The following is a 69718-nucleotide window of genomic DNA, read 5'->3' on the forward strand; positions in this document are numbered from 1 at the left end:
TATCCCTCCTTTAATATAAACTCATGTGCAGAATTCATATTTTAAGTCCCTCCTATAAGGTAAACTCATATGTAGAATTCATATTTTTAAATAAATTTTTTTAGCAAAACATAAATTAAATATGAACTTTTATATTTTTGGCGGTAAACAATTCATATTTAATTCATCTTTTGTTAAAAAATTATAATTTTTTTTTAGTGATTTTTACAATTTTCTATACATTTATGTACAATTTCATTAAAAAATACAAAAAATTTACTTAAAATAGGAACCAAAAGTATTGGTTGAAAATTTTATATAGTCTAAAAGTTGAAGTAAATTTTTAAAGGGACTAAAACTAAATGTTGACATATTTATTGGGAGAAAAACATAATTAACCTTTGTTTATAATTTGTATCGTTTTATAAGTTACGTTCCTAGAAGGATATGATTAGCTTATTTACTCAAAAAAAGAAGAATTAGCTTATATTTTGATAATACATTAATACTAGTACTCTTTTATGTGAATTCATGATAAATACTAGTACTCTTTTAGGTGAATTCATAATAATAAGATGAAGTTTAGTTAAGAACATATTTCTAATGGAGAAGTGTTGAATGGCTGTTAGGACTTATGGATATTTGGGGTGCTCCCAAATATTATTCCTCTATGTATAATTGCTTTGGACAATGTTTCTTTGCCATAAACATTTCTTTCTCTTTCAACCATGGCACAACATGAAGAATCATTCAAAGTTGTTCAAAATTGCAATATTGAACCTTTAATTGACACAACAAAACCTTTTCCATCACCAACCTCACTTCCACTCACTTTCTTTGATCTTTTATGGTTAAGATTTCCACCAGTTGAACGTCTCTTCTTCTATGAACTCACAAACTCGACAACTTTTTTCTATGAAACTCTTCTTCCAAATCTCAAACACTCACTTTCACTCACACTTCAACACTTTCTCCCTCTTGTTGGTAACATAACTTGGCCTAGTGATTCATCCAAACCAATCATAAACTATGTTAAGGGAGATTCTATTTCTTTCAATGTTGTTGAGTCCAAAGCAAGTTTCAAAGATCTTTCTTCTCATCATTGTGAAGCTTCAAAAAGACATCATTTGATACCCCTATTGAAAAATTCTCATGAAAAGGCTTCTTTGCTTGCAATACAAGTTACTTTGTTTCCAAACAATGGTTTTTGCATTGGAATAACAACACACCATGCTGCTTTAGATGGAAAATCTTCAACCACTTTTATGAAATCATGGTCTTATGTTGCATGTTCTAATTCTAACCTTGATTCATCTTTCTTATCTTTACCTGAAAATCTAACACCTTTATTTGATAGATCATTGATAGAAGATCATCATAGTGGAATTAGTGAAGCATATGTTGATGCATTGATGAAACATGGTGGACCAAATAATAGAAGTCTCAAGATTATGAATTTTTCTAGTCCAATGAAACATGATGTAGTTAAAAGTTTGTTTGAATTGACACCTTCAAATATTCAAAAGCTTAAAGAACATGGAAAAAATGATATGAAAATGAATGTTATAAATTTGTCAACTTTTTTAGTTACAAGTGCTTATGTTTTGGCATGTTTAGTAAAGGCACAACAACCTAAGGTTGAAAAAGTGATTTTCATATTTGCTATAGATTGTAGATCAAGGTTGGACCCTTCAATTTCTACTATGTATATTGGTAATTGTATTGCAGGAAAAAAGATTGTGTTTGAGACAAAGAACTTAGTTGGAAAAAATGGATTTGTAAATGCTTTAGAAGGAATAAATAAAGCTTTGAATAGTGTGAAAGATGTTGGCGTGTTAAATGGAGCTGAAAATTGGGTTTCTAATATGTCTAGTGGAATGGAAGGTAAAATTTACTCTATTGCTGGATCACCAAGGTTTGAGTTTTATAGTATTGATTTTGGATTTGGAAAGCCAAAAAAAGTTGATATGACTTCAACTGATAAATCAGGAGCATTTTCTCTTAGTGAAAGTAGGAATAACAATGGTGGAATTGAGATTGGTTTGGCTTTAAGTAAGGAAGAGATGGAAGCTTTTTCTACCCTTTTTGTTCAAGGACTTGAATCCATTTAAAGTTTCAAAGTTTATTAGTAGTTTGATTTGTAATCTTCTATTCTTCATAGATGTTTACTCTTCATATTTTTATAACCTTGTTTTTGCGAACGTGATTAGTGAATTTTTGTTATGATAAATTAGAGTTGGTCAATTTGGTCTATTTTATCACGATGTATTTTAGTTTGAGATGTACCTGGGTTTGGTTTTTCGTCTTATTAAATATAATTTTCTTTTTGCCTAAAAAATCCTTTAAAATTTTGTGATTAACACTTAAAAGCTTTTATATTTAGGGTTTGTTTGATCTACTAAAAAATAAAGGATTCGATGGAACAAATCCAATCGTGTTGTGTTTGATTATAAAACTATTCTCGGGACTAGATAAATTATGAAGCAAGAGACATAACAAAAATTGAAATTATCCTCCCTTGCTAAGTCACAATACAACTTTTTTTTTCCCAAATACAAGTTTTATAAAATACCAAAATAACATTTTGTATATTAAACATCATGTAAGACAAAAAAAAAATGTTCAATACTATAAAATTATGTCTTAAGTTATGTCATATATTGTGCTTTTATCTTCCGTACTTACCTTTTAGCAAAACAAACATACACTTAAAGTGTATGATTCTCGCTATAGATGGATCCCAAGGTGGGCAATCCTAGCCTAGAGCCCCTCCCTACCGCTCTCATGATATATAAACTTCAGGTGTTTTTAGATGAAGAATTTATGAGGAAAATGAACAAGTGAGTTTACTTTTCTTTTTTAAATTAGGGACATCATAAAACAAAATTAAAAATTTGAAATAATAACATGATAAATGATCATATAATAATTCAAGCACTTTTAATTTATTTTTAAAAACATTTAATACTATTATGTAAATATTTATTGATTTTCTTCCAAAAGTATTTATAGTAGTATTTTGTTAGAGTTAACTGCATTTTTAACTTCTATAAAATTAAATATCTTATAAGTTTAGACTCGTAAACAAAATTAAGGTTCTTATATAAAAATGGATGTTTTAGTCCTCCTACAAACGAATTAAAAGTACCATACTTATAAAACATAAGGGACTAAAAACACAAATTTTATAAATAAAATGTAGAACTAAAAATTGATAGAAAATAATAATAATACTTATGAATCTTGTGTCGGAGGTCACTTTTGTTGGGTTAATATTTGGTTTGTTAAAAATAATAATAATAATAATAATAATAATAATAATATAGTACTTATTAAAAATTGATAATTTTTTTGTCAAAAATAAATGATATTCATTCATTCGAATTGATAGAGTACATCAATACAATATAAATTCAAAGTCGTTAAAAAAATGAATTGTGAACAAACTCACAACATCTATGTTAGTAGCATAAAACGACATAGTATCTCTACCTACGAATATGAATATATTCAAATATCTAGAATACTCATCTCTCCAGACATGCAATGTTGACGGCGTCAAAATCATTGATTGGATCTACACTTGTTCAAAGCTAATATTTCAACCTGAATTAAATAATCATCGCACTAAGATGAAAAATCAATAAACACACCGCACAAAGACGAGAAATCAAAACAAACAGAAGCACACAAAGACGACAAAATCTCAAAAACAAACGAAAGAATACCAAAAATGTATGGAACCTACTTATTTGAAGGAAAAACAATTCAAATGGGGGATGTTGGATCAAAATTGACCTTAAATCACCTCTTGTAGTAACAGCTAGATTTTGAAAGGAGAAAAAAAAATTGATAATAAAATTTTATAAGGGTCTAAACTTAAAAATGCATATGTAATTTTTTCTTTTACGCTGTTTTTTGTTTGATAGATTTCTAAATCGTCATTTTAAGAACGAAAACATTCAAAATAAATTAAATTTATTAAATTTTAAATTTAAAAAAGAGAAAATGAGACATGCATCATCGGTGTAAATTATTTGTAAGGAAATGTTAATTAGTCCCGACACTAGTAAAGACTTTAAATGATAATTTTTTTGTAAAAATATGTGTTATAAAATGCATTGAAAATTTAAAACTTTGACATTTTTGTAGAATAATTATTTAATTTAAAATGTTTATGTAAATTTTTTAAAAAGCGGTTATAATATATACTTACATGACAAATTGGATGTTGATGTAAAAACTAATATACACCGTCGGTGTACCTTCATTAAAAAAACCTTGAAGAAAGAAGAAAATAATTTCAATCAAAATAACAACAGCTAGTGTGTCTCTCTCTCGCCGCACTGCCATCATTCAGCTCCGCCAAAAGCATCACCGCCGCACCACTTTACCCTTCCTTTAGCTTCCTGTGAAGAGGTAAAACATACACTCTCTTGGTGATTCCATCATTGTTTATTTTGTTGCTAAAAAAAAATTCATTTTTTGGGTTTTGTTTGAATCCTAAATTGGGGGTTTTTGCTTTGAGAGTACAATTTTTAGATGTGGAGCTGATTTTTCTCATTGGGTTGTTTCTCTTGACGGTATTTCATGTGGTTTTGATGGGTTTTTAGTTAGTTACTCTTTGAGTATAGGTTTGAATTTTGCAGACAAGGTGTTTGTTGAAATGTCACAATGAATTTGGTTATTTGGTTTTGAGCTGAACTTGTTTCTAATGATTTTAACATGATTGTAAGTAGATATGATTTGTTGAGAATGTATGATTTCTTGTTTAGTTGGTAGAAATTTGTATGAATAGTCTTGTCTTTAAGGTGTTTCAAGGATTGATTTAGTATGAATTTAGATGTGTGTATGAATTTAGAGGTGTCTCTTATGGGCTATGGACAGTTTATGTATTCTAGTATTGTTTGTGTTTTTGTTAATTTTGTTGGAAAAAAATACATTTTTAGCGCTTCGGTTAAATCCAAAATTGGGGGTTTTGCTTGGGGGTGGGGTGCTGGTGGTTTCTGATTGGATTGTTTCTCTTGATATTGTTTCATGTGATTGACGCGTTTAGAACTTGTTCTCTTTTGGTATAGGATTGGATTTTTCAAACAAGGTGTTTGTTGAAATGTTGCAACTTGCAATGAGTTTGGTTGTGTTGGTTTTTGAGTTGAACATGTTTCTAATTGTTTTAAGATGCTTGCAAGTAGATATTATTTGTTGAGATGGATGATTTCTTGTTTGGTTGACTAATTGAAAATCCATATGAAAATGCTTTTAAGGTGTTTCAATAGTCGATTTAGTATAGAATACATTTACATGTGTTTGTAAGATGTGCTTAATTTTAGCTTGTGGAAGTTTATACTTCTTCAGAAGTGATTTTAAAAATTGAGTGGTTAGTAAATGTGATTCCCAATTATGGGGTTTGAGGCTATAAAGGTTAGTAAATAATTTGCATCTTTGTCCCAGGGTCGTAGATTCGTAGAAGTAGTGAAGATGAGTAGCAGCAAGAAAACTGGTCCCCCCAAACATCAGAACAAGATTGCTTGGAAACCTAATGCTGGTATCAAGATCAACGAAACTGTATGTATCTAACTTAACTCGGCTTTTTCTTTTAATATTAAATATAAAGTTTTAAATATATACATGTATATATAGATGCATGTAATAACACAATACAATACAGGAAGTTGGAGGAAGATTTAGACCTCTATCTGAGATAACTGGAGTGTGCCCTCGCTGTAAGGAACAAATTGATTGGAAACGACGTTATGGAAAATACAAGCCTCTTCACGAACCTGCCAAATGGTACTGTACTATCTTGCTTTTCCTTCTTTTTGTATATTTACATTAATAAAAATATTTTTTTTGTTCCCATTTTTTGGCATTTCGTTGATTGATTAGTTAATTGGGTTGTCCTTTTTGTTGTTTGGTTTATCGCAGTCAAAGATGTTCAAAACGTAATGTTCGCCAAGCTTACCATAATTTGTGTTTCGGTAAGTGGTATTATTTACACTTCATTTGTTTGATCTTTCTTTTTATTTTGGGGATTTGTTAAATGGGTATTTGCTAAATTATTAGTTGAATATGGGAAAAAATTGGATTTCTGGGAGTGTGGAGGTGGAAAGAAAACAGGGTATGAGTTCAATTAGTTCGAGTTTGTGAGTTTTCTAATGGAACACGTGTTTGTGAATAGTGGTTTTACAGAGATATCTGCAGAATTAGTGTACTTTCGGTTTAGCTTTTGCACAACTCAAATTGCTTCCCAATGCAATTTTGACCATGATTTACAGAAGCTAGCCTACAAATTGTAGCTTCCAGTTAGATGTGAGTTTGACACTCAACCCATCGTGAAAACAAACAGCCTGTTAGTATATTAGTATTATATGGAAGAAAATAATGGAATTTTAGGTGTGGAGGCAGAAAGAAAATAAAAAAGGGTGCGAGTTCAATTAGTTGGAGCTTTTGAGTGCCTGAAAAGTGATTTTGGGAGATATATAAAAACAGTGAGTGTAAACCGATAGAATTGAATGAGTAACACAATGGCATTTTAAGATGGTGAAATATGATTGAACGTTTAAGGTGTGAGTGAGTAGTTATTACACTGAAAGTGTCTAGCCTAGGTGAAATTAGTATAAAACTTAAAATGGGATTTCCTTTGTGATTATTTGTATTTTACTGATTGGCTTTTATGTTTGTGTAGGTTGTGCAAAGGAGCATCGTGTTTGCGCAAAATGTTGTTGCCGTGTGGAGCGTATAGTTGGAAGGTTGTCTTTCATATTTTATTTTTGATAATTGTTGTCTTTCACATTAGATGAAAGATTCACCAATTCAGTTTGTTTGTAACATTAAGTTTTATGCAAACTGAACGTTATTTAGCATTTCCTGACATAAATAAACACTCAACAAAGGATAAGAGAATCTTGGTTGATATGAATTTTTGCTTCTTGTAGGGACGTTTCAGAAGTTGAGGCTGAGAAAAAGATGCTTGAAGAGGTTTCTTTCTGTTTCCCACCCCCTTTTGCATCTCTTATTGTTGTCTTTTTTTGTACCTTTTGAATGTTAGACTTGTTCATCTTTTCATAGGTAGAAACTCAAAATAATTCTGGTATTTTTGCTGCAGGCCATTAAGAACGCTAGCGAAAGAGAAAGAAGATCCCTATTGCGTGCTGTAAGATACTAAAACCAAGGCTATTCATTTTTTTTTTACAGCATATCCATTTATCCCAACTTGTTCTATTTAATAATGACATAATTTGAAATAAAACCTGACTATTGATTTGTAGGTTTACTTGAAAATCATTTCACTCAAGTTGAATTTGTTAAACAATAACTATTTATGAAGTTCAGTAATACCTTTTGACGGTTAATTGATGCACAGTAACTCTTTTAACATTGTTGCATATACATGTAATTACATAATCTTTGGGTTTATATTGATATTCTAAGGGTAAGACAAAGTCTATATATGCGATGATGTTAGGCATGATTCATTTCCTCTCCTGTGATGGGACTCTTTAATATGGCAAAGACATACTTGTATTGTTCATACCATGTTTGGCATAACGTCTTGTTCTGAAACATGCATGCTACTGATATTTTTTCCTACTTTCACTTCACTATCAGATGAACAACAAAAACAAAGCTAAGAGTTCAACAGACACCCCGACCGATACAAAAGATAACAAAGTAGGAGAATTATTTCCAAATTCTTCTTTGGAAGATTATGCCAAAAAGAATGGAGTTGTCAGGAAACATGACGATAGTAAAATTTGTGATAGTAAGCATGATGGTGATGAAAGTGAGGAGGAAGTTTTTGACGACGAAGATGATAATGACAGTGCGAGTGAAGAGTGTGACGAGGACAACAATGAGAACGTTCCCGATGAAGTGAATGCCAAGAAGGAATGATTAAGGATATTTGAGTATATCATTTTTGCAGAAATTACATTGTAGGGATACTTGCTTCTTTGCAGTTTGTTTTTGACATATTTATTACTAAATTTTGGGTGATTTGTTTTTGCTGAATACAAATTTTGGATATTATCATATTCTTCTGTCAATCAAAATGTAACCAAAATAGATATCATGTGTCTGCTGTCAGTAACATTTAAAAGTTTTGTATGAAATATGTTCTTATTTGGCTACGAGTTGCTTTTATTTCAGTGCTTTTAACTTTTGAAGTCTAAATTTATTAATGGTTTTTTTTTATATATTATAATTATCATTTTATTGTATAAACATTGTACAGAACATTTCTCCTACTTCGAAAAATTATTTTTCGGTATTAGTGTATTGAAGGGTATTTTTGTAGATCTTCAAAATGAAAATAACTCATGACAAACAAGCAAAACTCACCACCTTAAGCAAGTTAACAGGAGTCTGCATCCTGACTAACGATGATTGATTACTCTTGAAACGAAAGTAGATGTTTTATACCTATAACATGATTACTAAAAACACATTGAATGGATGAGAAACAGATCAACACCGAACATGACAGTCGCAACAGCAGTTGCAGTGGCTTCAAGGGACTACCGGTCAACATGATACTCTTTTTTCTTTCACTAGATTTCATTCCTTTCATTTGTATTTGATGTTGTTCGTTGTTTGTCCTGTAACAAGTTTCATTGAGAAGAATAATGTCTCATCTATGGCCATGTTTGAAGTCTATGGCTATTTCCTCTATAAATATTTGTACATGATTTACTATCAATAACAACTCTGTAATTTGTCTACCTAAGAAATACAATTACTACACATTTAGAGGGAAGAGGAAAAACAAACATGCATAGTTTTTTTGTATGTACAGTCTCATTCCTCCCATTGTACATTAATTAACTCATAACAATGTTAGAAAAGAATACACCTAATCCAATGTAATTGTCTAAAAAAATGAAAATAATATTTTTCCAATAGGAAAAATATCAATCTATTCATCCAATCCAATGATTATTTCCTGAAAAATCAGTTACAAAAGCTGCTTGCTTAAATTTCAGCAGCAAATCCAATGATCAAGTTGTAGGAGCATAAGCTATTGTGTGCATATCCATTATCCAAAATCAACTCATCCCACAAAAGGAACTCAATTTACATAGTTTGGGACCATATCTTGGCTAATCAGTTGAAACAATACCAGATTGCTGACCAAACGCTTCTTCATCTTTTGCGCATAGGCGCTCTGAGTGAACAGAAAATGAAATACAGTTAAAAACGAGTTAAAAATGTTAGCATACATAAACGATAGTAATATACAGGAAGATTCAAAGTATGCTCGATTTGTTTACTGCCAATATCTTCATACAAACAAAATTATAAGTAAAAAAAAAAACTATCTTCCAAAAGGTAAAGTATGGCAGATTATCTGAATATAAGGTTGAATTACACCTATCTGGCATGCATATAATTTTAAGCTGAATCACAATGTATAAACATATCTCAGAACCACAAAACTGGGATGTGGTAATACAAAATCAAGAAATAACCAAGTCGATGATTATTTGAACTATTTCAATATTTGAATGCACCAGACATGAGTTTTAATCAAATACTCACAAGTCAATAACTAAATTTAAAATAAATATTTGTTTGAATAGTTGAATGCACATAATAAGCAAACAAGCTTATGAACGCAGACAATATCTAATCAGAGAACAAGAATTCTTACTCAGATATTCGTAAGCCAGTATCATTGAAGTACCCCATGCTGACATGCTGACAAATCTTGGACCTAATCCTCTATAGACACCTTTCCAACCATCCTCACTGATCAATTCTTTAACAACTTGTTTAACAGAGCTTTTCTTTCCATGTCCCATCACCTGTGGTGCAAGCCATTGAGTCAGAAAAAATTAGGAGTCGGTTGACGAGCTAAAGTAAATATAATTGGTATTACATAATAATAGTAGTAAATTACTTCAAATGTTTTCCATTGTAGTTGTCATTGCTTAATTTATTTCAAAGAGAGAGAACTTGTACAGTCACCAAATTTATACTGGGGCAATACATGATTTAGTGTCTGTGTTCATAATATCTAAAACTACTAAAAGATAATAGAAGAACATGCAGAGAAAGAGAAAGTGAGAAGAAAACTGCTGTCTACAGGGATATACAAGAGAGAGAGAGAGAGGGAGAGAGAGAGAGAGAGAGAGAGAGAGAGAGAGAGAGAGAGGGAAAGACTGAAAACAGTAAAAATATAACAACCAATAAGGTTATGAATACCTGTAACCGAGTCTTGATTGTATCCAACGGAGTTGTAATGCACGATGCAGTAGCACCAGCAATGATACCCCCTGCTGCCTGAACCAAAACAATCTTTGGCAGACTAGGAGTACCTTTCTCAGATTTGACATCGTCTTCTAAGAATCTGCCAAAGAAACCAGTGAATATTCTCCTTAATACTGATAGCATGCATCTCTGATCTACTGAAATTTTATTGCTCAGTTAATCATAAACCCACCAGTACAAAAATAATAGTTTAAAACGGAAAAAATAAAAAAATAAAAACTAATCTCGGGTAAATTTGGTTCAAGATTTTGATAGGTTTTCTCAGTCAAATGTTTTTTCAACTTTCCTCAGTTCAACACAGGTACAAATTCATGTATTTCAAGCAGTGTAACTCAATCCTTTGAGGCTGAATAATCCATTACATGATCTGGCAAGGCTAAACTTCAAAATCTGTATTTGATTTTAGGCAGTTTTGCCATGTCCTTGGAATACAACGAAATCAGATATATGAGCTATTTCGGAAAGTTACATATATCATGTGTAACCTAACTGGTTAGTGGAGTACAAAGTTATACAGGACACCAGAAACGCCTACAATCTGATTAGCGGTGCTACATAGGTCAACAAACAAATGCTACAAATGGGATAATAACCTAATGGCCTAGCAGTAGATTAATAGACGGAATCTCTATAGACATTGCTTTTATAATCATTTGATAATTGATACAATATAGAAACTAAAGGAAAAGGTAATACAAAAGCAACCTAAATTTAATACTCTTATTCATTTCATTACCATGTCTCACCTCCATAAGAAGCGTTGACTTGAGCCGTAACTTGCCCACCAAACAGCACTAGATGGCGAATAAGTCATGACAGATAGACCAAACTCACGGTATAACCCCCGAATTCCCTCAGACCTTATCAACTTACGAGCAACATCCAAGCCCCCACTATACTGGGCATGGCCTGAGTACCCTTGCACCATCAACTTTTGGCTAATCTGGAAATCATTCAATGTAAAGGTAATAAGCATATGAGAATTGATGAAGTTATAACATTTGGATAAGGTAGAAGATGAGAGAAGAGAAACTAAGAATAATATGACATTAAATTCATATGGAGTTTTATGATGTGATGCAAAATACAAAGCTCTATATCAGTTGAGACTTGTAATCCTATTGTATGGATTAGCTGTTATGAAGGTCCGTCTAATATTCTTTTTTTATAAGGCATTGTGAGAGAGCTTCAGAAAAAATACAATTATCCGATATTTTTAAAAGAAAAATACATATATTTTATCAATCAGAAAATCAGCGGGCATAAAAATGAACATCATAAGGAATTTACTTGCCACGATTCAAGACAGGGAAAAACAAAAAGAATAAACATACTGATGAGAATATATTTTTCTCATCTCATTTGAGCAGGTATTATCACCCATAAAGAAGCAACCGAGACAACATAGACCGAAAACGCTTGCTAGTAAAAACAGAATACCACCTTATGTCTGCAAATAAAGCACATCAACGTACATCATTGCTTTCAGACCTTCAAAAAATTTGGATGCATAAGGTTTATTGAACTAAACATACCATTTTAATTATTTTCCTCAACTATCAAACAGAAGGATACACTGCCAAACTCGAGCTTGAATCAAAATAAGGGTGCCAAATAGTGTTTGAAAGTAAAGATACAAGTTTTGCAGCTAAAATCACAAAGCACACATGAGAAAAAGTATCAGTGAATATATTTCAAATTCCAATATCTGACATAGTTAGAAACAGACTTAAAAGATTGTTTCCCACATTGCACTGTCAAAATAACTAAATTAACAGCATATGACTAAAATGTACACAATATTCCATATGTAAGTATCATACAAAAGTACACAACCATCAACGAGTCCATTTTTTTTAACTTTCAAAGTGTAATAAAGGCAGTCAGAACAAATTATCGTACCACGTCAATTGGAACAAACACAGCTTGTGCACAGATCGACGATGTCATGCCACCAATGCCATTTGCTATGGCAGCCTGTGTAGTTTCAGATAGTTTAAATGGTTCAAGCATCTTGAAGGAAGCCGCCTTTGTGGTCTCCAAGGCAGTGAGAAATATGATTCTGGCAGGAATTGCTCCGGTGACGGCAATGCCAAACCCTTTATACAAACCACGAATGCCATCTGTCTTGAGTAATCCTTTCACAACAGACAATGCACTTCTCTCTGCAGTATGGTTTGAAGCAACCTGCATCCTAGTCTTCACAACAGAGACAGGGTAGAGTGCCACAGTAACACCCGAAAAGAGTCCAGCTCCCACTACATAGTATTTTATTTTATCTAACCTACAGAAAACATACACGTGAACATAATAAGGATAAGGAGCTTCACAATGCTTAGTTCATTATAAGCACTATAAAAAAAATGTTGATGGCAAGCCAATGCAATTCATTTTCAACCCCCACAAGATCTACCTTCCACAGATTATTTGAACATATAAGAATAAAATAGAAAAAGGGAAGTGGGGCATCGAAAATTACACACACACGCACGCGAGCGCACACACAAATCTGAACTATTTCAATCAATCTTTTAATTGCGATTGTTATTGCAGTTGCAATTACTTATGTAGAAAAAATTACGGAAAAAATATTAATAACAATCCCCACCAATATCTAGCTTCCACAGATGATTTGAACATATAAGAATACATAAAAAAGAAGGGAGGCATCTATAATTATACACATAAACACAAAAATCAATGTTTTATCAACCGAACAAAACATCAATCCAGCAAAACCTACGTGGCACGATTTTGACTGTTTCAAACTGTCTGAACTGAGAAGAAACCACGATAACCAAACCGTAATAGTGACGGTTCACCATTCAACCAATTGAACCATACCATTCGGCTCAATTTTTAAAATATCACTTAAAATTTTCACAATTTTCCGCCATAATTCACAGTTTAAAATCATATTCTCAATATAGTAAATAAAAAAATCCAATAGCTATTCAAGAAGCTAGCCGCATTGAACTTCAACCTAGAATCTTGAACATAAGTGTATCTTCTTATTCACTAAAAAAAAAAAAAAACAATTATTACTACTAATTACAACTACATTTCCACCTTATAATAACCATTATTAAATAGTTATTATTACCACTAATCACTACATTTTTTATGAGTCAACATATATATTTCTTTATTTATTGTAATTTTTGTTCGATTTTTTTGACACATTCAGAAAAGCGTAATCTAATATAGAAGTAAAGAAAAAGAGAAAAAGAAAATTGAATTGCGAATTAAGAAAAAGATTGAAAAATTGAATGAAGAAAGGAAATAGCGTAATACCTGTCCCAGTTGATTTCGGGAGCAGCCATTGAAGAAGCGTGTGTTGAGATTTTGCAGGAAATTGAAGAGTTTATGAATTGAATTTGCGTGTTCAAGAAGAAGAAGAAGATGAAGAATTACTATTACTATTACTATTAAACCCTTGTTGTTATACGGAAGAGAAGAAGAATGAAAGAAAAGAGAATATACTCCTTTTGTCTTTTTAAAGTAGTCCCTCAATTTTGAAAATAATTTTTTTTTTTTATGGAAATCATACAAGTACTTTATAAATATTGATATAACCTCACATATATTGAGGATTGATATGACACTATGGAATTGAATATTTTAACGCGAAGGAATGGTTAATATTACCCTTTCTTATTTTAACGCGAGGACATAAAAGACTATTACTCCTTCTCATTTTGGATCCAATTACTTTCTTTTTTAAAGTATTTGCGCTCGGTACCTTCAAGTACTCCAACCTTTAACCAAATATGAAAATGAGTGGAAGTCAAGGCATGATGGGATAGAAAATGTATACATTTTGCAAGATTTATAGACTTGGATTCCTTGATGTAGAAACTCCACGCTGTAGTGGATCTCAGCCGTATATTTTAGATTGGGCGGTTATGATTTCGAACACGTTTTCACACAGTAAAATGATCTCAACCACTTATTTACAATCGAACGGACCTAATCAGTTACATCAAGATACATATTCCTGATGTAACCGTGGGATATCCATTTCCTATATTTATAGTGAACGAATGATTTAAGGAAAATGATGATTCATCATTATGGAAATGACCTCGCGCTCGATCTCATGTATTTTGTCCATTGCGACAATAGAAGCAATACAAGGAGAATTTTCCTCAATCCAAACAAAATCAATTGAAACTAAAGCAAACTTAGCTAGATAATGAGCAATAACGTTACAACTCTTCGCACATGAGAAACTAAAAACGAAGAAAACAAACATCTAAGACTCTTACAATCATTAATCACCAAAACAAAGTAAGAACTATCATCGATAGGAAACTTCAAAGCCTTGACCACATCAAAAGAATCACCTTCCATTCACATAGCTTCTCATTTCCTTCCTCATTTTACCACATAGTAATAGTTTCAAATTTGTCAAAAAAAAATATTGATAATAGTAATAATTCCATTGACAATCAAATCAATACAAATAGTTTTCCATCAACTGGAAAAATGATTTTGTTTTTACTCGAGGTAGTTAAAATATCTGTTTATTTTACATGCATGTATATGTTAAGCTACTCGCTGAATGCCTATGGCGGTTTTTAAGAGCAAATACAGATTTTTTTTCCAAGGATCAATGTCTTAAACTGTTTGCCACTATTTCTTTGTACAATGAACACAATGAGGTTGGTATCTAGTATCATCTCATGTAAGGGTGCGAATAGACCAGACCGTCTGACAATGATTTACTCATTCATTAGGCAACCATGGATAAGCATCAGGTGGTGGCATCACACAGTTGTCGCCATTGAAATAAATCCTCCGGGGAAAAGCCCAACCTTTATCGAAAGTAAAACTCTTATCCTTTCGGAAAATTAGCTCTAATTGTACATTACCAGTAGGACCGGCTTGCATGAGTAAATCATTGTAAAGTTTAACTCCCCAAATCATTGTTGCATCATCTGTTAAATGAGACATAATGTTCACACAGTGATTAGGATGAAATTTTAGAATATCACAGAAATTTACTACTCATGAAATTTGAAAATCCCTTCATAATCTTAGGGTTTGTGTATCTACCGATATAAGTACTTGTGAGACTGTTTGATAGAGCTTACGAAAATAGTTTATGGCCTATCTATAAGTTGTATTCAACTTATCTTCATTAGCTGTCCAACATAGTTTATAGCATACACAAAAAAAATAACTATGTTATCTTTTGTTATATAAATAGCTTGTACATAATCACTTAGTGATAATTGTGTGATAAGAGTTTATGTGTTTAACTAAGTTGTTTATCCAACAGGACCTAAGAATAGTTGTCAGGTATACTATTAATAACTACACTTGACCTAAAGCTGTACACTATATTCAATTAAGTAGAAGAAACATCGATGCGTATTTTATGTCAATAATAAGATAGCAAATCTTTGAAAATCTTACACAAACTTACTTATTGATTTGTAGTTGAAACTGGAAAGTTGAGTCAGATTGTAAAAGTTTGGATGCTGAACAACCAAGTTCCAATCTGAGTAATTCATCCTGTAATTTAAATTAGTAATAGTGACCTTTACGCGCCAATACTCCTTGTCATTAAGATTAATGTGCCAGTGAACTTGGATAGGACACATATGACTAGTACATTGAACCAAAGGCATGGTACTATTCGTTGGAAAGCTGTTTGCAACCGAGGCCAAATTCGGCGCACTTGGACTGTAACCACACAGAAAAAGGAAATGTGTGAGTGTATAATGTTAATTTCGAGTAAATAGACATTTTAGTCATTGAAATTGTAAGGGTCAGTCAATTCAATCCCTCAAATTTGTGAAATAGCAATTTAGTCCCTTTACAATTTCAAGGACTAAAATATATAATATCAAATTTGAGGGAGTTAATTCACCGACCCGTTTAGAAGAAAATCATATATCAAAAGTAGTGAAATCTTACTCTATACAGGTTCCTGATTGAGCTGAGTTGCCCTGGCAGCCGCATGAACATGTTGGGCAGGGTACAATAGTATCATTATAGAATGATGAGAGAGCGACACAACAAGTTGGAGTTTTCGGAGCTAGAAATTGTGAATATGTGCATCTCACATTCCATGTCACTGAAAAAATCAGAGTAATGTTAAGGTCTTAGTAAATCATAATATCTTGCTGATAGGGAGAAAAAAAAAAACTATGCTCAAGGACCGGTTTTAAACTTAATCTTAAAAATGATAAAATGATTACTGTAGTATCAAATTTTGGTATTAACAATTCAACAATCGTCGGCTATACAACTCATCTTCAAAATTTGGTTTAAGTAACAGGAGGATCAGAAAGAAATTAGTGTCATAAACACTAATTTGAGCTTATCTGCTAGCATGAACATTTATGAGACTATTTGGAAGAGCTTATGAAAAACCTTATGACTTCTTCATAAGTTGTTTTCAGCCTTTTACATAAGCCCTCCGGGATATATGGAAACAACTTATAGCTCATATGAAAAAAAATTGTCTTTATATTCTTTTATTATATAAATACTGTATACATAAGTACTTAGCACTTATGCTATAAGCGATTAATTGCATTGTTTATCCAAACATGACCTAGAAAATTATACTGAAAACTTAGGAAATGAACATAAGAGATGATTAACTTACTAAGTGCTTGAGTCACTCTACTTTTGTCTGGTGTTATGAATCTAGTAGGTTTCACAATTTTTGCTGGCCCACATGTATAACCTGGTCCAGGTGCTTTCAAGGTGAAATTTTTCGGCAGTTTGACAGTTTTGTTAGTTGTACCAGCTCTATCGACGCTGACTTGAAATGCTGAAACCGCATTTATTGGATCCTGTTCCCATGAGCTAAGAACACCGCCTCTGCAACAATTTGCAATTTGTTGATTATTAGGCGTCCCTGGAAGTAAGTCTATGACTGTTGGATGTTTTTTACAGCAATGTGGGATGGTTCCTTTAAAATTTGAACAATCTCCTAGTTCAGTTGTCTGACCTCCCACGATGGCCCATATTACCTCGTTATTTGCCCAATTCCAGCCTAATGACCATCCAGGTGCCGATATATGACGATAACGTTGGAAGTTGTTCATTGTAACAACAGCCTGTTAGACAAAGAGGAAACTTGTTAGCAGTAGATATCGAACCTTAGACCTTCTACATAATACTCCTTTAGTGTCCCAACACGTACTGGACTACACCTTTGGAGAGAATCACATTTCAATATATTATCATAGTGAAAACAAGTTCAATAAAGTAATATAATGATGTAATGAGATGGTACAATACAATTTGCCGTTTTTGTAAACCTTTATATGCACTATAATATGGTTGGTTATTAGACTCAATAAATAAACTCGTTTACTTATAAGATTTTATTCAATTATGTTACAATTTTAATTGTAAATACACACTTGAAAAAGCTATAATAGTTGCCCTAAAATCAAGGTGTGTATCATATGTTTTTGCCCGATTTGATGATTGAATGAGAGAAGAGATGTTGATAAAATAGTCGATTTGTTTTCTGTTGAAGGGGTGCGTGCTATTCTGGAAACTCCCTTATTTGGCTCGATTCAGGAAGACAAAGTGTTGTGGCAAGAGAAGCGCAATGGTCTATACTCGGTGAAGACCGGATACCGTATTGCTGTGTGGGGAATCGTACCATTGTATCAATATCATGTGCCTGGTGAGTGGAATAAGCTGTGGAAAGTTAATGCACCGCATAAGGCTCGCAATTTGCTATGGCGGATCTGTCATGGCTGTGTTCCAACGCGAGCTAAGTTGGTTCAACTACATGGTTCAACAACAGTTTGGGAGAGCTGATTTTTAGTATCTGCAGCAAGGAAAGTGCAGACACAGCAGGGAGGTTTGCAATTCTGTTATGGCATATTTGGTCCGCCCGTAATGACCTGTTTTGGAACGAGGTCCCTGCGTCGTCATCCGACATAGGGAGGAAGGCATTGAGCAGCTGGCAGTAATGGAAAGAAGTCAGAACTGTGCAGGATTTGAATCACTCTGCAGGGGCAAGTTTGGGTGCGCAACAGCGTTGGGAGAGGCCGAGCTTCAGATGGCTGAAATGCAACGTTGATACGGCATTTCATAGAGCTGATGGTACAGCTGCTACTGTATGTTGTGTTCACGACACTGAGAGCACGTTTGTGCTAGCCCAAACGACGTGGAAACATGCTCAGTGGACGGTTCTTCAGGATGAAGCATTGGTGTTCATGGAAGCAATTCGGTTGGTTGGATATGCATCAAGGGTGGAGAAAGATGATTTTTTGAGACGGATTCCCATACTCTAGTGGACTGTATTTCTTCCCACAGATTTGGAGCTTCTGAGTTTTATGTCATAGTTTCTAATATTATTTCTATGTTAGCTTCACATTCCGACTTTGACATAAAGTTTGCTAGGCGACAAGCGAACATGGTTGCTCATACACTTGCTAGGGCGGCATATTCTTGGTCTAGTCACCATGTTTTTGAGATTTGTCCTCCTTGTACTAAACCTCTTTTAACCAATGATATCAGTTAAGTTGGTTTCGGTAAAAAAAAAAAAAGTGTGAGCTAAAATTCAAACCCTACCACTTTCCTAATTCTGTTTTCAAAGTAAGAATAGATGCATAACACATTGTGAGCAACTGGTGTGAACATGCAGCTCCATCACAAAAATGTGTTCCATTAAATAGTAAAATGTTACTAAATATTAATATTAATAGGTGATAGAGTAAATCAATGTACTCACAACATAACCATCAGGTGTCCAACTTATAATATTCCATTTGATTGTGATATTTCCATGTGGGTCAAGCGGATCATAAGCTTCCGAAAGAAAAAACATAGACAAATTGAAGTGATTAAGTGTAAATTAACATGAAGGAAATAAAGTAATCAAGAAATAAAGTATACTGCAAATTAAACAGCAAAGCAATGAACGATGGAAAGTACAATATAAATTGTGTGCGACACAAAGTTTCTGGACTTTCTATGGTAAAGAACAGAGAAAATAAACAAGCAAATATTTTGTTCAAGTCAATGACCTGTTTATAAAATTAAACCACCTTTTATGTTACACAACCCGACCATAATTGTGGTCACATTTCAGCGCGATTCTCTATAATATCAAAGATTGTGACGTGACAGCACATGTTCCTGCAACTATTACCGCAATCATTATATGAAATTAAACCACCTTTTATGCTACACAACCCGACCGTAATTGTGGTCACATTTCAGCGCGATTCTTTATATATCAAAGATTGTGACGTGACTGTACATGTTACTGCAACTATTACCGCGATCATTATTTAAAACTTTGACCTTAGGTTTGTGGAGACATGTGGGGCATCCCTAACAATGGCCACAGAATTTTTCGCTTTTGCTAACAAATACACACTAAAAAGATGTGGTGAACTGGGTTCGAACTCATGACTTCACATAAAATGTCTTCACAACCAAATCCCTAGGATGCATGAAATCGCAATTACAATTGATCCTTTTCCACCACATTTTGAACAGCATGAAAGAACAAAACTTTTCCTCAATCTCATAACAAACACTAAGGTGCACATTCACACCATTAAAATAAAAACACGCACAAAAAAAATATATAATTGGTTCCAAAAGAGATTAAAACAGGACGACCCCATGAATAAAAAACACAGAAGGAATAAAAAGTTCAAAATCTTAATGAAAATAAAAAATTCAGCATTACATAAAATATAAGAAGAAGAAAGCATGAAAAATAAGAACCTGTTGAAGTGTAAAACAACGTAAACAATAGGAACAAAAGCATGCATGGACAATGTTTAAGGAAAGGGATGAACAACATTGTTTTTGTTTTTGTCGGAGTTGTGACAGTATCTCTCACACACAAACAGTTTACAGGATGAGAATTGTTGTCTGATCAGAACACTGGAAGTCAAAGAATCAAACAAACAATAAATAAATATATTTTTTACATATATAAATAAGTTTAATATATAAATGGTTAATAGATTTGTCAAAAAAATAAATAAATGGTTAATAGATGTTTACGTTTGTCATTTGAGCCAGATTTGATTTAGCACATGTAAAAAAAATGTGTCCCCGTGAACTTAACTCAGTTGATAGGGACATGTATTGTTATATGCAGGGGTCGGGGTTCGAACCCCAGATACCCCACTTATTCTCCTTAAAAAAGGATAATTTTAACCACTAAATTACCTGACAAAAAAAATGTTGGAGGGGGCATTGGAATTTGGAAGTGACTTACTTGGCTAGGCTAGAGTACAAGAATTTCACCAAAGTTCATAGTTTTTCAGTCTCTTGTGTGTAGAGAAAGAATTTTATTTGCTAACTTGGTTGTGTTAGTTCACTCTTTCTTCCTGTGATCCTTGAGTTGAGAGGACTTAGATTTTTGTTTTTCGGTCGACGGACGAAATGACAAACATCAATAATAAATTACTCACACAATTACGAAGTCTCACAACTAAAACGAATACTTTTCTCTTTCTCTCTTTCGTAAGTCATCGTCAAAACCCTAGTTTTTCAATTTGATCCAAGATCACTATCTAACTCGTTTTTTCTCCTTTCCTTTTATTGAAATAAGTGATATTTACATATATTTCGTTTTTATTTTGTTATTTCATCGTCCTAGTGCGATGTTGATTTGTTCGTCGTCTTTGTGTGACGTTGTTTGTCTTTCTTATTTCGTTCAGGTGTTTGTTTGGTTCAGAATGTCATATCAGATTCGATCCTGTGCATATCCAATCAACGACTTTGGTGTTTTTCACGTTGCAGATCTAGAGACATGGGTATTTCGAAAACTTGAATCTAGTCATTTGTGTAGGCTATTTTACTTTGTTGTTTTATACTTGTAACGTAGATGTTATGAGTTTAGCGAATTTACATTGTATCAATGTACTCTATCAATTTGAATGAATGAATATCATTTATTTTTGTCAAAAAAATAAATTATGAAGTCTCGGATTCAAACATGTGACAAATATTAATGAAAGTATCTGATATAATAATATTGTCATTGTCATTTGAACTAAGTCTTACGAAATCACTCTTTAAATTGAATTGTGCAACTAGTAAATACTAAATTTTATTTAAAGAAATTTTTTATTTTAAAAATGTTTCAATTAACAAAATTATTGAAAAAATAGTTTTGACTGGTGCTAGTCACACCCAAAAAAAAACTAGTTACACCCAAATTTATTTAAAATTTTACAATAATACCAAAATTGCCCTCTTCATGTAAATTTTTAAAAACCCATCTTTTATGATCATTCTGAACCCTTACCCCCTTTCATCCACAAATTCACCATAGATGTGCAACCAATATCTGAATCAACATCTTTGTTATTGATCTGTACTATATTCATAAAGGTTAGTGAATTTCATGAATTTCATTTTCAATGAGTTTCTATTTGTTTATTATTTGATTTGGTATGAGATATGTTCAATTTAGGTTAGTGTAAATTAAGTTTACTTATGTTCAATTTAGGTTAATGTAAATTTAGTTTACTTATGTCAATGTAAATTAAGTTTACTTATTATGTTCAATCTAGGTTAATGTAAATTTAGTTTACTTTACGTTCAATCTAAGTTAGTGTAAATTCAGTTTACACGTATATAAGAGGTTAGTGTAAACTCAGTTTACTCAATCTAGGTTAGGTTAATGTAAATTCAGTTTACTTATGTTCAATCTAGGTTAATGTAAATTCAGTTTACTTATGTTCAATCTAATGTAAATTCAGTTTACTTATGTTCAATTTAGGTTAATGTAAATTTAATTTACTTATGTCAATGTAAATTAAGTTTACTTATGTTCAATTTAGGTTAATGTAAATTTAGTTTACTTATGTTCAATCTAGGTTAATGTAAATTTAGTTTACTTACGTTCAATCTAGATATAAGAGGTTAGTGTAAATTCAGTTTACTCAATCTAGGTTAATGTAAATTAAGTTTACTTATGTTCAGTTAATGTAAATTCAGTTTACTTATTCAATTTAGGTTATGTAAATTTAGTTTACTTATGTTCAATGTAAATTAAGTTTACTTATGTTCAATTTAGGTTAATGTAAATTTAGTTTACTTATGTTCAACTTAGGGGTATATTAATCATTCTGGAGTGTAACTTGTTTTTTTTTTTGTGTGACTAGCACCCGTCAATAGTTTTTCCTTTTAAAATTCTTTGTTCCAAAAAAAAAATGAATATTCTAGTAATATGGAGTCTGGTTGGATACCTATTCATCATCTAATTATTAAATATCATTTTTTTTAGAGAAATTATTAAGTATCGTGGTATTTTTTGTATTTAACTATTTTATATAAATTAAAAAAATTATAATTTAAAAATAAGTCTACTTTATTTGATTTCTTTCAAAATAAATCGAAAAAGAATAAAAAATCGGATAAAATTTAGATACAATTCTTTAGATACTTTTCGTATAATTCTTAACTAAAATTATAATTTTTTTTAGATATAACAAATCATACAAAAAGCACGTAAATTGTACCTAAATTTTTTTAAAAAAAATAAAGTGTCATTTCATGATACCGATTACATGTATCTTAACCTTCAAACTACTGTTAAATAACCTGGCCGCATCAATGTTCAAACAAGGTTGGAATAAGGTAGAGAGAGACTATGTGGGAAGGTTGCATTTTTTTAATTATTTTTAATCACACATTTATTCATTACTTGAGAGACTTAGTAATAATTACAAAATTAAACAATTTATTTTTACAAAATGTACAGTTGATAAACCTTGAACTAGACATTCATCATGACAGAAATTCAAATAATTAAGATTATTTTTCACTCAAACATACAAATATAGTAATATACAAAATGTCACCTATGTGCAATGGACATCATTCCTTATCTTATAAGTAATGACAAAATGTAATGAAAGTGACATTCTTCCACGCCACAAAGTACACCCTTCCTTCCTCAACAACCTCCCTATATAGTCTCTACCTCATTCCAACCTTCTTTGAACTTTGAAGGGTCACGGTTTTTTTAACAATAGTTTCAAGGTTAAGATACATGTCCTGAGTATTATAAAAAGTCACTTTTTAATTATTATTTTTCTATTTGTTTTGAAAAAAAATAAAAATTCTAACAAATAAAGCATATTTAGTTGGTTCCAACCTTAAACCAGGCATTCGTCTTTTGTTTGGAATAAAAATTATTTCATACTATTTTGATTTTTTATAACAAAATTTTTTAAAAGGAAAAAGTAATTTTTTCAGTAATTCAGTTAGTTAGAATTTTTTTTTTTAAATAGGAAATAAAATAATTGTCTTTTAGTCATATTTTGTATTTTCTGCCCGTAGAAAATGATAAATATATATTTTTTTAAACAAACGATGAAATGACAAATATCATTTAAAACTTTTAATGAAGGTTGACTCGGTTGATAAGAAGTTGATTTATCCACAAAGTTTGGAGTTCAACTTCGATTGTCAATGTCATGATCTCTTTGATAAATGATTTGTAAGGACTTTTGTTAAAGCTCGTTGAACCTTAAGATCTCTCTGACCCTGATGAGTTTCGAAGTTCAACTTATCTAAACTTTCAAGTAAAAAATGAAGTACCGTCTAAAACCTAAACTCATATCTATAAAGTTTTATATCTGAATCCAAACAAAAATGTGCATTCAATAATATCGATATTTCGAGCGGAGTTACATAATGAACAGGGTCCACCATTTTCATATGTGACCAAAAAAAATTCCAACTCTCACATATGAATCAAAACTATAAACTTTGATGAAATTTTATGGATCATAGCCTACCTAAGCAAGTCCCTCCCCAATGGGTGTACTTGCACACCACATTCAGATACCACTTTCAAACTCACATTGCCAACTGTACACAACATAAACTCTCCTGACTCAGCTTACCCGCGTATCTCTCTCTCTCTATAAAACTTTCTCTCTCTTATAGTCTTATTTCCATTATTAGTTAATTTATTTATTCACTTATTTATTTGTTTATTTTTCTTTCTCTTCAAGTGTTTTGATTTGACAACAATTCTGATTCTGTTTCAGAGAGACACTGTCACACAACTCCGACAATAACATAAACAAAAACAATGATGTTCTTCCATTTCCTTAAACATTGTCCATGCATGTTTACGTTCCTGATATTTACACTGTTCTACACTTCAACAGGTTCTTATTTTTTCATCACCTTCTTATATTTATGTAATGCAGTTTTTTTTTTTTATATAATTACTTTCATTAAAGTTTTGATCTTTTTATTCCTTATATAATTTTGATTCATGGGTTTGTTTTGTTTTAATTTGTTTTTGTAACAAAAATGTTTTTGTTTTTTTTTGTTTTGTTTGTGGCCTTTCATTTCTGTGTTTTAATTTGATGGTGATTGTGAACATTACTGTTTGTTATGAGATTGATGTGAAGTTTTGATCTTTCATGTTGTTGAAAATGTGGTGGAAAAGGGTTTTCTGAAAAAGGGTCAATTGTGATTGTGATGTGGATGATTATGTGATTGTTAGGGTTGCCCCACATGTTTTTTTATGTCACCATGATTTTAAGGTCAGGGTTTTAAATAGCGGTCGTGCCACAATTTTTTATATTGCGGAGAATTGTGAAATGTGATTGAAGGTCGAGTTGCGGATTCTGCAAGATAATAAATTGTCGGTGCATGTTTGGATTGATGGTGAAATGACAAAATCACGGTGAATCGCCTTGATTTTGGCTAAAGCTACACTTTTGAGCTTCCCAAAATCACATTGTCACTATGATTTTGCAGAACTCACCCTCAATCCAAACATATGCATTATGTTGCAGCCCAGATTGCGGTTGAACCTTTATTTTAAACCCTGCCTCGTAAGGCCACCGAGATTGGAGGGCTTTATTAGTAGTGTTTACTGGCAATTCTATGTTAATATTAAGGATCATGAACGTGACTGAACCGCGACCTTAACTGCGATTTAAAACCTTGGTGGTGATTTTTATGCAAATTTGGATATTTTTCTTTTTATTAGATTAGGAGTAAACATGGTGTTTGGCTTACCATGTTCAATTTTTTATTTTTTTCTTGCTTGTTTACAAAAAAAATTGCATTGAAATTGATTATTCTGATTATTTCGTTTAATCACAATTTGTCGGTGTTCTTTCTTTCAGAAGCTTATGATCCACTTGACCCAAATGGGAATATCACAATAAAATGGGATATCATAAGCTGGACAGCTGATGGTTATGTTGTGAGTACATTCTTTTAGTATATCATACCGATTAATATTAGAAAAAGTTCATCGATTTTCAATTTAATGGAACACATTTTTCATGACGAAGCTGCTATACTACTGATGCTTACTTATTTTGATGTCTAACTAACAATTGATAATGGATAGGCCACCGTTACGATGAACAACTTCCAACAGTATCGTCATATATCGTCACCTGGATGGTCATTAGGATGGACATGGGCAAAGAAAGAGGTAATATGGAACATGGTAGGAAGTCAGACAACTGAACAAGGAGATTGTTCGAAATTTAAAGGAAACATCCCGCATTGCTGTAAAAAAGATCCAACGGTCGTAGATTTACTTCCCGGAACACCCTACAATCAACAAACTGCAAATTGTTGCAAAGGTGGAGTACTCAGCTCATGGGCACAGGATCCAACAAATGCAGTTGCGTCATTTCAGGTTATTGTTGGTAGAGCTGGCACGACCAATAAAACTGTCAAACTGCCGCAAAATTTCACCCTGAAAGCACCTGGACCAGGTTATACATGTGGACGAGCAAAAACTGGGACACCTACTAAATTTACAACACCAGACAAAAGGAGAGTGACTCAAGCACTTAGTAAGTTAATCATCTTTTATCTTCATTTCCTAAGTTTTCAGTATAATTATCTAGGTCATGTTTGGATGAAGAACTTGGTTAATCGCTTATAGCATAAGCGCTGGTCATATAAGTGCTTATGTATATAGTATTTCGATAATAAGAGATAACATAAAGTCAAATTGTTTTCATATAAGCTATAAGCTGTTTTCATATATCCATGAGAGCTTATGAAAGAAAGCTTAAAATAACATGAGAGCTTATGAAAGAAAGCTTAAAACAAGTTATGAACATATCATAAGCTCTTCCAATAGTCTCATAAGTGCTCATGCCAGCACATAAGCTCAAATAAGTGCTTTTGACACTGATTATTTTCCTTTCCTCCTATTACTACAACCAAATTTTGTCAATTAGCTGTGTCTAATGTTTGTTAAATAGTGAATACCAAAGTCTAATACTATACTACAGTAATAATTTTATCAGTTTTATGATTAAGTTTAAAACTGGTCCTTGAGCATAGTTTTTTTTACTTCCTTTCAGCAAGATATTATTTACTTAGAATTTAACATAACTCTGATTGTTTGCAGTGACATGGAATGTGACATGCACATATTCACAATTTTTAGCTCAACAAACTCCAACTTGTTGTGTTGCCCTCTCATCATTCTACAATGATACTATTGTACCCTGCCCGACATGTTCATGCGGCTGCCAAGGCAACTCACCTCAATCAGGAAGCTGTATAGAGTAAGATATCACTACTCTTGATATATAATTTCCTTCTAAGCGGGTTGGTCAATGTAGTCCCTCAAATTTGATATTTTGCACTTTAGTACTTGAAATTGTAAGGGGATGAAATTGCTTTTTTGAAAATTTGAGGGATTAAATTGACAGACCCTTACAATTTCAAAGACTAAAATGTCTATTTACTCGAAATTAATATACACTCACATTTCCTTTTTCTGTGTGGTTACAGTCCAAGTGCGTCGCATTTGGCATCGGTCGTTAATGGCTTTCCGAAAAATAGTATTACGCCTTTGGTTCAATGTACTAGTCATATGTGTCCTATCCGAGTTCACTGGCACATTAAGCTTAACTACAAGGAGTATTGGCGCGTAAAGGTTACTGTTACTAACTTCAATTACAGGATGAATTACTCAGATTGGAACTTGGTTGTTCAACATCCAAACTTTGACAATCTGACTCAACTTTTCAGTTTCAACTCAAAACCAATAACTCCTTACGGGTCGATAAGTAAGTTTGTGTAAGATTCAAGGATTTCTATCTTATTATCGGCATAAAATATGTATCATTGTTTCTTTTACTTAATTGAATATAGTGTATGGTTTAAGATCAAGTGTAGTTATTGGTAGTATACTCGGCAACCATTCTTAGACCCTGTTTGGATAAACAGCTTAGTTAAACACTTTAAGTATAAACACTTACCACACAATTATCACATAAGTGATTATGTATAGCTATTTATATAACAAAAGATAAAATAAAGTCAAATTGTTTTTTATATATGCTATAAGCTATCCTGGACAGCTAATGAAGATAAGTTGAAAACAACTTATAGATAGGTCATGGAATATTTTCATAAGCTCTGTCAAACAGACTCACAAGTACTCATATCAGTAGACAAGCTCAAATAAGCTAATGCAATCAGGCCCTAAGATTATGAAGGGCTTTTCAAATTTCTTTGTGATATTCTAAATTTTCATCCTAATCACCGTGTGAACGTTATGTTTCTTTTAACAGATGATACAGCAATGCTTTGGGGAGTTAAATTCTACAATGATTTACTCATGCAAGCTGGTCCTATTGGTAATGTACAATCAGAGCTACTTTTCCGAAAGGATTCAAATTTTAATTTCGATAAAGGTTGGGCTTTTCCCCGAAGGATCTATTTCAACGGCGACAACTGTGTGATGCCACCACCTGATGCTTATCCATGGTTGCCTAATGCTGGTTCCAAACAAAAGGTTTCCTTCCTTGCTTTGGTGATGGCTTCGTTGGTAGCCTTGGTACTTCATGCATATTCTTAATGTTTGGATCCGTGGTACGCACAATTCTGCCATCTAAAATTTGCGTTCGTACAAGTTTTGACTTGATTTTGGGATACCATTTTGGAATTCAAACCAAACCAAAGTATAGCATCCATGGACAATTCAAGAATAGCACATTCTCCCTATGATTTGTTACTTAGTTTCAGCATATCGGTTGAATTTGCTACTTCATTGCTAGTTCTGTTTCCTGTGTAATGATGTATTTATTGGTTTTACATTCTTATTGTATTTTGTGCTGTAATTAGAAGAAACACAAACAGAATATCATCCTCAATGTTAAACATGATTTATGATAGGATATGGCGTTATGCGTTGTTTGATCCATGTAGCTAACCCTATTTAATGTGAAAATATTATGTTTTTTGGATTTTGTATTGTCCAAAGAAACCGTCTAAAAGAGATTAATTATCAATTATAGCATTGCAATAACAGCATCTTGATTTGATGTTTTAGACAAAGTCCTTGGAGAGCTTATAGATATAAGTTGAAAACGGTTTATAGTTATGTCGCAAGTTGTTTCTATAAGTTCTTTCAAACAATATCACAAATATTTATGTCAGTAGCTAAAGAATAATAAATAAGACAATTTCAATCTCAACGGACACAAAATTATTGTTTGGCTTAGTGCTTGTGTATCAAAAAACACAACCTTGAGTTTGGCTTCGTGTTTTCAAAGAATGATTCACGTATTCATATCTATCGTCAAATGATCTCTATGTAGATATACATAGCTTCAAAATGTTCAGAAAACTATTCTGACACAATACTAACATTTGCCTTTTTTTAAAATATCTGACACTTTATGCATCAATTCACCAAACTGCTAGCAGTAAAAATAATGAGAGGATGAGTGCCTTAAAGGTAACTAGTCTTGCAGGGGCAGAATTAGGGAGAAAAGGGTATGTATCAGGTGGAGGAAGCATGCATTCATCACCATTAAAGTAAACCTTGTGAGGAAATGCCCATCCTTGCTTGAATGTGAAGGTATCTTTGTTTTTCTGAAGCAATACCTCTGATTGAATATTTCCTTTTGGTCCAGCTTCCATTAGTAGATCATTGAAGTATTTCATTCCATAGAACATGCCAGTGTCATCTGCATGCATAATAATGAAAAAAAATGCTTAAATGGTCATTCTTAAAAGAAGTAAATAGTAATTTTGATCGTTAAAAGTGTGAGACGTTGTCATAATAGGCCCTTGAATGTATTAAAATTACAAAAAGATACCCAAATGTGTCTTTTGTTAGTCAGTTTGGTCCACAACATTACTAACAAAAGAGACATCTAAGGTAATTTTGATATATTTTGGAACTACACTGACAATGCCTCACGTTGAACGACCGAAATGATTGTCTGGTTTTCTTAAAAGTTATCGAGTGATAATAAACTTGATATCTATATGCTGACACTCACTTATGGATGCATAGGGAACAAGTGGCTTGTAGTTGAAGCTGAAAACTTGTGTGACATTGTTAAGATTTGGATGTTGAATTGCAAGACTCCAGAGAGAGTAATTCATCCTGTAATTGAAATTTGTTACTGCGATTTTGACTCGCCAATAGTCCTTATAGTTTGTCTTCACATGCCAGTGAACCCTAATTGGGCACATGTGATGAGTGCATTGCATCAATGGTTCATTGTCTTTCTTTGGAGTATGAACTCCCACCATGCTCAGAATCTTAGATTCACTCCTGCATAACAAACCAACAATGATTAAATAATTTCGAAATTCTTTTTTTTTTAATGTTTAAAGCGTCATGAACTTTTTCGGAATATAAGACTTACTTTACGCAGTTTTTCTTGTTTTGGCAGCCACATGCACAATGGGGACAAGGTGTAATAGTTTCATTGTAGAAGGATGATAAAGATACACAGCAACTTGGATTCTTTCTTGCTAGAAACTGTGAGTATGTGCAGGTAACATTCCATGTCACTGCATAATAATAAAATAAAAACAAAAGGAGACTCTTAGAATTGTCTATGTTGACACAATGTTGTTACATAGCGGCAATTTAGTGCAATAGGGTAGTAGAATTTGAAAAAATCGCTATTGTTTCGCGATACACTGTTTAATAGAAAACACCGTTGTCAATAGAAAAACTAGGATAGCCTCGCAGCTTTCATAGCAGATTCATCTATGATACAGCACTATAGCATCTTTATCACTGTTATTTGACAACACCGGTACAAAATGATATCAAATATCGGCTATAGCGGGCACGCAGCCCTTTTGTTGCTTGGAGGAATTTGAACAGATCGTTATTTTCTGTGATTTACGATTGACAACATTATGTGAAAAACAGTGAAGAAATTGAGATTGTCTAGTTAGAGAAACTTACTCAATGCTTGTGTCTTTCGGCGCCTATCAGGTGTAAGGAAATTGGTGGAAGGAACAACCTTTGCAGGGCCACAAGTGTAACCAGGTCCAGGAGCCAAAAGAGTGAAATTCTTCGGAAGTTTAACCGTTCGGTTTGAGGTACCTGCTTGTCCAACACTAACTTGAAAAGCTGATATAGCTTCTGCAGGATCTTGTCCCCATGCTGCAACGACTCCGCCTTTACAACAGTTTGAGAACTGTTGATTGTAAGGTACACCAGGGAGAAGGTCTACAACTGTAGGGATTTTCTTGCAGCAATGAGGTATATTGCCTTTGAACTTTGAACAATCTCCTTGCTCTGTGGTTTGAGCTCCTGTCACTGACCATATAACTTCTTTCTTAGCCCATGTCCATCCTAAGGTCCATCCCGGATTCATTATGTGTCGAAACATTTGGAAATTGTGGATTGTTACCGTCGCCTGATAAATAAAAAATGCATAATCATATACAGGAGATAGAGTTAGCGCCTCTTTGAATTGACTAATTTTATCTTTTGTTATAGAAATAACTTATACATAAACACGTATATGATATGCGCTTTATTAAATTGTTTATCCAATCGTAACCTTAGTAGGGATAAACTTTTCGAGAAACACTTATAAGGAACGAAAAGTTGAAATGAGCCATGCAATATTTGAGTCTTGTTTATCGATTTTTGTTCTTCAAGATATTGACCTCGTGCAATCGTAGAGATTAATTTAGTCAGGAAAAACCGCAACGGCGACAAAACTCTAAAATGATAGTTACAAGTCTTTTAAATTAATGGCTTATCATGTAAACTCTATGAACTTTGTAAGGGCTTTTTTTCTTAAGTGAAGAACCAAACAATTCTCTAACTATATATGTTGGAATTTTAATTTGCTTAGAAAATATAAAACAAGTAGCAATGGAGTTTGTACTTACCACATAACCATCTGGTGTCCAAGACATAACATCCCATTTGATTGTTATATTTCCATTTGGATCCAAAGGATCATAAGCAACTATGATTAAAAAAACACAAAAAAAAAAGAAATTAAATACTTATATAAAGTGAAAAAACTAATAAAATAAATAATTAGTTAAATTACATATATCACCTGCATAAGAGACTAATACAAGAACACAAAAAGATGATATAACAAGCTTCATTAGTGAATAATGTGTTTGATATTATCAATCTTAAGCTAAATGAAAATAAAAATAAAAATATTGAGGTTTGGAGATATAATTTAGTGGCAAAATGCTATGAACATTGAATGTATAGTATTGTAGAGAAGGAAAAAAATGCTTCTAGGGAATTCTAGTTATGGCTTTACTCACCAAATGGTTGTTAGAAACCTACACATTTTTATTGATATATATCACTATCTTATACTTAAGATTTCAGTTAAAGTTTCCACATCTTAAAGCAACCGCTACAGACTAGAACAGAAGGGATGTTTAAAAGTGAACATAACACTTCAACTGTTGTGTTTGAATGCATGAAAAGTTCTTTGATCAAGGAAACTTAACAAAGTTCAAAAATATATAAAATAGAAATTAAGGTTTATTTGAAAAATAGGAAGCAAGAGTCGGTTTGGTTTCAAAAAAATAATTTTCATTTTAGATTTATTTAAAAAAATCTAACGCGAAACTGATACACTAAATATGGAGAAGAGTATTTGGACTCGAGCACTACATTTGTTATTAGTGATAAAAATTTGAATTCAAACTTGGAAGAAAAATAAATATTAATCTAACAATTAATTACTAACATTTGTTATTAAAAAAAATAAGAAGAAAAAACAATCCTAGTTCTTTTTCTTTAATATTTTTTTCTCTTTCTTGTTTGCATACACAATTTTCTCATTTCTTTGATTTTCTTTTTCTCCTGATTATGGACGATTGGTTGATTGAAATAATGAAATTGTTGAATGAATTTGGCATGAGATGAAATAAAATGTTGTTCTAACACTTTCTTTTTTTGAAATGGATATTAATTAATTATATGAAGTGATATTAATTAAACAATTTGAGATGGATATTAATCATATGAAGGGATCAAATCAAATAACTCCTATGAAAAATTATAGAACTTATACATCTCAAAAGTGACTAAGATCCAAATGTGGAATTATTATCCTCATGTGACAACAAGTTGGTCTATTATGTACAATATGTAGTCTTTTCTGAAACTTACCAAACAAATTTAGGAACGTAAACTTTATGGTCTTGCTTGCTTTTGTGTATGTGTTGAGTCATTGAAAAAGAGTTTGAAACAAGCAAGCAACGTAGGGACAGTTAGAGAGTTCTTTTCTAATGAAAAAATGACAAACTAACAGCTTCAAAATTGAATGCTTCATAGGAAATTTTCTCAAGCACTTAATAACTTATAGTCATTTGCCAGTTGTTCAATAATCTATATAGCTTTAGGTACCAACATGTAACTAGTTTGATTCAAGTGGTAAGAGACGTAACATTTTGAGAGGTAGAACATACTTTGTGTGTCTAAAAATTTTTTTTTTTTTTTTTATAGGTTGTCAATTAAGAGTATTTGTATCTAACATAATATTATTGTTAAAAAAAATTATCCTCAACTTTTTGTATATTGAAAATTGAATATTCAAAAGTTTGTTGGAAATTCCGCTCCAAGCGTGATGGGGTGTGTTGGTAGTCTAACCTTTATTGCGATTTTCCCTTGTTGTCTTGTGTTGGCTTGTCTTGCGTTGAGTTTGAGGGGGTGGATTTAGTCCCACATCGGTAAGACATGACTCTTGATAAAAGTTTATATAAAAAGGAGACACTCTTCACCTTACAAGCTAGTTTTTTAAGGATGAGTTGGACCTCAAATTTCAACATGATATTAGAACTTATTCAAGATCCACCGTTGGGATTCCGCAATGCCACGCTTCAAGCCCATTGGGTCTGAGCGTGAGGAGGTCCCACATTTTCAAAATTTGATGTTTTTAAAGTCTATTATATTTTTCATTTTCAAAATTTAATGTTGTATTAATTTTTTTTTTCAATTTTCATCTTAACAAATTTTATTACATACTGATTTTGATCCAAAAATATATATTCCATAGAGATAATATAAAATGAAATATGAATGATCCAACTAGTCTCTATCTACCTTCATGCTAATGTTCCTTTTATTAACACATCTTTCAACACTTCCAAAAAAACACTTAGGATTGTCATCCCATTTCCATTAGTCACATAAATCACCTTTGTGACAAAGGGAACATCATCAGTGTCAACATCATCAAACTTTTGGAGGAGAAGCATGCAATTGTTATCATATGCATGCAAAATCTCTAGCTTGAAAAAGATAAAGAAAGCTAAAGTTGTAAAAATCATTACGTAAAATGAGTACTCAACTTTTGTATGAGTTTTTGCAACTTTAGCTTCATATTATCTTTCTCAAGCTGAAGTTTTTGTTCTAAAGAAGCGATATGATCAAAGTTGAGGCAGGTATGAAAAAACATTCAAACTCTTCTAGACTTGCTATAATAGTTCTTCCTGGGTTGATTTGTCATTTTTTTTTATTTTTAAATTGTAACTTGAACAAGTGTTTTGTCATTATACTTTTTAATATTGATCTAAGTTACTTTATATTCATGAATAACTAGTTTATAGTACTTCAAATATTGTTTAAAGCCACTAACTCTTCTTCTTTTAGACTTTGTAAATTGTTATGCATCATTTTTAATGTAATTTTGTACTAGCAAGCCATTTTGTTGCTGCAACTTTAAATTTAATACTAAATTCAATTCAATAGGCAACACAACATCTTAACCATACTTGACTTAGGATTTCATGTCAATTTGGAGGCTTTTGCTTAATGTGCTTTTTAATTGCATCAATCAAGATCTTGTCAACGACTTGTCCATTAGCTTGAGCATTGAAAGACGTTGATGTTGATAACTTGACATCTTAATGTGTTTTCTAGCCTCTAATCTCATGGTTGTGTTCAAGTTTAGAAACAGTTTCTAGCCTCCAATCTCATGGTTCTAATGCATTAGTGTTCAAGTTTCGAAAAATGCATTATAAAATTGCTCTTTGACCTTCAATAATCTTATGAAAGTGTTTTCTTATGATTTTATATCCGTTAGTATTTTGGGCTAATTCGTTTGCTTGAATGTTTTCTTGTCAAGGTATATATTCCAAAACTACCACATCAAACTTTGAAATTAATCTATTAGCTATTTCAAAATATCTATAGAGATTAAGACTTTCACACTTGTAATTAAGTTTTAATTGACAGTTTATGACCAAATAACTCAAGATAAGCTATCCAAGCTTCATATTTTACTTCATTATTTAAACATTTGATTGATAATTTGCACATGAATTTTGTTTTTTATTCTTGTTCAAAATCATCATTGCTATCAATGGAATAATTAGCTAATAAATCAACAATTACTTGGCCTCTCATTCCTCTCAATGGAACAACATGAGTCAATGAAAATTGAGTTATAGAGCTGGTGCCCATTTGCCTACTCTACTATCTAAAATAAGTTTTTGATAGTATGTGTTTTACTATACAACATAGTGAGAAGTTACCATCACCTCAAAAGGTTTTACGTAATACTTTTAGCTTTGTACAAGAGTAATATAAAGATAAATAGAATTTTTTTTGAATATCTTTTGATGCTCAGAGTTTCGTTATTAGACTCTTTTGTTGACGCATTATATATCTCTATATCTCTTTTTCTAAGATATGTTTTTATCAAAAGAGATTAATCAAATTAAGATTTTGCCAATTCCTGTTGTTGACCTACTCTATATCTCTCTTAATTTCACTAATCTCTTTTGATAATTTCTGATTTTGCCATTAATAATAAAACTTTATAACATACCTAAATAGTATTATTAGAATATAATTATTAGACCAAACGGTCAATTATTGCATGAAAGGAAAGGTAATGTTAATTAAGTTGGGTTTTGTAACAGAAATAAAATCAAGTTGCGTTTTTATTGTCAAATCAAACAAATATTTCATGTATTTAAAATTAGATTTTGTAAAAAAAACGTAATTAAAATTAGATAATAAATGTGGACGCACCCATGAAAAAAAATAATTGATAATCTGGAGTCTCAAAATTCTTTTCACAATAACATTATATATTTTTTTTAGAAAAATTGGAGAATAAGAAATTATTAATAATAACGGTAAGAATAATGACTATTTTACCAGTCTCAATTTTTTGAAAAAAATTAAATGTATATGGTTTGTTAAATTTATTAAACCTTTTCAAATTGGTCTTCAACTTTTCTAAAATTTAAAATTGATACATTTTTTTAAGGGAAAAATTGATACATTTTTTTAATTCTCACTATGCACCATATTTCTTTATAATTTTTTTATAAAGTTATTTCTTTATAATTTAATCCCTTTTTTTAAAAAACAAATGGTCTATTTATTAATAAGCCTTAATTTTAATACTGTTTATTATTTTATTTTTTGAAGAAGAATACTATTTATTATTATTGAATTAAGTTTTCCAAAAAAAAAAGATATTTATTTGCTCTAGCCCAACAAAATTCTTTATAAATAAGGATAATTCAATTGAAATATTTTTTTAATACACATGTTAAAGGACATTCCAACATCTTAATGCCCTTACTTAGGTCACAAACTTGCGTTATCAAGCTTGACATTCAATTGAAGTATTTGAATTGTTTAAAATTTTAATTTTCCTATAATTTTCTATTACTGTTAACCAACCAACACACGCTTTTCTTTTTATTTATTAGGGAACCATCACTTAAATGAGAAAAGTCATAGAAAAACCCATTTTAAATGAAAGATATATAAGACTTCTTTGACGCAAGCCCCGTTATTTTATATCATCTCTAAAGAAAAAATTGTCCAATAATTTTTTCCAAGCCCCAAAAATCATCTAGAACTATCATGTTCGTAATCATGTAGTCTATATGTGTTTAATTTTTGAAAGACACTTAATCACTTCTACTACATCGATATTTACAACTATCAACCGTCACGTTGGATCTCTCGCAAGCTTCATCTCCAACCTTGCTTCCAGAGTTTCAATCATCATTACTTACTCGATGCACAACCTATTATATGCAACATCAACTAAAAACTCGTCATGGTAATACTTTATGACATACATAAATCATTTCATGGTAATATAAATTTATGATACAACTTTATGACTAAAATCTCGTCACATGTAAGAATCTTACTCTCATGTATTCAAATCATATAATAAATTCACACACACTCTAAAAATAATTACATTCCTTAATATAAAAGACTGAATTTACTCGAAAGAAAGAAGAAGGTATGTATGATGGTTCCAACAATAAAAAAATCCAATAGTCTAAGTTCAACAAAGAGGTAACCAGTAATCTAAAGTTTAATTGAAATATAAATAAAAAAAAATCTAAAAGTAACAAAAAATTAGGCCTTTTGAGTTTATGGTACAAGAAAACATTTTGAAAAATGTAATTTTTTTTCTTTTACAAATGAGAAAAATGTTAAAAATTCTAAGTAGGGTTTTCAATTTAGATATTTAAAACCCATGTACTATAAAAACGGTTTCTTTCTTATGTTGTTGGTTGCTGCAGAATCTCGTACTCTTAAACTGCAACTGAACCTAGTTCGTGCAACAAATCCGTTTCCCATTTTCAAATCTTTCTGTACTTCTTCTAACTGCACAGAAGAAGAAAAGAAGAAAATTGAACAAACCCAGGATTTGTTTTTGCAAGATATAAGCAAAACAATGGCTACAAATTTGGATGATTTTACAGTTATTAAGGAAGGTGAAGCTGAGATTCTTATGAGTAAGAAAAATAAAGTCTTTTTCAATAAGGCTCAGGTAATTAAAAAGTTTGTTTTTTTATTCCCTTTTTCTTATAATTGGATTTGAAATCAGGGTTTTGATGAAAAACCCTAATTGAAAATTTTGATTTTTTAGTGTCTGATGTTTGGTTTATGGTGAAAGAAATGATGGGTTTTGTACAAAATTGAAACTTGAGTAATGGGTTTTGTACAAAATTGGAAATCATGGTTTTGATGTAAAACCCTAATTGAATTTTAATGAATTTGAATCCAATGTTTGGTTTATGGTGTAAAATATGATGGGTTGTGAACAAAATTGAAACTTGAATATCGGATGATGCTGATTTTGGAATTTTTGTGAAATGATTTTGGATTTATTGGTGATTTTGATTGTTAATTGGATTAGTAAAGGAGTTTTTTGGTTAGATTTTATTAGATACAATCATTTCCACTTAGGATATGTTTTGGAATGACTTTGAATTTGACCAAATCAGGGTGGCAATGTGATTTTGTTACAGCTCCAAAGTATAGTTTTTGCCAAAATCACTTTCAATACAAACATGCACTTATTTTTTTTGTGTTTCTATGTAATTCCTTTGTATTTTATAATTGTTTTTGGTGTGAAATGATAAGAAATCAACTTTTGTTTAGGGTAGATTGAACATATATTCATTCTGGTTTTGTGATTTTCAGGTTAATAACAGGGATTTGTCTATTGCTGTTTTGAGGGCATTTATATCGAAAAGGAAGCAAGAGCATGAAGAATATTTGTCAAAGAAAGCAAAAGGGGCAAAGAAAGCATCTGAAAATGATACTTCTGAAATGGCTGTGGAGGAAGTTGATAACAAAACTCCACCAGAAGATCATAAGTCAAATGGAAAATGCGAGTTAGCGGAAGAGACATCTCCTGGAGAATCATGCACTACAATGGAAGGTTCAGTCAAGATCGATGAAGAATGTGGTGCTGATGAAGAGCAAGTTGATGATTCGGAAGGAAAAAGACCGGCAGAGCTGGAGCCACCTAGGGTTCTTGAGGTTCCGTTTGCTCCTTTAGACGTCCTTTAAATAACTCATTTATGTTATTCACGCATCACCATCACTGTTGTTAATTCAATACCTGATTTAACTTATTTGCTCTCTCTACATTGAATCCGAAACTAGAGTCATGTGTATAACTGCTCTTTTATTTGTCTGCATATAGGCCTTGTCTGCTTCTGGTTTAAGGGCTCTCAGATATGCTCGTGAAATAGAAGGGATTGGTCAGGTTGTTGCTCTGGACAACGACCCAGGTGCTTAACCGATTTATGAGTTTACATGAAATAAATTTATAAACCAACATCTGGCACTTAGTGGTTGGTCTGCTAATTGGGCCCTTATAATTGCTACTCTTGTTTGAGATGAGTGCTTTTTCTTTGATTATTAAGCTTATGCATCTGCATGCTTACTCTTGATTTTTGTTTCTTGCAGCATCTGTCGAAGCTTGCAGAAGGAACATTAAATTCAATGGTTCCGTTGCAGTTTCCAAAGTGGAATCTCATCTTGCTGATGCTCGTGTGTATATGCTAGAAAACCCTAAAAAATTTGATGTGGTAAGTTGCTTGCGACAATTATGCACTTTTATTCATCTTTTTAATCAATGTTGTTAAATAAACGTGTTGTCCTATAGCGTAGCATGATTTGAATAAACTGCTATCTGCGTGACTGCAGGTGACAAAACTGCTTTTAATATAATGAAAATACACTTTTGACGCTGTTTACATTTTTCTGTTTTCCAGGTTGATCTTGATCCATATGGTTCGCCTTCTGTGTTTCTTGATTCGGCAGTTCAATCTGTTGCTGATGGAGGTATACTGATGTGTACTGCAACAGATATGGCTGTACTCTGCGGTTCAAATGGGGAGGTCTGCTATTCAAAGTAATGTTAATACTCTTATTGACTATGAACTTTCTTTGCACCATTGTTTGTTTCGTGAACCTGTCTTCTAATGACTGATTTTTACATCAGATATGGATCATACCCGACGAGAGGAAAATATATCCATGAAATGGCCTTGAGGATCGTTCTTGCTTCCATTGAGGTATATATCTGAAGCACTTTATAATGAAATCGGTAATAGTTTAATTGGATTCTGTTTGTTACGGACTATTTGAGAAAAAAATCATATTTGTGTAAGCAACAATTAAAACCACCAAAATTTACTTTTAGTTAAACCACTTGGAATTTTATATAAGTTCCAAGGGAGTTGCTGCTTAGCTAAAAATAGCCTCTTCGAGTTCCAAGAGAATTCCTGCTTAACTTCTATAAAATAACAAGAGAGTTGCTGCTTAATTTGTTATTTAGAATTTTAGATCTAATGAATATCTATACGTTTTTTTAATATACTTATGATATTTGTTCTTAATATAATGCAGAGTCATGCTAACCGATACAAGCGGTATATTGTTCCTGTGCTATCATTTCAAAAGGACTTCTATCTTCGTGTTTTTGTGCGCATATACACGTAAGTCCTCTTAGTTTTGCAGTCATGTCTTTTAGCAAATATTTTGTTAGTGTGATCTTTATCAAATCACACCATATAATTTTGTTTCTAACTGAAAGATTAAATACTTGATTGCAGTTCCGCAAGTGCTATGAAAGAAACTCCTTTGAAGCTTTCATATCTCTATCAGTGCACTGGTTGCGATTCTTTCCACCTTCAACCCCTGGGGAGGACCATTTCCAAGGTATGTATCATGTTCTAGTCTGTTATTGGCACCATATTCGACACCTAAGTACATTGAAATTCATGTTTGTTTTTATTTGTAAAAACAATAACCCAATTGGAAGACAAAATAACCTATTCTGATCCACTATATTCTACATTCTCCTTGTGTGCCTATTGTAAGTATGTTATTCTAACATGCCCTGTTAGGGTCTATTTGATTGGATGAGCTTATCAACTCCATAAGCACTGGAGAGACTGTTTGGGAGATCTTATGACATGTCCGAAAGCTGTTTTCAGCTTATTTGCATAAACTCTTCAAGACAGCTTATGAAAACAACTGATAACATTTATAAAAATAGTTTCGATTTCATTTTATCTTTTGCTATATAAATAGCTTATACATCAGAACTTATGTGATAAGCGCTTAATTAAGTTGTTTGTTCAATCAGGGCCATGCTATGTTCAAGTGTTGCTTTATTTTGATTGACTAGACTATCATTGATGTCTTAAGTGGCGACCATATTTTAATTTTAACTTTTTTTCTTTCTTTTCTTTTCTTTTCAGAATACTAGTGTCAGACATTTGCCTGGATACGGTCCTGCTGTTCCTCAAGAATGCACTGATTGTGGGAGAAAGTTCATTATGGGTGGCCCTATATGGTCTGCCCCTATCCATGATCAAGAATGGGTAGCTTCTATTATAGAAGACGTGAACCGTATGAAATCCAGCTATCCTGCTTACGAACACATATCCGCTATATTGAATACAATATCAGAGGTATGTGTGTTTTTGCAGGGCCTATTTTTTAGAACAATGCACATAATATTATATGCTATATTTATGTGTTCCGAACCAATGTTTTAAAAATCGAACCGGACATCAAATAGAACAGACCTCCAGGTCATGATTCAACTAAAATTACTCAAATGGGGACAACTGCGGTCAACTGTCCGGTTTGGTTTCTAAAACTTTGGTCCAAACACACCAATTCTCTCTCAAGCAATAAAATATTTATCTCTCTACCTCTATAATTAGACGTTATGCTGTATGTTCAATTATTCCAGCCTCTGTCTAACTCTAACTCATGCAGCTAATATGCCTATCACATTTCTTAATGTGTAGCAACATATTGGGAATCAAATCTTCTAATATTTTCAATGATCGTATTTTACTTTTGCAGGAGTTGCCAGATGTTCCTCTATTTTTAAGTCTGCACAACCTTTCTTCAACCCTTAAATGCACATCTCCATCCGCAGTTATCTTCCGATCTGCTGTGATTAATGCTGGATATCGTATCTCTAGAACTCATGTTTGTGCAATAGGGCTTAAGACAGACGCACCAATGAGTGTTATTTGGGACATAATGCGCTGCTGGGTAAGGGATTACACTCTCGCTTTCTCGTGTTTAAGGCTTGTTTGTTTGTCTTAGTTCACTGTCGGTTCCTGTAGAATCGAATTTTGTGGCGTGTATTCTGGTATTCTCGAGATGGGGGGAACTCATGCAAAAAAGTAATGGTCTATCCTTTGAAACAACCAATGTTGTCAACTGCGAATCGCAGAAAAAAAAACTATCTTTTCAAATTCTGCTTCACTTCAGTGCTATATAGCAGCAGCTATTTGACAACACTTCGTACTAAATAGCGTATTGTAGTGATTTGTTTAAGTTACGCTAAGCTTTAGCCGTTATTTGACAACACCGATAAGTGATAACAACATTATAACCAGAACTCAGTTACACATTCTCATGTGATTCTAGGGTGTTCTTGGAAAGATGCAAAATTTGATTTGCATTTGTAATCTCTACTCATTTGTTTCCCTTTCATTTTAGGTAAAAAATCATCCTATTAAAGGTCAGCCGGCAGATCAACCCGGAAGTATCATACTTTCAAAGGAACCTGTTTTGCAGGTATGTTTAACCTTTCAAGTTTTATTGTCATGCAAAATTTAGGGCAATTTACCCTTCTCGCATGTGTGTAGCCAAACTTTAAAAAAATTTGGTTTGGTAAACTATTTTGATCATGAAGCAGCACAACTTTAAATCTTGCAATAAATTATGGATGTATTATAAGGCATATGTTGGTTCGTCTTATGACATAAACATTTGTGTAAATGTTTGAAACAGCTTACGAAAATAGCTTATGATATGCCTATAAGGCGGTTTCAGTTTCAGATCATTTTCATAAGCTCTCCAAGGTCATTTATGCTGTATTAATGTGGAGTTTACCCCATCTCTCTTTGAGCTGATGATATGCCTATATGATTAGTGCATATCAAGTAAGGACCTGGCATGAGCATTTGTGAGAGCTAATGAAAACAGCTTATTACATGTCCATAAGTTGTTTTCAACTTATTTCCATACTCTCTTCAAGATGGATTATGAAAATATCTTATAGCTTATAGCAAAATAATTTGGCTTTATTTCATCTTTTGTTAGAGATATAGATTATACATAAGCAGTAATCATGCGATTTATTTTATCTTTTTTAGAAATATCTTATGGCCATGGTCTGATTTTGGCGTTAACCCTTGCCTATGACCTGGTGTAGTAAAAGTTTCTTGTTTGTCCTTTTTTCAGGTTAATTTTGCTCGAGCTGTAGCGTCTCTTAGCAAGGCGCAAGCGAAGAAGGTTGCAAGGTTTCTACCAAATCCCGAAAGAAACTGGGGTCCAAAACTAAGGGCGGGACGCACAGTCACTAGCAAGCACATCTCTCTGTTAGGTGAAGCAGCCCTTAATGAAGCTCTTAACCATGAACAAGATAATGAAGAAGAACCTAAAAGTAAGAAGCCAAAGATTGAAGAAGATAACAATGCCACATCTTAGCTCATAAATGAGATTCTTGAAGTCAATTTTTCATGAATTTCTACATTTTTTGGTTTCTAAAGAAAGCTTATTTGTTTTCATCAAATTTTGCAGAGTGAGCTGAGCTAAGATATCTTCTAGATAATGTGCCTTGTTGCTCAATAAACAATTTAAGTAAATTGTTGTGGCAAAATTAAGGCACATAGCATCAAATTTGATATTTAAATCTGTTTTTTTTTTTTTTGTTATTTGGAAATTGTATTGTGTTGAATAATAATTGCTTTTTTAATTCAATTTTGATTCGGTGTTTCATATAGTTGTGTTTTAACTTTTGACATGCATTTTTTCAGATTTGATAATGAGAAAATTATACATATTTCAGTGTCGAACATTGATACATGTTTATATTTAATTACTTCATTTTCTCATTGTTATTGATATCAATTTTCACACACTTATCTGTTGTTTCTAATCTATGGTAGTATGAAAAATAAGGTGAGTGACTCATGTCTCCCAAAAATACATACGATGGTACAAGAATTAGTACTCTCTGTCCTAAAATGATTGAGTTATTTGATCATGTTACACGTATCGAATAAGTGTATAAATGAATGATAGAGAAAAATGATTTTAGGTACCCATGTTTTTTTTCTGACAGCGAAAAATAAAATTTTATTAAAATAAAGGAAGAACATATCAAATCACAAGAAAATGCTAAAAAGATGTCCAAAACAACAAGAATGTTGTTAGAGGACATAACCCCTTGACAACACCAAATACAACAACAAGGATGCCAAAGAGCTCCTAAAGGGATATATAATTCCAAAACCAATAAAACCACTATAACCATTCGAAAAAGTTGTCAAAATTTGTCTGGGAATCGAATTAAAAAAGACTCTTTAGGATCTCGTTCCAAACCACTAACGAGCTACCAGAAAACTGTAGACGATGCAAGGAACATCATCTACTACTCCGGAGCCAAACAGACAAGGATTTTAAGATACAACCAAGAAAGCTCTTAATACGTGATCCCTTGACACAACAAAAAAATCACCTACTTCTCAATTTTCAAAAATGAATTTACCTCCAGGATTTGAAAATCCTTAATCACTTATGCCCTTATGCGCCTATGAACAATTCAAATAGATTCAAGATTCTAAACTGAACACAGCAACTTACTACCTTTGTCTCCATTTTTCTTTATTAAAATTTGCTCTAACAATCTGCTGCCTTCTCAAGCCTCTATATGGCACTCAGAATGAAATGAAACATAATTCCCTGCTGCCCTACCCTACACACCTGCGCCTGGTTTCAGAAAAGAAAAACACCGTCAAATACCAAAATTAGCATTCATGCTAAAACCGCCGCCTCCTCTTGCTGTCCAATTCTAGCAAACTTAATTATGGTTACACTTAGCACTACTTCTGAGCATAAACCCGATACACTGAGAAAATCCTCACTGCAACAGATCAAAAGCCATCACAACCAACATCAGCTAGAAAACGCATCAAACAGACCCCCACCACAACTAAACCAAAATTGACTCCTGAACTCTAAAAGGATTTTCTGATCTGCCTCAGCTTCATACACTTCAAACACAAATGATTTGTGCCTTCTCTATTATCATAAATATAAAGTGAAAAATATTGAATTGGAAGCGATCAAATTAATATTTGTTCCTCAATTAATTTCTGGTTAGTTTCTCCCTTTATTTTGGGCTTCATACTAAATATTTTTAGTACGAATCGAACTTTTATGATAATCACTTAACATAAGCCGACTGACCCTAACTTTTTTTGTTTAATATTTTCAGCTACATTCTGTACAAAATATAGTAGAATTCTAAACAAAATGCACTATAAGAATCATTCAACTATATAAAAGCATAGATAATATCCATCTGATTAATAAAGTACTTCAACTATTCATTAATAGAAATGAAAAATAACAACAGTTAAAAACAGAAAATCATGATATCTGTTGCCTTCAAAATTAAGCATCAAAACGATACTCATAACAGTAATCCACATAAAGAATGGCAATTAGAATTGCCATTATACATAACATGATAATAATTGCTATCAAGAACTGGCAGACGTAAATCCTTTATCTGCTCAAGGCATCTCTTCCTTAAACTGCCACTCAAATCCAGATGATAACATTCCTCAATGCCAAGCGACTCGAGAAGAGGACATCCATCAAGAATGGCGAGGAGACCAGCATTAGTGAGCATATTTCCTTTAATATCAAGACGGGTTAGTGTTGACATTGTTGCAATAATAAGAGCCTCGGTATCATCAGAACCTAACATGAATGAAGGACGTGCTTTCGCAAATTGGAGAGATTTTAAACTAGGGCAAGATCGGCCTAGGACTTCAAGAGAATCCTTTGATAGGTTGCACTTTGAAATGTTCACATCCTCTAAATGCGGAAGTTTCCTCACAGCTTCGCTGAATCCTTTATCTGAAATTTTCGAGCACTCTACCAGCTTCATGCATCGAAGGTTACTAGCACTGTAAAATTCAAATTCAAAAAAAAATGAAAATTAATTAAATTCATAAAGATATTTACATTGCATACATATAAAAAAAAATGATAATAATTACTTCTCGGATATGTATTGAAGGAGACGATCGGTGCCAATAAACTCAATATCAATGTCTATCAAAAATCCGCAACTTCGATCAACAGCATAATGACAAATCTTCACCAAATCTGGAGGAAAGAAGCGTGAAAAAAAGCGACGATTGGTCATGTTAATCTGCATGGTACGCCACACAAGAGGATCCTTGCAAATGTTCCACCATAGAGGACACACTTGACATGCACTTGTTACTACATCAATAGTATCAAGCCTTTGAAGGATGTTCACCGTGATGTCTCTTGGAAGTGCAAGCCAATTTGGCATATTTGTACTCGCACCTCCTACTTCATTTGCCATCATCATCATCATCATCAGGGGTGGACCTAGACTCACAATATCATTGGGGTACAATTTTTTTATCAAATAATTAAATGATAATACTAACTATACATGCTCTAAATTAGAAGGAAAAATGATAACCCAGTCCCCAACTAAAATTAATCTTAACCTAGCCTGTCAAAATTAGTTTTCATCTATGAAGCACGGATACGGACACACACTGGACATGACACAGACACCGATACAGACACCTGAACACGCCTAATCTGAGGAGTGTCCGTGCTTCATCGATTTTCATGAGTCAAAGTTGGAGCATTGTGATTGAAATCTAACTCAAACTGCAAACGCTCATCAACAAAATGAACATTTTCATAACATATGATGACACAATAAACATATTTCACAAAATGATAACCGCAGTCCCCAAAATGTTAAATTTCTACCATTTATACATATAAAAAAAAAAAAAAGAAGGAAAAGAGAAATGACCTAAATTAGAGATATTGGGGGCTGGTTGTCTGGTTCTGTTCTGCAGTTGGTGGACGCCGTCGTCGTCGGTGGGTGGTGGACGTTGTGCTCTGTCCGTGGAATGGTGGTTTTGGGGTTTCAGTAGAAAGGAAACGTGTGTGTTTGTTGTTTTTAGAGTTGTATTATTTGAACATCCATACAATACATATGACAACTTTTATGACAATTAAAATTTTACAAAGGAAATGAGATAGTGACAACCAAAGCAATAGAGAGAAAAAATAAAAATATAATGTGAGTATGAGAGAGAAAATTGTCACAAAAATTGTAAAAAATGGTTGTTCAAATATCATTTCTTTTTTTTTTAATTGGGCCTCGGTCGAAAATTGATCTTCTCTCATCACGTTTTACACTTCCAACTACACTTCTCAAAAAGAATGTCCCGGGCGCAAGTGTTAAATAGAACATGTCTTAAGTCATGTTAGGTTACACACTTGCGTGAGTTAACTCATGCTGCACCCAAGTCACGTGTGTTCTTTTAAAGACCAGACATCAACTCATTTCCTCATTTCTTTTTTCACATCTAAAATCTTTCTCAAATCACCCAAATTCATAATTCTTTCAAGTTCAAATCAAACAACACTCCAATAACAAGTAAGTTTTCGTAATCAAACGACATTAACATTTTATGTTTATATGTTAGATTTTTCCTCTTAAATTATAATTCTTTTTAGTTTAAGGTTTGTTTAAATTTTTATTTTTTTTGCAATAAATGATACAATGTTTACGTGTAAATGACTTATATTGCTTAATTGTTTAGATGTTTGAATGTTTATCTTGTAGTTATGAGTTTTAGGGTTTATGTATAATTTGCACTAAGTGTTTGTTGAAATATTTGAATGAGTTTTTCATTGATTGTTTAATTTCTTATGGTATAGATCTGAAACAATGGACAATTTGTTCAACGCTCAAGTACGTTTCAACAGTGGAAACCGTCATTTGTTCAAGGTCTGGATCGATGTCACGCTAAAGGATCTGAAGGATCAACTATCAACCAAGGACTCAACCCCCAACCTCGAAGACACAAGGTGGGTGGAGGATCTTCAATATGCACGTCTTGATAATTTGCAGACTGAAAAGATAATGCTGACAGACAATAACTACGTGAGGAGCATGTTCTCCATATATTGTTAGCACTCCCCCGAGAACGTGAGGAGCATGTTCTCCATATAATGTTAGCACTCCCCAAGAATTGAGATGAAAGCTATGTTGCTGAGATCGACTGAAGACATTCTAAAGAGTTTGATTCTGCCACAAGATTATGTTTAGGTAGCTTCACTATTTTCTAATGCAAACTTTTTTATTTAAATAATTTAACCAATGACCTAAAGACACTCATTAACATTCCTTTAATCATTCTTTAAAAAAAAAATTCCTTTAAACATATCATATTTAATAGCAAACACACTACACCCTTCGGCCACTATTATAAGCAAAACTTTGCATTTTAGATTCATTTATTAAATGATATATGTGGTCTGTAATAAAGGTCATATACATCATTGATTGAATTAATCTAAAATAAAAAGTTTTTAATTATAATAATGACCGGTGGGTGTACAAGATTAGGAGAGAAAATGATGAGACCAGTCGTGCAAGGAAACACTTGACTGTATTTGCCACAGAAAAACAAATTCAAAGTGTTGAATTTGTCTTCAAATTTGTGTTTTGGGAGAATAGAGAAATCGTGACACGATTTCATCAACGTGTCGCAGCGAGCTTGGTTTTTCAGGATGCTCAATCGTGTCACGATTTTGAGAAAACGTGACACGATTTTCAACTTGCTGGGCACGTTTTTAGGTTAAGGTTGGTCGTACCTTGGGTCGTACGCACCAATCGTGACACGATTTTGACAACTGAAGACTGCTATATAAGTGTTCTTGTGGAGTTTTTGAAGGAGAGCTTTAGAGAGAGAAACTTGGATTACAATGGAGGTAACTTTAGGGTTGGGTGTCTTTGTAGTGGGGATCTCTTGGGTTGGGAAACATTGTAAACACCTTGGGTAGTGAGATTTCACTATTGGAATGATCAAAAGCTTCCTTTTGTGTTTTCTCTTAGGATTCATTGAGAGTGTGGGTGACACAAAATGCGTAGAAATTAGGTCTTGTTCTTGTGTAAGCTTATAAGCTAATTTCTTGTAACTCTTTTGTAACACTTTCATCATAGTGGATTGGAGGGCTGCTCTCTCCCCTAGATTAGGTCATATTGGACCGAATTGGGTCAACAATCTTGGTGTGTTTGTTCATTTCTTTCACTGCTTATATTTATTGCTTTGTACTAGAAATCGTGGTTGGGCCTAACACAACCCCACAAAACCGACTTGTGAGGTGAGGATGGCCCCAACTTATAAACAAATTGTCAGGCAAACTCCTAACCGATGTGAGACTTTTAACACACCCCTCACGCTAGGATTGCAGATCTGAAGCGTGAACATAAATGACGGGTGGCCCGATAACGGAAACCTGATAACAGGCGGCCCAAAGAATCGTGAAGAGGCTCTGATACCATATTAGAAATCGTGGTTGGGCCGAACAAAACCCCACAAACCGGCTTGTGAGGTGAGGATGGCCCCCACTTATAAACAAATTGTCATGCCAACTCCTAAACGATGTGGGATTCTTAACACTTAGATTATGCTTGTGGTGTTGCTCTACACTTAGATTTATGTCTGTTTTTGCTGTTGTTGCTTGGAGACACTTTATCTATTGATTACCACTTCCTTTGCTCCACACATCTTTGTTATTCATTGGTGTGATTTTGTCCGAATTCACAACACAAAGTGATCAAATTTTAAGTGAGAATCATTAATAAAAGTACAGTTGAGATAAAATGATACAACAAAAAAATTGAATTTATTTATCAGAAACTAGTTTAACACCTTATAAAATTGTGAGGGACCGAATTGAATTTTTACACTTTATCTATCTACCAACTAATTATGTACCAATTTAGAGAATTCATAAGGTAATTGTTAAAATGTGGCCTGATTTAAATAATTATTGTTTTTGGTTTTGGGGGATGGCCATATGGTGGATGCTTAGCACAATGCTTGGATCGAACCAGGTCTCTTTGGTTGAATGTTGTTAATTTGAGTGCAAGAGATAATTTCAGCGACATTCCTTACAATTATCGTAGAATTCTAAACAAAATGCACTATAGATAATATTCATCTGATTAATAAAGAAATTCAACTATTCTTTAATAGAAATGAAAAATAACAACAGTTAAAACTGAAAATCATGATATCCATTGCCTTCAACAAATTTGCACAAAATCAAAACTAATTAGATTCTGAATTCCTTGAAGATGGAAAGAAATCGATGACAAAACTTGTCATCATTTTCAGCTACATTTCGGACAAATATAGCAGAATTCTAAACAAAATGCACTATAGGAATCATTCAACTATAAAAGCATAGATAATATCCATCTGATTAATAAAGTACTTCAACTATTCATTACCAGAAATGAAAAATAACCACAGTTAAAACAGAAAATCATGATATCTGTTGCCTTCAAAATTAAGCATCTAAACAATACTCATAACAGTAATCCACATAAAGAATGGCAATTAGAATTGCCATTATACATAACATGATAATAATTGCTATCAAGAACTGGCAGTCTTAAATCCTTTATCTGCTCAAGGCATCTCTTCCTTAAACTGTCACTCAATTCAAGATGATAACATTCCTCCATGCCAAGCGACTCGAGAAGAGGACATCCATCAAGAATGGCGAGGAGACCAGCATTAGTGAGCATATTTCCTTTAATATCAAGACGGGTTAGTGTTGACATTGTTGCAATGATAAGAGCCTCGGTATCATCAGCACCTAACATGAATGAAGGACGTGCTTTCGCAAATTGGAGAGATTTTAAACAAGGGCAAGATCGGCCTAGGACTTCAAGAGAATCCTTTGATAGGTTGCACTTTGAAATGTTCACATCCTCTAAATACTGAAGTTTCCTCACAGCTTCGCTGAATCCTTTATCTGAAATTTTCGAGCACTCTACCAGCTTCATGCATCGAAGGTTACTAGCACTGTAAAATTCGAATTCAAAAAAATGAAAATTAATTAAATTCATAAAGATATTTACATTGCATACATATAAAAAAATTGATAATAATTACTTCTCGGATATGTATTGAAGGAGACGATCTGTGCCAATAAACTCAATATCAATGTCTATCAAAAATCCGCAACTTCGATCAACAGCATAACGACAAATCTTCACCAAATCTGGAGGAAAGAAGCGTGAAAAAAAGCGACGATTGGTCATGTTAATCTGCATGGTATGCCACACACGAGGATCCTTGCAAATGTTCCACCATAGAGGACACACTTGACATGCACTTGTTACTACATCAATAGTATCAAGCCTTTGAAGGATGTTCACCGTGATGTCTCTTGGAAGTGCAAGCCAATTTGGCATATTTGTTCTCTCACCTTCTACTTCATTTGTCATCATCATATATGAGAAATCGAATAGAACTGTTGATAGTGTATGCTACAGATAACACTGGATCTAGGGTTGCAAGGAAAATAAACATAAAACTGCAATTCATTCATAACATGTTCAAGAGAGTATAGGTTAACACAGTAAGGGGCCATGGGCCTATCATTTCAACTACTAGACATATAATAAAACCAGGATTGAGCACTAAAGGCACCCCCTCTTTTACTAGTAACGGTAGTAATCCTTTAACTAAGCTGGTGCTTTGTTTTCCCTTAGGATTTTCCTTCTTAACAACGGTCATATAAATTGTTTCCCGAATTATAACGTTTTATAGTACACACTAACAGTGAAAACTAAACGTTTAAAAATTGAAACTAAACGTTTTGGAAAATAAGTTATGATCACGCATGTACTAATCTCATTAAACACTAGACGGAATAAGAATAAAAGTTGTTGTGTTTTCAATGATAATAAAACTTGTTCTGTTTCTCATGTTTTCCTTGAGTCCATAAAAAATCGAGTCCTAAATGTTTTACTTTATTCAATTTACTTGAAAGGATAATTTTTACAAAAGTGAATTTAAAATGTACACCCTCCGGTTAAAAATCTATCTTTTAGATTCCTTCAATAAATAATGTATGTATAATCTGTTTGATTTGGCGGCATGTGTGCCAAATGTACGTCAAATAGAGCATTGACCGTGAAAAGAAAGAAGCTAGAAATAGCTACTTCCACATCAACGCGGTTTTGTGCCGTGATTTCTCACATTGCAACGCCACAACAATAGTCTATAATATATATCACATATACTACCTTCGTTCCTTATTATAAGACCGTTTTAAAAAAAAACAAAATGTCTCTTTTTATAAGACTTTTTTGATATTTTCAAGTGCATTAATTATTTCTTTACAAAATTACCCCTATTGACTTTAAATATTTTTTTTGGTTATTCACGTTCCACTTTTTTTTTGCCATGACTTTTCCAAGTCTACATTCAATCCAGAGGTACATTCACGCTTCCTTTTCAATTACGGGTACAATGATAAACCTTTTCAATTACGGGTACAATGATAAATTAATTTGGTGCATTATTCAAGTAGTAGTAGGTAATTAATATAGGAAAATAATGAATTGTGATTTCAATTATTACAAGGGCAAACATGGAAAGAAATATCATTTGTCAACAAATTTAACACAATAATCAACTTTCTTAAAACCCGTGTTTTTTCTAAAAGGGTTCTATAATAAGGGACGGGGTTATAATAGTGACTAAATGGTGTATGAAATTCGCTTGAAAACACCTCTAATATGGTGAACACTACTACAATGCTAACTGATCACTCTATCACTTAATCAAGTGACTTAAGTCAACAAGAACTTAAGTCGTTGACATCATTTATTCACTTTTTTTATTTTACTCAATACAATACACCTTAGTTTAGCAAATTTTGCTTATATTTTGAACAAAAGTGTTAGAACTTAATGAATCACACATACTTAAGAGAATGAGAGGTAAAATTTTAATTTGGGTACACTTCTTCATTAATGTCACAAGGTGAATACTTATACTACATCCGTCCCTATATATAAGATCATTTTGCAAAAATCACAGGAATATTTGTATTGAAGTTGTTTGTAATCACTATTATTTTTACAATTTTATCCTTTAAGTGAGAGTTAGTTTATGTTTTCAACATGTTATTTATTGTTGATTGAAGAAAAATATGTATAATAAATAGGGACATGTATGTAAAAAAATAATTAATGTAGTTGAAAATAGCAAGAGTCTTATAAAAATGGACAAAAAAAAATTCTCAAAAACGTCTTATAATTAAGGACGGAGGTAGTATAACTTATTGATTGAGCTTACAAGTCACTAGAGAGACCCAAAACATCAAAATCAGTTTGGTTAGTTATTGGCACACTATGCAACCTAACTAACTTGGTTAGTTAATTACGTGCGCACCAAGTAACCTAACTAACGTAACTACTATTTGAATTGCTTGCACTGTATACAAGACTTCTAGAATATTAATTTGAATTACACTCCGTAACTCTATCTTAATTCATATTCTCTAGGTTGAACATATTTAGCATATATCCTTGAATTTTTTTATCTTAAAGGGGTTGGTTAGAACACGTGCAGCTTGATCACTTGTCCTGCAGTAGGTTAGAATGATCTTGACCTTGTTCACATGATCCTCTAGAAAGTGAAATTTGGTTTCTATGTGCTTGCTTCTCCCACGAGCTATTGAATATTTAGCAAGGTTTCATGTGCTTAAGGTTCAATCGATGTTTGTCAATTACGGATCGCAGAAAATGAATATCTTTTCGAATTTTGCTTCGTAGTGCAAAACAATAGCAACTTGTTCAAATTCTGCTACACTATAGCCTCCATTTGACAACATTGATAACAATAGTGTAACGAGTTATACATTCTCATTTCGTGATTCTAGGGTATTTTTGGAAACACACAAATTTTGATTTGCATTTACTCACTACTTATTCGATTCCCTTTCAATTTAGGTAATAAAACAATCCGATTAAAGGTTAGCCGGTAGATCAAACCGGATGTGCCATACTTGTGAAGGAACCTATTTTGAAGGTATGTTTATTGTTTAATCATTCAAGTTTCATTTTCATGCAAAATGTACGGCGATTTACCCTTTTTAAGCGAATAAAGTTGTGAGGTTTCTACCAAATCCCGAAAGAAACTGGGGTCCAAAACTAAGGGCGGGACGCACAGTCACTAGCAAGCACATCTCTCTGTTAGGTGAAGCAGCCCTTAATGAAACTCTCAACCATGAACAAGATAATGAAGACGAACCTGAAAGTAAGAAGCCAAAGATTGAAGAAGATTTATAACTGTTTTTTTTTTTGGAAATTATATTGTGTTGAATAATAATTGCTTTTTTAATTCAATTTTGATTAGGTGTTTCATTTAGTTGTGTTTTAACTTTTGACATGCATTGTTTGTAGATTTGAGAATGAGAAAGTCATTATTAATCAGAGTACGACTAATTATCATTTTACAACCGTTCTTAAAATGATTTAAATTCTGGCACTTGAAGTTACAAGGTTAAATTCTTATGCATGCAAACCATGGATTTTTAATTACCACATTAATATGCAAAAAGAAAAAGGTAAAATTATCTGAACTTTTTTCCTTAAGTAGTGTACTTCTAGTACTGGTTTTGTTCCCTAAAATAATCACCACTACACTTGTGTCGGTGAGGGGTAAAATAACTCACACACCATATTGCAATATTCAAATAAGCTGAGTGACTATGACTCATATGTCTCCCAAAAAAACAGACAAGGGTACAAGAACTAGTAATTACCACTAGTGCAAACAACTAGTATGTGACACACAGATCAATGTTACAGTTATTACCTCTGCAACACATTCAGAGAGTTTAGTACATGACACAAGTAACTGCAAAGTTGAAAGGACAACAACAATAGTGTCCACCCAATTGAACCAAAATCACAGCTAGCTAGATCTTGCTGATGTAGTACCATTCTTCAAATACAATCAATGCCAGAATGCACAAGGTTCCAAATCTTATAAAGGACATAGATATTTTAATGCAGCTACTATAATACTCCACCATTCCCAAATAATTTCAAGGTTTTGACACAAATTTTTTGTTTCTTTCTAACCATTGTTCTAATGGGAAGGGCAATGGTTAAGGAAGTCAAAAGTAGCATGTTTGCATTTGTTTCAACAATATTTTGACTTTTAAAAAGTTAAATTTATCAATTCTCATTATTTTTCAATGCTATATTTCTATTTTTATCCCCTCATCCAATGCCTCAAGGGCAATAGTTATCATTCTCCTTGAAAATATGGTTTTTAAAAATTTTGAATTTGATTATGTTTTTAGTCTATGTCAATATATAAATATAGCAAACTTGACTATGTTTTATGTTTTTATCATTCTCCTTGATTATGTTTTTAGTTTCTCTGAAAAAAAAACTTATGAGTGATTTTGTTTAAAAATGTTGTGTGACCAATTTTCATGACATAGTCTGAAGTTCAAATAATGTTGGCATGGACTAAAGTTGCTTGCTATGTTATCTTTGATAGAAATTTTTTACGGTGAGAGGATGGTGTCCAATCTAAGGTAGGAAAGATCTTATAATTCAAAAAACGTTTACAAATTCAGAATATATTTAATGTTTGTTCACTCATATTTTAATGTCTGTAAATTCAAAATAATTTTTTTAGTAGAAAATTAAGAAATAAAAATCAAACATATGAAAACCCATTAGTTTAAATATTCAGTCACACTATTGGTGTCTATACTAAATAATAAATAAGCACACAATGAACAAAAACATTAATATTCTTCCAATAACATATGCTTCACATAAAAAAAAAACACATTGCTTCCAAAATGATATAAGGTCCAATAATCATCTCTAGCACTCATCATAAAACAAAAATCACAAGTAAACAATGACCTAGATCATTGTACTTTATTGTTTGAAATTAGAATTTCAGCTAACAATGCTGCAAATTCTAAGTCAGAATAATATGAAAAACAAAATACTTGACAATAAAGTACATAATGTATATAAATAACTCAAATTCAAATTCAAGACCAAAGGCTGTATTTGTAATTAACCAAGATTGGTTTAGAAGTTGTCATTGGCTTAAGCTTTTTTAGCAGGGTTAAGTTGATCCCAAGCTTCAATCCAAGTGACCATAGCATCTGCAAGCTTGTCAAAATAAGGATCAATCTTTCCAAGTTTTTCCTTGACTTGTTTGGACATTTCAATGTAACACTTTTGAACAGTTGTGGCTTCTTTTGGAAGAGCAAGACTTTGAAAAAATGGAATGATGTCTTCCTGCCAGAAAATGCCTTTGTACTCTTTCCTTAGATTCACAAATGGGTTACTTGCTTTGCTATGAAAGATATAGGGGAGACCAGTCTTGATTCCAAGTCCCAAATGATCACAGATTACCTGACCAATTCATCATCAACAATCATAAACTATTAGATGTTTCCATGAGATCGACTCGAGTCTATCATGCACGAACACAGACACAGATACTGGATACGATGCTGACACGAATACGTCGACACCGATAAAATTTTGAGAAAATGACATAGTTCAATGTAGTCACAAGTGTCGACATTCTGTCGGTGTTAGGCATAATACGTGTCAGACACCAGAACATGCATTCAATCATAAGTGTCCGTGGAATAGAGATTCGAGTAGAATTATTATAAAAATAGGGCATGCAAAAGAAAGAAAAGAACCTTGCAGCACCAGCCAGCCCACATGTCATCATAACGTCCAATTGGCTGGCCATCTCCCATGAGACCAAAATACATAGCTGGTCCAATCAGATCACGATCAAATGCCAAATTCATTCCACACATTGGAAACAATGTTCCTTTTGGTATGGTAAGAACAGTATCCACATACCTTATTACATCAACACAAATACTCAAAATCAAACCCTATATATAAACACTTTAACAGTTTAAATATCATGCACCAACATTTTAATTTTCTAAAACAGAAGTTTGATCAGATCTACCCTATCATGTTATACTAATTATTTCTTGGATTCGGATTGCGTGCAATATATAACCACATCTGAATCATTCAATTAAGATCAGACAGTACAGATTTTAACTATATTGTTTTAAAATCTAAGAAGTCAGACTTTAAATTTAGATTGCCCGATCTTGACCACCAACAATCAAGGGTTAGATATAACTTGATGTCTATATGTTAGAGATGACTTGTTGTCCATGTATTTTTTTTAACAATGTTAATGTTAGGATATACTAATGAAATTTGTATACTAATAACTTAAGTTTTAAATAAAGATTTGAGATTGCGATATGAGACATGAAATAACAATTTTTAATATTGTCAAAACTAAAGTGCAACTACAATTGAGGTCGGATAAACTATATTTGACTACAATTTTCTACAATACTAATGATCGTGAGGCGACCATTACTGTTACCGTGACCGCTATTTAAAACTATATTGTACATGTTACATAGTACATACCTAGTGTTCCTCTCAAGAGGCTTGACAAGCTGAGTAGGAGCATCATAATCTGGGATGTTGAGCCAAAGTCCATGAGAAATAGCTGTTGGGACACCTTCACGAAGACTAAAAGGGTATCCACGAACAAAATCAGCACCTTCTCTAAAAGGATCATAAAGGGTATTGAAAAACAATGGAGTTGATGGACACAAAAGGTTCTTAATGTGCTGCTCAAGTGCATTGATTTGTTTTCCAGATGGATCATTGGCAACCTAAGGCACACAAAAAATAAATAAGAAAATGAATGTACAAAAGTAATAGCAATAAGATACATTTTAAATGAAAATATTCTATGGTTGAATGTACATTATTTTATTTAGATTACTAGTCTCAAAAACTATGAATCACTAATACAGACACCAGATACGTGACATCGATAATAATTTAAAGAAAATAAAAGTGATTGAATGTAATTACATGTGTCGATGTGTCAGACACCGATCACTCCTTCAATCAAAATGTTATTGAAAACAATGCTTAAAAACTTCCAAATCTAATGTTATAGAATACCAAAATGTTTCCTCGAAGAAGATTGTTATATACAAATAATAATAATAATAGTAAATTAAACAAACAAGGATCTAATACATGCATAATAGAACCAATACAATTATACAATTATTATTCCGAATTGCCGATCGCAACCGCATATGCGGCCACATTTGTCCGCATTTTACCCTAATGTAAAGGAGTGTAGTGTAACCGCAACCGCAATTTAAAACCGTGATCCAGAACACTATCCAAATTTAAAAAACTAAAGTAGAAAATGCAAACAAAATCATCACAAGGAGGCCATGAAATATGGAACCATAAATGTGAAGAAATCATACCAAGATCTCTCCATAAACATTATACAAAACAAAATCACTCTAAATAAAGAAAGAAAGAAATGATTAAAAAAAAAGAAAAAAGTGATTGAAAAACTTACAAAGCAATCATCATCAATAGTGAAGATGTACTTCTTCTTAGAAACCATGTAACCAAAGCAACGACATGCAGAGTCCTTGAATGAAATGCAAGAAGCCCTAGGACCAAGAAGCTTATTAATATCATTCCTATTATAAAGTTCATAATCAAAACCAGGTGGAACCTTAATAGTTTTTGAAGGGTCACCATCTTGAACAATGATCAAATGATAAGGTTCAAAATATGGCCTCCACATTTCCAAGAAATCAAGGTTCCTTATAGTTGGAATCACAATGTCAAGTTCATCTTTCAATGGTGGTGAAGATGTAGCCATAGTTGCAACAAAGGGAGAGAAAATTGTTTGTGAAAGTGATGAATGAGAAACTTTGAGAGAAAGAGAGTTTATTTATGAAGGAAAAAGAGGGCGAGAATAGTTGTGTTACATGTGAAAATGCCTAAGATATCGGCACTAGTGTGGGGTTAATTATAAAGTTTTCTGAATGTTTAAGGTAACTATGAATTGTTCAAAGGTTGTGTGGTGCTGCCGTGAGATTTGGTAACCTTTGTGGATGGAAGAGAACAGAGAGACCAATTTTTCAGTTATTGCTACACCAAGAAACAAAGTAACGGTATTTCATTTGCATTAATGTTGTTAAAATATTTCTATAAATATCAGTTTCATTTGCATTAATGTTATTAAAATATTTCTATAAATATCAATGTTGAATCTCAACTAATTGAATCTGTATTCTTAAAAAAAAAAATAGCTAATTGAATCTGTAAATGAGTCGATTTTTTAATATAAACTAAACGATCACCGCAACACGGAAAATAAAATAATGTTGCATAAGACGACGCAGGGGCGGAGCCACCCCCAGCTAGCCTGGGCACTAGCCCAGGCTCAACTTCTACTTTCTTTGTAGCAAGCACAGCTATTACTAGAACCTCTCGCTTTTCCTGCGGATTTTGCCAGGGATTTAGGTTCCCAGATAAATGCAATATCTTCGTGGGTAATTATTTCCTTAGGATTTTAGGATCCGTGGGAAAGATATGTGCAATTATCCGCATGAAGGAAGTAACATTATATGGGAAGTCTGTAAAATTATCTGCATAAAATGTGCAATTTTTGCCCAGGCTCTATAAAATTCATGGCTCCGTCACTGAGACGGCGGATAACACAATGCCTCATCTAGACGAAATCGAGTAAAAAAAACTTAGATCTATTTGAAAATCATTTATTTAGATTAAAATATAAAGAAAAAGATGAAGAGTGGTGATTTCAAGTCCCAAAACCACTCCACAATGAAGAAAATGATAGAGAGAATATAACGAGAGAGAAAATTAGGGTCAGCTTGTTGGAGAGGAAGAACCTATAAATAAATTATAAATTTAAATGATACTTTTTTTTAAGCAAATTTAACTGACACGTTAAGTAACATCTCTAAAAAAGCTAAAATCTCATGAAAAATCATTCATCCAAACTTATACGATATAAGTGGTTTGGCGTTTCGAATATAACCTGTGCGTACACATGAAATGTTCATTGTGATACAATTAAGAAAAAAAAAGAAGAGAAATGCTAGCAAATTTCAACCAATCAAAAAAATGTATTTCGAATGTATGTTGCTAACATTCCAAAAAAAATAATGCTAACACATTTTTTTTAGAAAAGTGCTAGTACATTTTTTGACATGCACTTTTTATCGTAGTTATTTTTTATTGATCAAAATTTACGGGTCATTCAAATCTATATAGAATCTCCGTGATTTCATGTGAGTTTTAACCATTAAAAAGAGTGTTGATCTCTTTTATTGATAGAAATTCATGAATCTCATCAAATTTATACTGAATTTGTAAAGTTTTGCAAAGTGAATTTTAAGTGAAAAAAAAAAGTGTATTGAAAAATGTGTGGTAGAGAGTGTGATGCTAGTACCCTCTTCGAAAAAGAAAACCTATATTTTTATGGGTCATGCTAACTGGTACTTCCGGGGCACCGGTTAAAAATTCAAATATAGTAATATTTGCATTAAATGTTTAAATAATAACCTAAAAAATGTAATATTTGCAATCAAAGTTGTGTAATCAATGCATTAAATGCTTAAAAAATATCATTTTTTATTTAAAATTTTATCTTTTTGCTTCCTTAACCGGTGCATTGGTTAGCGTTACCCTACTTTTATTTATGTCTGTTGGGAAAATTAAAGTGAATAAATAAATTGTCATAAAACTCACTTGTTTAATGTAGAGTAGCGTGTGTGTGTGTTTTTTTTTTTTGGTTTTTAAAGGAAAAAAAATTGCTTATGTAATTCAAACTTACTGCACTAAATGTAAAGTTTATTTTTTTATTTTTGATAACATGACAACAAGAAAAAAAATATTAGGACCATGACTTAGTCTGAAGATCAAGTCTAAACATAGACTCCAACTCTGTCCGAAGAACCTATCAAAAGGTCTTAGTGTGTGTTAGGTTCTGCGGTGACGAGAATTGATTTTGATAGAATTGATTTTGACAGAATTGATTTTGACTAAAAGTGAGTTTAATGTAATTGATTTATGTTTGGATATATTTATATAGAAGTGATTTTTACCAATTCAAGTTGTTTGGATAATTTAAATCAAAATAGCTTTTGAAAGTAGAATTACCAAATTAGACATCATTTATATTATATAAGTTCTACATAAATTAGTAGGATTCATTTCAATTTTAACCCATAAAAATATCTATGTTATCAAAATTGAGTTGAAAATATATTTCTGGCATTTATAAACCCACATGCAATAGCTTTCAGATTCAAGCTTTGAGTCTTTTCATGAGAGGAAATGGCGGACACATAACTTGGAAATTAAGCATATGGAAATAGCAAATGGCCATAACTTCAAAATATTACAATCACAAATTAATCTGGTCACAAATTTCTATGAATCCCTGAATTTCTTCCTCCATAAAGGAAAACAAAAAATAATTATCAAAGCATCATTAATTCACCAATATTACAACCAATCTAAGTAGATTTCGACTCAGATTATTTAAGTAATGTCTTAAGTTTGAGTTTTGTGGATAAAAGAATATAGTTGAAGGAGATACCCTATTAAAAATAGTTTGACGAGTTCTGTAATAAAGACGGGTCATCGACAAAGCCGATAAATATTTTACATCAATAACGCAGTTTAAAAAAAATCACTAACTCAGGGAACAAGAATGCATCACCGATTCTTGTATTGGAACCAATACTAGTAATTGCGATTGTAAGCAATATGAGAAGGCAAATACTAGAATTAAACAACTGATAGTTGGTACCCTTTAACCATATTGGAAGATACTTAAAGTCAAACACACCAAAGAATCATCTTAGATATAAGTTTTCTAGTTGAGGCTAACCATTTCAAAATTTTAGCTTAATATATTTACTTGTAAGTTTTCTAGTTGAAAACCTAACCATTTCAAAATTTCTAGCCACACTTAATATAACACATCACAATCAAAGAAAAGATGAGATAAAAAATATTCAACACCATGCTCATTAATGCTTAAGCAGTAACTTTGAGATAAAATCTCGCGTCGACACAAATTATCCTTGGTCAGAATACGGCTAGATAAGAACCTTAAAGTATATCAAGACACCTTCAATGATGTGATCGACTTTGTTCCAAATTAAGTTGTTTGTCCTTGAATGCTCAAAACCGGCTTCCTCACCTTGACTTTGTAAGTGAGAAGCTCATTTGACTGTGAGTTCTTCATTATGATACTTTTAAAGTGTGTTTGGATGGAGGGTTTAGGAGGGGAAGGAATGGAAGAGTTTACTTTTTCTTTTTTAAATTACGAACACTATGAAATGTTTTTTAAAAAGGTAACATATTAACATAATAAACGATTATACAATATTTCAATCACACTTAATTTATTTTAGAAAAACATGTTATATAGTCCGTAATTTAAGCACACTCTTCCTATATACTCTTTGCTTGCTGCACCCCCCTTTTCTTTCGAAGATCACCCCTTGGTTTAACACCCGGTGTCTATTTGGTCTCAACAATGTTAGTTTGGTTAGTTAAATCACAAGTGCCTCTAACCTTAATTCTGTCAACTGGGACTTCTGAGTTTTGTGGGCGGTTCATTGTTCGTAAACAATCAATATTTTTTTACAACATTCAAACTTTTTTTTAAAACTAAAAATAGACTAAAATAAAGGAAAAATAACAAATTTGGGGACAATTTGTACATCACCATTTTTAATGTGCAACTTGATTTGTCTTTTTTTCCCTTCTAAACTTTGCACTTGAAAGTATGTTTCTAAAGGAATAGCATATATGAGCTCAATTGGTTAGGCTATCATAACGTGATGAACTAAGGTTCAAATCCCATTTATAAGTTGTGCCCATATTTTATTTTTGATAGTATATAGAATATGATTATCTTCGATGGAGGGAATCTATTGAATAAAAAATAAATATGTGCACAAGTTTGATTCACTCGATGTTTGTTTGATTGAAAAAATAATTTGAGAGAAACTTTTCACATCCCAAAGTCATTTTAGAAGTACACGTTAGAAAATAAAAAATACACAATTTTTGTGAAGTCCAAATATATTACAGACCAATACATAGTTTGTTCTTATCAGAAAAATACACTTCCAAAATCATGTTTAGTTTTTTAGAAGATTGGGGGAATAAAGTTGATTTTTTTGCTATCCATGACCCCAAAGTTAAAGATTATTGACTATACCAATAAGCCATAAAAAATTTCTTAAAAAATGACAATTGAAATAAAAATAAATAATAAATTAAAGTTTAGCTACAAAAATGGAGGTGCAGAAAGTCATTCCCTAGTATGAGTTGCAATTTATTTAAGATTCTAAACTCCATACCCCAAGACAAAGCATGGGGCTCGAAATCTTAGCCCATAGTATTTCGGCCCGTGGGGCCATTCTGGATACAATGATAATCATTTTAAACTAGAAAGTATCTTCTTCAAGGGAAGTACTATGTTTTTGACCAAATAAATAAAGGCAAAAAGTGTTTTTAAGATACTTGTTGGCATTATGGGTGTACATAGGACGAGTTAAGTCTGGTTGTATGTGACCCGAACCTAATTCTCATATTAGATCGGACAAATTTTTAGACTCAAACATGTCCATGATCCTGATCAAATTCGGTGAGGTTTAGGTCCAAAAGGGACAAGACAATACGTAGACAAGATCAAGTTTGTACCAAGGCAAGTTTCTAAGAGATACATTTTTTAAAAATAAAATAAAATTGATGAACAATTTTTATTTATTTTTGAATCATAGGAAACAACAACATAATCAAAAGTAGCATTGTTTTACAAACTAATCATAAGTAACATTGTATTATCAATCAATTAATCGTTTGTATTCTATATAACCAAAATAAAAGGTGCATATATTAAAGAGTATAATCGTCATTCAAAAACAACGGTTTGAGGTGGTGTTGAGTTTGAGAAGAAATGACATGAGACTGAGTCAAAGGAGGTGAGGAGCGGCCACATCTGAAAGTGAGCCCTAGATTGAGGTTCAAAATAGAAAGTTAGTATTGTGAAAGAGAAAAAGTCATGTATAAGAGACCGAAACTGAGTGAGTATGTAAAATAATATTAAAAAAAAATATTTTGTCCTCAAATTAAATTGGGATAGGACGGGTTACCATAGGGATAGCCCGAACCCGGTCCTTCATTCAACTATGTCCCTGTCATGTTCCATATTTTTTTGTCCTTGTTTCTCTTTTGATAGGGTCAAACCCGTCCCATTACGCTCGAATTGGGACGAGTTGTATGACAGGGCCGGGTTTTGTACACCCCTAATTAGCATAATCTATAAATAAATATTACCCATAGAGTTTTATTTATTACTATATTTTGTTTAATCTTACTCGATGCACAAGAAATTCTTAATGTATTTTCTTATACATTCTTGAATTTTCTAAAATTAATTAATATTAATTAATCTCAAATACAAACACACTCAAATATGCTTTTAATATTTACAAATATATCATTTTGTGCTTTTTAGTCCCTCTATGTTATATTTTATTTGAGTCCTTGCAAATGTACTGTTTTTGGCTATTGGACGTCCTAGATTTTAGTTTTAGTCCTATCAAAATCTATTATGGTGAAATTGATCTTTAATTGATTGTATTTTGAAATCTAGCATGGTTTGCTAGACCCATTCTCAATTATTAATGGAATCAAAAATAATCTCAATTATTAATATTATTATCATTACTTGCCTATCAACTTGCCCAACTTATGTTTCTTTAGATACATTTTTTTTAGGAAGTTTCTTTAGATGCATAGAAATTATTAATTAAGGTGAAAAAATAAGCAAATGAGAGCAAGGAGAAAAACTATTTTTATTCTAATATTTGTCAAAACAGCTACTTATTACTGTACATAATAATGTCACACCCTAGTTAGCAAGATGAAAATCTCATGTGCAATCCATTTGGTGCTTGAACCCTAGGAAATTTCATTAGTTTATCTCCTCCTACTTCTTCCCACCTGCAATCCACATTAAATACATAATAAGATGTCAGAATCACCATAAATTTAATACAAGTTTCAGAATAAAAAATTCAGTATTTGTTTATAGATAATTATTTTGTGTGTGGATAACATTATTCTTTTTATATTTTTAACACATTAAAATGTAGATTTTGAGTACTAAATTATTCACCACTTACCTATATCTAGTTACAAGGTGGTGCAAGAAAGTTGAAATTTCAGTGATTCCCAACTCTTTTCCAGGACAAAGTCTAGTGCCACCTCCAAATATCAAGAAGTAATTATGTGATTCCAAACTCTTATCCTGCGTATTTAATTTGAAGGATATCAATATGGTGATTTAATAATATAGATTTTTTTTTTTTAAGAAATTACAAAATAAAATAAAATAATAGAGATTTGTTGTACTAACCATCCATCTCCATGGATTGAATGTTAATGGATCAGGATACAAAAACGGGTCATAATTTATCTCTCTTGTATACACATATATTCTCCACCCTTTAGGAATCAAATAGCCTGAAAATAACAACATACATATTAGTAACATTTTTTAACATACACATATATGCTAAATTATATAATTCATCAATTCCTTTTTGAGTTTTTTTTTCTTCTTAATTTCTTTTTGACAGCTCTAAGATTAACATTGATTTAAGTTAATGGTAAAAGGAAAAGGAATTTGGGGAAAGACACATTCTTATCTGGAAAACTTGTTTTATAGTGGAGTTGTCTTTGTAGGGTTGTTGAATTGATGTGCAAATTGACAGATGTGTTATCAATATCCTAAGGAAGGATACAACTTTTTTTTTGGGTTACTTAATAATTAAATTTTTTAATTTACAAAGTTACAATTTATTTTCTTTTTTCTTTCAATTTTTGTTGAAAAAAGTGGCTAAGAAAATAAAAGAGTAAAAAAAAATGTCTTGAGCCCATAAATATAACATAAACTAGGGTGGTCTAATAACACAGTCACATACCATTTAGTTCCATATCTTGAGTGGTTTTCCTTAGAACTCCATTAACTATTGTGGCCAATCTAGATGTCTCAAAAATCACCTAAAAAATGTACATAAAAAAACTTATTAGTAAATTATTAGAAGAATAAAATTCGATTAATTCATTGAAAAGGTTATCAATCTTACCGCACGAGTAAACCTCATTGATTTGAGATCATTGGAATCAATTGGTTCATTTGGCTTTTTCCTCTCTCTTATGGCCAAATGCTCTTTCTGCAACATATAGATTACATAGTTAGGATAGAAAACATAAAGAAAATATTATAACAAAAGTTTTCAACATTGGTCGCGTCGCGATTCTAGACATTGCAGTCAAACACGATTGATACAGCCTCAATCGTGCGTTACAGTCATATAGACATAAAAAAATCATGATGTCACGTATCAAATCGTAGTCGCAGACCTTTATTTAAAACGATTATACTATACTTAAGAAAAATGAATTATGTTTAAGGAAATAATGGAGTTTTTGTACTCACTCTAAGTTCTTCAAGAGCTTTGGGATGGTCATGGAGGTATTTCACAGCCATCATTGAAGTGGTTGAAACAGTTTCATAACCAGAATACATAAGTGTAATCACTAGATCAATGATTTCTTCATCACTTAGTTTGTACTTATTTTCTTCTCTTTCCATCCAACAACCAAGCATGTCTTTGTGAATTTCATTGGATGCTCTTCTTTCCTTTATTAGTTGACTCAAAATGCTGACTATATTCTTCCTTGCCTGCAATACATAGTGAAATAGTACCATATTAAAATACTTTATAATAGTTAAAAAATTGAACATTAATAAATAAAAATAACAATTCATGCATCTGCGTATCAATTATCATGGTTTTAAATTGCCGTCTGCATATGCAATAATTTAGGGTCACAATATAAAAGATTTTGAGATGCACTTCACAACCACAATTTTGACTGCATCAACCATAATTTCTCGTATTTTTCCGCAATATAAAGGTTTGCAGCATAATTGTAGCCATAATTTAAAATCATGGTCTAAATTTTCTTGTAAAATAATAAGCACCAAAATGTGAAAAAAGATTAGTGATCAAACCTGAAATCCACGGTGGTAATTTGTGCCAGGAAGGTTAATAGGTAGAGAAATGGTTCCTAAAACTAGCTTGAAAAACTCTGTCTTGAAAGAATCAGCTATTGTTGAGGTTGATTTTATACTTGCAATCTGCTTCAAAGATGAGAGGAAGACCATCTGTTCAAATGTTTGAAAATTCATGTTAGGAAGTTAAATTATTAATAAATTTTATCATTTGGTTAATGAAATTTGAACAATGTTTTTAAAGTTGAATCAGACATCAAACCGGCCAGATATTCAGACGAAAAAATCGACCAAATATCTAGATGAAAAAACCACAATCAAACTGGAGATAATGTCAATTTAAGGTTCAATGTCTGGTTCGGTTTTCAAATCATTGAATATGTTTTAAAAACGAAACCAGACATCAAACCGGCGAGATATCCAGATCATAGTTCAACAACTTTAAATCACTCAAACTAAGACAAAACCGCAATCAAACCGTATATAATGTCAATTTATAGGTGAATTTTCAAAACATTGAATATGAACAAATATAATGTTACAAACCTCTTTAGTTTTCTCTTGAATGTTGATGATTTTGTCATCCCAATTGCTTAATTGAGCACTCATAAACTCATCAACTTTAGGCAAAATCTGATCTCTAATCATGGTAGGGCTAATGATGGAAAGAAGTGCTCCTCTCATGTACTTGTGAGTGGAGCCATGAACTGCTGCAATATTACATTTTCCTAAGATATCTAACATAGATTGAGGGTATCCAGGAACAAGACCTTTTGATTCATTCATTAATATGTATCTATTAAGCTCTGGATCCATTGAAACTATTGTAGGGCAGCCAAGTATATGTGATTTGAAAAAACTTCCAAACCTGCCATTCACAAAGGGTAAAAAAAAAATTATTACTATTGTGGTAAAAGTACATGCATCAAAGATGCTTACCTCAAACCAAGTTTGACTAATTTAAGAAACATTATTAAATAAGAAAAAGATCTTATGCATGTCATAAGTCATTTTTCTTAGTAACATAGTGCCTTTTTTTTTACCTTTTTTCTTTACCAAAAAAAAACATCAAAATTTTTTTCTTTTAATCTTATGCTTAATAATCACAATTGTCAACATAATCACATTAAGAGTGATATTGAACGAATGAAATAAACTAAACTAATTGCCATAAAATCATTGTGTTAATTACCAAATCAAATTAACACAACGATTTTGTTAAAACTCGAAAATATAACATTTCCAAAATCATACTAACATAATGATTTTGTCTAATTCATCGTAAATTCAAACGTACACTAAACTTTGAAAATTCAGTCTCTACAAACATAAGTTAATGTAATCTTTAAACTCTTTTTATCAACTTTGCAAGTGAACAATGATTTCATGAGACATATAAAAACTAGATATGAAAGAAACTCATATTATAAGATGTAAGAATTGTAACACATATGATGAAGTTTTTACCTTAATCTTTGGTTTTTCATGAAATTTGGACCTTGTTTAAGAAACTCAGTTGTTTCTCCAAAAACTGGCCATCCCATTGTTCCAGGTGGCAAACCTTTCTTCCTATACCTTACTTCATTCCACCTCAAGAGAGCAGAGCAAAAACAGAGAACCAAGAATACACCAACAATTGCCATGAAAAAAGCCATTGGTGCTCTCACTCCAAACTCAACTCACAAAGACAGAGAAAAAAAAATGGTTCACTTGTTTAAGCTTAGTTACCTAAAGAGTGTACATAAGCACACATATATATAGACCCTTCAATTGAACTATATTTTGAAAGGAAAATAACCATAGAGACAAAAAAAGAAAATTCACACTATTCAAGGTACCCTATTAAATTAGCCAAAAAAAATGTACCCTATTAAAAGCCTTGGTGATAAAAAAAATTTAAAAACAATAAAAAATTAAATTGAGTAAAGAAAGTTAAAGAAGGAATAAAAAAAAATTAAAGGGTGGTTGGGTTTTTTTAATGAAGGATTAAATTGAACACTGCTGTGTACAATAATTTATGCATAAAAAATTCAGACCCTTATTTAGCCCTTCTAGATTTTAAGCTGGAAAAGTTTGTCTGCTTTTATAAAGGGAAGAGAAAAAAGTGAGAGGGGTTGGTTTGTGATTGATGATAGTGAAATGAGTAGATAGATACTGTAAAATATTTACTCCTTCAGCTCTTTTTGTATTTAGTAAAACTTGTCATAAAATTATATCCATATACACTTGTAACTTTTACCTTTATTATTTTGACTCAATGAATTGTATTATTATTTCTCTATTAATATTAATATAATTTAGTAAAACATGTCATCAATCTATATCCTCTCAAAAAGAATGTCATCAATCTTATATTTGTTAAAGAAATTGGAGGCATACACCACGTCACGCCCAGCACTCTTTAGGTTTTGGTACGTGAATCGACCGTCACACCCAACAACATTCTTTGAGTTTGGTGCGTGAATCATTAGGTGTCACTTGAATTCGACAGACTCTGATACCATAATGAAATTGGAGGTCTAACTCATCCTTAAAAACCGGTTCAAAAGTTGAGGATTGTCTCCTCTATAAGTGAATCGAACCTCAGACACGACAAAAAAAAAACGTAGCAAATGTACTAATTTTTCATCGAGTAACAATATTTCTTTGATAAAATGTTTGTATCCACATGAATTGTCTAGATTCAACTAATTATGATTAGTTTAATCGGGGGGTGGGGACGTGCCAGATTAATTAATTTTACTGACTTTAAGAGAAAGAGTGACAAAACGGGTAGGTCATGTCAGATTTGCTTTCTTGAATTAATTGAGTAACTACAATCTATGAATACGCTGCTTATTTGTTTCTAATACATTTGATCAAAATAGTTAGGTTAATGTTTTGGTTACTAACACTCTCCAACATTTATCACTCCCTATAACCTAGGCTTGAATCCAAACCAACTGGAGGTTTAAGAACGCCAAAGTAAGTAACAATTATTATTATTAGTTTATGTCTAAATCTAATGAATAAATGAATGGTTAAACTGGGTCAAGCTAACAAAGTTAGGGTTAGTACTCATTGTGACTTGTTATTTGGTTTATGAATCAAAGTTAGGTTATTACTCATTGATCACATAGTAAACATTAACAACGGGTTAACCAAATAGAATACAAATAATCTACTAGATATTCATAAAATTATTTAAAGTTACATGAACAATAATTACACGGAAGTTCCTATTTCATGATCTAATCTAGATAGGATTAACTCATCATAGCTTCTAAATACATATTATAACATATACATAAAAAAAAAAGCATGAGAAAAGGATCATCGATTGATGAATCCTTGACTCTCGAATGACTCTGATCACTTCAATCCTTTAGAAATTGTGTTTACGTCATTGTCATCTTGTCAAAATGTATTTTCTACTAACCTAGGGGTTTAGTATTTATAGATAGACCTTTTCCTAAGTTTTAGGAAATGTAGCTCGCAACGG

The 69718-nt window shown here is 32.2% G+C and overlaps 11 protein-coding genes across 12 annotated transcripts; 4 read left to right on the forward strand and 7 right to left on the reverse strand.

The window, feature by feature from the left end:
- Window positions 1–545: 545 nt before the first annotated feature.
- LOC25495415 (phenolic glucoside malonyltransferase 2) lies at window positions 546–2223 on the forward strand. Its single transcript, XM_013595636.3, has one exon. The coding sequence runs from the start codon at window positions 708–710 to the stop codon at window positions 2088–2090; it is 1383 nt and encodes a 460-aa protein (XP_013451090.1). The 5' UTR covers window positions 546–707; the 3' UTR covers window positions 2091–2223.
- A 2017-nt stretch (window positions 2224–4240) lies between these two features.
- LOC25495416 (uncharacterized protein C9orf85 homolog) lies at window positions 4241–8100 on the forward strand. Its single transcript, XM_013595637.3, has 8 exons — window positions 4241–4398; window positions 5431–5544; window positions 5648–5769; window positions 5905–5957; window positions 6665–6728; window positions 6915–6957; window positions 7085–7132; window positions 7588–8100. The coding sequence occupies exons 2-8, from the start codon at window positions 5458–5460 to the stop codon at window positions 7870–7872; spliced, it is 702 nt and encodes a 233-aa protein (XP_013451091.1). The 5' UTR covers window positions 4241–4398; window positions 5431–5457; the 3' UTR covers window positions 7873–8100.
- A 506-nt stretch (window positions 8101–8606) lies between these two features.
- On the reverse strand, window positions 8607–13731 carry LOC25495417 (solute carrier family 25 member 44). Its single transcript, XM_013595638.3, has 6 exons — window positions 13543–13731; window positions 12151–12532; window positions 10995–11191; window positions 10183–10327; window positions 9629–9782; window positions 8607–9142 (listed from the first exon to the last, which is right to left on the reverse strand). Exons 1-6 carry the CDS (start codon window positions 13569–13571, stop codon window positions 9078–9080), a joined length of 972 nt encoding a protein of 323 aa, XP_013451092.1. The 5' UTR covers window positions 13572–13731; the 3' UTR covers window positions 8607–9077.
- Window positions 13732–14681: 950 nt separating this feature from the next.
- Window positions 14682–20140, reverse strand: LOC25495418 (COBRA-like protein 1). Its single transcript, XM_013595639.3, has 6 exons — window positions 19972–20140; window positions 18965–19041; window positions 16871–17327; window positions 16174–16333; window positions 15680–15939; window positions 14682–15188 (listed from the first exon to the last, which is right to left on the reverse strand). The coding sequence occupies exons 1-6, from the start codon at window positions 20048–20050 to the stop codon at window positions 14977–14979; spliced, it is 1245 nt and encodes a 414-aa protein (XP_013451093.2). The 5' UTR covers window positions 20051–20140; the 3' UTR covers window positions 14682–14976.
- Window positions 20141–23929: 3789 nt separating this feature from the next.
- On the forward strand, window positions 23930–28423 carry LOC25495419 (protein COBRA). Of its 2 annotated transcripts, XM_013595640.3 has the most exons (7): window positions 23930–24123; window positions 24267–24389; window positions 25365–25444; window positions 25595–26051; window positions 26618–26777; window positions 27007–27284; window positions 27792–28423. In XM_013595640.3, the coding sequence occupies exons 2-7, from the start codon at window positions 24311–24313 to the stop codon at window positions 28076–28078; spliced, it is 1341 nt and encodes a 446-aa protein (XP_013451094.1). In that variant the 5' UTR covers window positions 23930–24123; window positions 24267–24310; the 3' UTR covers window positions 28079–28423. The 2 variants fall into 2 exon arrangements, with proteins under 2 accessions (XP_013451094.1, XP_039682614.1); XM_039826680.1 differs by lacking the exon at window positions 23930–24123 and having other exon boundaries at window positions 24191–24389.
- Window positions 28424–28732: 309 nt separating this feature from the next.
- LOC25495420 (COBRA-like protein 4) lies at window positions 28733–31786 on the reverse strand. The gene is made up of 6 exons (XM_013595641.3): window positions 31554–31786; window positions 31378–31457; window positions 30437–30893; window positions 29883–30030; window positions 29511–29788; window positions 28733–29192 (listed from the first exon to the last, which is right to left on the reverse strand). The coding sequence occupies exons 1-6, from the start codon at window positions 31603–31605 to the stop codon at window positions 28912–28914; spliced, it is 1296 nt and encodes a 431-aa protein (XP_013451095.1). The 5' UTR covers window positions 31606–31786; the 3' UTR covers window positions 28733–28911.
- A 5199-nt stretch (window positions 31787–36985) lies between these two features.
- On the forward strand, window positions 36986–43067 carry LOC25495421 (probable tRNA (guanine(26)-N(2))-dimethyltransferase 1). The gene is made up of 12 exons (XM_013595643.3): window positions 36986–37283; window positions 37940–38281; window positions 38448–38535; window positions 38714–38835; window positions 39022–39161; window positions 39252–39324; window positions 39659–39747; window positions 39865–39970; window positions 40516–40728; window positions 41132–41326; window positions 41780–41857; window positions 42527–43067. Exons 1-12 carry the CDS (start codon window positions 36987–36989, stop codon window positions 42770–42772), a joined length of 1989 nt encoding a protein of 662 aa, XP_013451097.3. The 5' UTR covers window position 36986; the 3' UTR covers window positions 42773–43067.
- A 1562-nt stretch (window positions 43068–44629) lies between these two features.
- Window positions 44630–46311, reverse strand: LOC25495422 (putative F-box/LRR-repeat protein 23). The gene is made up of 3 exons (XM_024785654.2): window positions 46164–46311; window positions 45358–45718; window positions 44630–45264 (listed from the first exon to the last, which is right to left on the reverse strand). Exons 2-3 carry the CDS (start codon window positions 45705–45707, stop codon window positions 44763–44765), a joined length of 852 nt encoding a protein of 283 aa, XP_024641422.1. The 5' UTR covers window positions 45708–45718; window positions 46164–46311; the 3' UTR covers window positions 44630–44762.
- Window positions 46312–49699: 3388 nt separating this feature from the next.
- On the reverse strand, window positions 49700–50699 carry LOC25495424 (putative F-box/LRR-repeat protein 23). Its single transcript, XM_013595646.3, has 2 exons — window positions 50335–50699; window positions 49700–50244 (listed from the first exon to the last, which is right to left on the reverse strand). The coding sequence occupies exons 1-2, from the start codon at window positions 50673–50675 to the stop codon at window positions 49743–49745; spliced, it is 843 nt and encodes a 280-aa protein (XP_013451100.3). The 5' UTR covers window positions 50676–50699; the 3' UTR covers window positions 49700–49742.
- Window positions 50700–54991: 4292 nt separating this feature from the next.
- On the reverse strand, window positions 54992–58281 carry LOC25495425 (UDP-arabinopyranose mutase 1). Its single transcript, XM_013595647.3, has 4 exons — window positions 57667–58281; window positions 56700–56950; window positions 55931–56099; window positions 54992–55631 (listed from the first exon to the last, which is right to left on the reverse strand). The coding sequence occupies exons 1-4, from the start codon at window positions 57976–57978 to the stop codon at window positions 55320–55322; spliced, it is 1044 nt and encodes a 347-aa protein (XP_013451101.1). The 5' UTR covers window positions 57979–58281; the 3' UTR covers window positions 54992–55319.
- A 5704-nt stretch (window positions 58282–63985) lies between these two features.
- On the reverse strand, window positions 63986–68045 carry LOC25495426 (cytochrome P450 85A). Its single transcript, XM_013595648.3, has 9 exons — window positions 67705–68045; window positions 66784–67105; window positions 66238–66390; window positions 65659–65904; window positions 65306–65392; window positions 65141–65219; window positions 64573–64679; window positions 64340–64464; window positions 63986–64157 (listed from the first exon to the last, which is right to left on the reverse strand). The coding sequence occupies exons 1-9, from the start codon at window positions 67890–67892 to the stop codon at window positions 64070–64072; spliced, it is 1395 nt and encodes a 464-aa protein (XP_013451102.1). The 5' UTR covers window positions 67893–68045; the 3' UTR covers window positions 63986–64069.
- Window positions 68046–69718: the final 1673 nt, after the last annotated feature.

The sequence above is a fragment of the Medicago truncatula genome, chromosome 6 (assembly GCF_003473485.1).
Source record: "Medicago truncatula cultivar Jemalong A17 chromosome 6, MtrunA17r5.0-ANR, whole genome shotgun sequence".
Classification (NCBI taxonomy): Eukaryota; Viridiplantae; Streptophyta; class Magnoliopsida; order Fabales; family Fabaceae; genus Medicago; species Medicago truncatula.

Coding starts and splice junctions, on each gene's coding strand:
- LOC25495422 (XM_024785654.2), bottom strand. CDS start 45,707: ATGATGATGATGATGATGGCAAATGAAGTAGGAGGTGCGAGTACAAAT. Junction 45,265..45,357: donor CTTCAATACATATCCGAGAA/GTAATTATTATC, acceptor TGAATTTTACAG/TGCTAGTAACCTTCGATGCA.
- LOC25495418 (XM_013595639.3), bottom strand. CDS start 20,050: ATGTTGTTCATCCCTTTCCTTAAACATTGTCCATGCATGCTTTTGTTC. Junction 19,042..19,971: donor GTTGTTTTACACTTCAACAG/GTTCTTATTTTT, acceptor TTCTTTCGGAAG/CTTATGATCCGCTTGACCCA. Junction 15,189..15,679: donor TTTCAACTACAAATCAATAA/GTAAGTTTGTGT, acceptor CTCATTTAACAG/ATGATGCAACAATGATTTGG.
- LOC25495417 (XM_013595638.3), bottom strand. CDS start 13,571: ATGGCTGCTCCCGAAATCAACTGGGACAG. Junction 12,533..13,542: donor CCCGAAATCAACTGGGACAG/GTATTACGCTAT, acceptor TGTTTTCTGTAG/GTTAGATAAAATAAAATACT. Junction 11,192..12,150: donor TGTTTGTTCCAATTGACGTG/GTACGATAATTT, acceptor AATGATTTCCAG/ATTAGCCAAAAGTTGATGGT.
- LOC25495416 (XM_013595637.3), top strand. CDS start 5,458: ATGAGTAGCAGCAAGAAAACTGGTCCCCCCAAACATCAGAACAAGATT. Junction 6,729..6,914: donor GTGGAGCGTATAGTTGGAAG/GTTGTCTTTCAT, acceptor TGCTTCTTGTAG/GGACGTTTCAGAAGTTGAGG. Junction 7,133..7,587: donor GAAGATCCCTATTGCGTGCT/GTAAGATACTAA, acceptor CTTCACTATCAG/ATGAACAACAAAAACAAAGC.
- LOC25495426 (XM_013595648.3), bottom strand. CDS start 67,892: ATGGCTTTTTTCATGGCAATTGTTGGTGTATTCTTGGTTCTCTGTTTT. Junction 65,905..66,237: donor ATTACCACCGTGGATTTCAG/GTTTGATCACTA, acceptor TATGTATTGCAG/GCAAGGAAGAATATAGTCAG. Junction 64,158..64,339: donor CACCTTGTAACTAGATATAG/GTAAGTGGTGAA, acceptor TGTGGATTGCAG/GTGGGAAGAAGTAGGAGGAG.
- LOC25495415 (XM_013595636.3), top strand. CDS start 708: ATGGCACAACATGAAGAATCATTCAAAGTTGTTCAAAATTGCAATATT.
- LOC25495420 (XM_013595641.3), bottom strand. CDS start 31,605: ATGAAGCTTGTTATATCATCTTTTTGTGTTCTTGTATTAGTCTCTTAT. Junction 30,031..30,436: donor CCGAAAGACACAAGCATTGA/GTAAGTTTCTCT, acceptor ATTATTATGCAG/TGACATGGAATGTTACCTGC. Junction 29,193..29,510: donor TGTTCCCTATGCATCCATAA/GTGAGTGTCAGC, acceptor TTATGCATGCAG/ATGACACTGGCATGTTCTAT.
- LOC25495419 (XM_013595640.3), top strand. CDS start 24,311: ATGATGTTCTTCCATTTCCTTAAACATTGTCCATGCATGTTTACGTTC. Junction 24,390..25,364: donor ACTGTTCTACACTTCAACAG/GTTCTTATTTTT, acceptor TCTTTCTTTCAG/AAGCTTATGATCCACTTGAC. Junction 25,445..25,594: donor GGACAGCTGATGGTTATGTT/GTGAGTACATTC, acceptor GATAATGGATAG/GCCACCGTTACGATGAACAA.
- LOC25495421 (XM_013595643.3), top strand. CDS start 36,987: ATGTACTATAAAAACGGTTTCTTTCTTATGTTGTTGGTTGCTGCAGAA. Junction 39,325..39,658: donor TCGTTCTTGCTTCCATTGAG/GTATATATCTGA, acceptor AATATAATGCAG/AGTCATGCTAACCGATACAA. Junction 39,748..39,864: donor GTTTTTGTGCGCATATACAC/GTAAGTCCTCTT, acceptor ACTTGATTGCAG/TTCCGCAAGTGCTATGAAAG.
- LOC25495424 (XM_013595646.3), bottom strand. CDS start 50,675: ATGATGATGACAAATGAAGTAGAAGGTGAGAGAACAAATATGCCAAAT. Junction 50,245..50,334: donor CTTCAATACATATCCGAGAA/GTAATTATTATC, acceptor CGAATTTTACAG/TGCTAGTAACCTTCGATGCA.
- LOC25495425 (XM_013595647.3), bottom strand. CDS start 57,978: ATGGCTACATCTTCACCACCATTGAAAGATGAACTTGACATTGTGATT. Junction 56,100..56,699: donor CCTCTTGAGAGGAACACTAG/GTATGTACTATG, acceptor TGATGTAATAAG/GTATGTGGATACTGTTCTTA. Junction 55,632..55,930: donor GGGCTGGCTGGTGCTGCAAG/GTTCTTTTCTTT, acceptor TGAATTGGTCAG/GTAATCTGTGATCATTTGGG.